We start from the raw sequence: 69673 nt of genomic DNA on the forward strand, positions 1-69673 counted from the left end.
GCATCTGGGGGCTTTCCCGTGGCTTCTGGCTTCGGGGGGATGCATCATGGCCACAGCCTATGATCCCAAGCCCGCTCTGTGGAGTCTTGGCTGCTCCCTACTGACTCTTGGGAGGAGAGCAGGCAGGCAGGTCTTCATTCTTCTTTGCCACCTAATCTCTTCAGCATCCCCAACATTAGCATTCCAGCCTGCACACGTTCAGGTTCAGTTCTCTACCAAAGAAGGGAATTATAGTGGAGGTAAGGAGCGGTACGACTGCTGGATCGTCTAGAGTTCCAGAGAAGGTAGGGGCTGCCCAGACATCTTCGTTTGGTCTGCCCAATGCCCTTGTCCCCTCTCTGGGTAATTAAGAGCGTGGGCTTTGCCGTTTCCACTGCCTGGGTTTGCACTTGTCACTTGTTAACAGTGTGGCCCTGGGCTAGAAGTCATGTGTCTCAGGGTCAATCTGAATAGCTTATGAGAACTGCTAATTTTGTTCCGTGGACTGCGGGTTGGTAAGGAAATGTCTTCTTCATTCCTCCTTGCTCCTGCCTCCTTTCTTCCTCCTCCTCTTTCTCTGAAGTGTAAACCGAGGCATTTGGGAGCCTGAAATGATGGGGTGTCTGGGATTTGCTTTAAAATATATTCCAGGGGCCCCTGGGTGGCTCAGTCAATTAAGTGTCTGACTCTTGGTTTCAGCTCAGGTCATGACCTCTCAGTTTGTGGGATTGAACCCCATGTCAGGCTCTGTCCTCGCTGATAGCACGGAGGCTGCTTGGGATTTTCTCTCTCTCTCTCTCTCTCCCCCTCCTTCTCTGCTCCTCCCCTGCACCTACCCTCTCTCTCAAAAATAAATAAACATTAAATATATATATATATATGGGCACCTGAGGGGCTCAGTCAGTTAAGCGTCTGACTCTTGATTTCAGCTCAGGTCATGATCACACGGTTTGTGAGTTCGAGCCCCACATGGGGCTCTGTACTGACAGTGTTGAGCCTGCTTGGGATTCTGTGTCTCTCTCTCTGCCCCTCCCCTGCTTGCTCTCTCTCTCTCAAAATCAATAAATAAACTTAAAAATATATACATATATACATATGTATTCTAGACACCCCACCCTCCCAAGGAAGGGGGGCCCTGCAGTGGTAAGTGGAAGGGCAGATGAAACAGATAGTTGTTGAAGCACAGTGATGGGAACAGGGGACAGTGGACAGACGGGAATCCTTGTGCTCTCGACACTTTATTGTGTGTTTGAAAAAATTTCATAATAAGAGCAAACAAACAAAAACCAAATGATGCGGTTTTCATTCCCTATATCCAAACAAACATACCAAGGCCATAGAGTGGCTTCTCATAATTGCTTCTCTGGCATTTTATTCTGATTTTCTAGACAGACTCCACCTTTCATCCTCTGTTATATTCTCTCGGTACTGGCTGGAAATAACTTTCTTTTCTTCCTGAAGCCTTGCCAAGTCCCATGCTAGGCAATACGTTGTTTCAGATTCCATACCCACATTTTTAAAAAGTGACCAGTTTCCTGTTTGGAGTGACTTAAATACAAGACTGTCTTTATAAGGCATTGTCTTCCTCTGTTCCATCCCCCTCCCTTTAAAAAAAAAGTTTTATTACTTATTTTTGAGAGAGGCAGAGCATAAGTGGAGGAGGGGTGGAGAGAGAGGGAGCCACAGAATCTGAAGCACCTCTAGGCTCTGAGCTGTCAGCACAGAGCCCGGTGAAGGGCTGGGGGCTCGAATTCACCAACCGCAAGATCATGACCTGAGCTGAAGTCCCACTGAGCCACCCAGGCGCCCCCATTCCATCTCTTTTTTTTTTTTTTTTTTTAGCATTTTTTAAAATGTTTTATTTATTTCTAGGAGAGAGAGAGAGAGACAGCATGAGCAGGGGAGGGTCAGAGAGAGAGGGAGTCACAGACTGAAACAGGCTCCAGGCTCTGAGCTGGCAGTCAGCCCAGAGCCCGACGCGGGGCTCGAACCCACGAACCGCGAGATCATGACCTGAGCGAAAGTCGGACGCTTAACCGACTAAGCCACCCAGGCGCCCCCCATTCCATCTCTTTTTAAGGACTATTAAGGGTTAAACAGCAGCCTCGACCTGGTTTATGAAAGCAAGGCTGCAGGAAGCAAAGACACTCAGGGTGAAGAGTGTGAAGTGTGATTTGTGATTTGCGCTGTCACATTCAAGGGGGAAAAAAAGAAAAATGAATCATCATCATTTGACCATGGCATTCACACGAACAGCGGGGAGGGTGAGAGCAATGGGAGAAAGAGCAAGGGAAGAAGAAAGAAAATCTCAAAATAAACTTGGGATGGGCGGGGGGGAGGAGGCGGCGGGAGAAAGTCTCAGAAATTGCGGGGAGGTGTGGCGATTGCACCCATGCTGGCCACAAACACACAGATTTGCCAATTCCTGGCTTAGATTAGAAGTACATTTGCATGCACATCTATTTGTCGGCTGTGTTTTGTCGGCAGGTAGCGACAAAACCTTGAGATTTTAAGAACCCCGAGGACCCAAAGTCGTGCTCCGACGCTGCCTGTCCTGGAACTGAACCCAGAGAGGGGCAGGGAGCTGCTCAGAGGACCCAAGGCTGCCCAGCTGCCCAGCGTCCTCCCGACAGACCCCAAGAACGGAGTCCACGGGAGGAGAAGCTACGTTCGCCTGTGGGTGCCGGGGCTAACGCCGGTGGCCCAGTCCCCCACGGAGGCCTCAGAGCCAAGGCGACAGCGGCGGCGGCGCACCGGGATCGGAGGAGTGACAAGGCCAGGTGCTCAACTCCGGGAGACCGGCCTCAGAATCAAGGGACCAGCATCCCGCCACGGCTATGCTTTCCACGGAACAATCTCAGGGAGAAGACACTGGCTCCAAGCTGATTTTTCCAGTGGAAACGGTGGGGTGGGGAGGGAGCGCCCCTGACCTTTCCCGCCGGTCCCCTCCCAGGTTCACCCCGCCTGGCCCGGAGCCGGGCTGCCTAGAGGAAGCGTGCGCGGGGCCGCAGTGCCGCCCTCCGCCGCATGGGGGCAGCACCATCCGCGGTAGCGGCGGCGGCGGTCCGCGTGCCTCTCTTGGCGGCGGCGGGCGGAGGCGGAGCCGCGGCGTCCTCGCTCATTGGCCGCGGCGCGGGCGCTGCCATGTTGGCGGAAGCGGTGTCTCTGTGCCGTGGAAACTGGCCGTGGCTGCGGCCGCCGCCTGCGTGCGCGCAGCTCCCTGCTTCTCCTCGCTCGAGTCTCGGCGCTGAGAGGCGGCGGCCGGCGGGATGGAGAAAAGTAGGATGAACCTGCCCAAGGGGCCGGACACGCTCTGCTTCGACAAGGACGAGTTCATGAAGGTGCGCGCCGGGGCTCCGCTCCCCGGAGCCGGGCCGTGGGTGGTCGGCCCTCCTTTGCCCTCCGGGGCCTCTCCTCGGGCCTCTCCCGCGCGCTTCCCGGGCCGCGCCCGCCGTCCTCGGCGGGGACCTCGCTGCACTTCGCAGTGAGTCTCTTGGCCTCAGGTTCGGGAGGTGCAGCCTGGAGGAAGCGCTTCTGTGAAATCGCGCCGATCGGGTGAAAAGGCCTGAAAGTTTTGAGCTAAACGTAAACGCCCCTGTTAGGACCCGACTCTGTTACCGCGCGGGTGCAGTCAGATTGCCGATCCCCTTGGCTGACAGCAACCTGTTGCCAGTGCCTTGCACCTAGAAATCCAGTGAATGTGTGTTGGACACATCTCTAAACGTACGTACTCACCCAGGGATCGGGTCGGGTGAAAAAGGCACCTAGTCTAAAGTTTTTGCCTAACCTTCGTCTGAAGCTCCTGGAATGAGAGCTGTAAAAGATTGTACTATCCTTACTTATATTGCAGTACCACAAAGCAGACCATTCTTTTCTAAAGTTGCCCTATTTCTTTTTATACGGTGAACTCGAAGCTTGTCTGCAGATCATTGTAGGACATAAACTTAGTGAATAGAAATCTAAACAGAAAACGTTTTACTGACAATAAAGGTTCATCAAGCACAGCCTTGAAAATGACCAAGATTTGAATCAGAGCCAGGAGGAATTTGCACACCCAGTTTGTCTCCCCCTCTGGGTCTGTACTTAAACTATCAAAAACTGTTTACTTCTTAAGGATTGGGGTTTTTGACACCACTTGGCAGCCGGCATCAGTATTAAAAAAAGTTTTGACTCTGTGGGCACCTAAATTTTTGAACAGGTGAGTTTAAGTGTCTTATTTCTTGATGACTTTCAAGTCCCAGTATGTTTTTTTTCTTTTTCAGGGTTAACCGGCTAGTCCCCTTTTGATATTTGCATTCATCAGATCATATCTCCCAAACTCTGGCTTGAAAAAGCATTTCTGTCAGGATCCTCTGTAACGTGGCCATTGTTGTTTTTAATATGCGGGGCTGCCCAGACCGAGGAAGAATGTACTCTTGTTCTTGTATGGTGGTGTTTCTAAACCACTGTAATAAAAGGTGTAAGTCGAGTGGAATGTCTAAAAGAGACTACAAAGTGAATTCAGTGAACCAGAGCCCTTTGTTAGCTAAGGATACATGATGAGGAGAGATCATTGAGTGAAGAAAAGGCACAAGTAGGGAGTGAAAGCATCTCAGAGCACAGAAATCTCTTTAGCCAGTCTGACCTTGGACTTCCTCGGGCTTCCTTTGGGCGTAAGAGGAGCATTTTCTCAGACTTCACTAGCCCCGCCACCTTTCTCACTCTGAGCTGACAAAATGCCTCTGGTTGAAGCAGCTTCAGAAAATAGAAATCTCAAAATAGGAGTTCTAAAGTAGCGCCTCTAGGTAGGGAGAGAGCAGCCTGGTGAAGTGGCTCTAAAACTTCCAAAGGAGCCAGCTAATTACCGTGACCGCTTCTGCTTCCTAGGTAGAAGGAAAATACACGGACCAGCTGCTCTGTGTAAAAGGTTATTGATTTTCTAGGCGGGACCGGAGATTAAGATTATCTGCAGTGTGTGTTTCCTTCAAGGAGACATTTGATAAGTTACAGTTCCGGAGCGCTGGCTGTCGGGGTTGTATTTGGGGTTGTATTTCTACACGTTTTGTAACAGGAGAAGTTTTGTGCCTGAGGGAGAGTTAGAGAAGAACGTATTTTCACCAGCGAGAGGGGAGATGGCTTGAAATCCCTTCAGTTGACTAGAAATGTGTCATTTGGCCACACACACAAGGTAGACCTGCTTGGGCAATGGTGGCGGTGCTCATTCGGTAAACGGGCACTCGCCAGTCGCCTGCGAGGTGCTCGCCAGCAATCTAGACGTGGTGGTACAAAGATGGGTAAGGTCTGGCTTTGGCCCTTGAACACGGTGGTGGGAGGAACGTGTGTGCCCAGAATCTACCCTTAGCCGGAGAGGCTGGGGCCTGGAAGGGTGGCCAGGGATGAGACTGGCAGGGAAGATAGGTGCATGGGTGGGGCTGCAAGTTGTACCTTGTGTGCTGCAGCGAGGGGTGTGCGTCGAGGCGGTGTTCCTTAGGGAGTCACAGTCAGGTTTAAAGCAGGAAATTACTTGATCCTGTCTGCTGCATTGGAGCTGAGTGGCAGCAGGAGACTACTTAAGTTATTTCAGGGGTGCCTGGGTGGCTCACCCCGTTAAGTGCTGACTTCAGCCTCAGGCTATGGTCTCACCCGTTCCTGAGTTTGAGCCACCGTCTGGCTCTGTGCTGCCAGCTCAGAGCCTGGAGCCTCATAGACGACTTGGCAGCAGGGAGAGAAAGTGGCAGTGCTAACAGAGGTACATTAGGCCCATTTGCCTGGATGTGCCGCTGCCGCCCTCCCTTCCCCTTCCGTCCCCATGTATGACTTCATCCTCAGTTGTACCGAAAAGATACCGGCCATCAAATGGCCATCAAATGGGAACTCCTTGGTCTTGCTGCTAACAATCCCAGCCTTGTATTTGTTCCCTCCTCCTCCTCCCCCGGTATGCGAAGGGCTCTCCTCCCTCCTTGGTTAGCTCCCCCCCACGCCTGGAGCCCGGGCCCTCTTGCTTTCTCAGCACCGTGTTTGTATCCTCTCCTGCACTCCTTCCCCTTGCCTTACAGTCACACTCCCAGCCTCCTCCACAGGACCCTCCCCGTCTAGATGTTGCCCTGACTCTCGAGCACATCACAGTCAGTGCTCAAGGGTTGTCCTCACTCTCTCGCCTGTCACCCTTAAGGCCCCATCATTCCAGGGAAGAGTTGTCACAAAGGTAACTGGATGTAGGTCGATCCAGCTGGCCTTTTTCTGTCTCCTTACTTGACCTCTCGGAGGACCAGTTGCTCTGCATGGCTTTCTATGTTCTTCATACTCCTCTGGCCTGTCTCTGTCTCCTTGTGGCTGATGAATGGCTGGTTCTGGGCTCAGTCACGTGTCCTCTCCTTTCCCTGGGTGGCCCTTCATGCAGCTTTAGGGACCAGCTGTAGGCAGGTGAGGCAGATTCCTGTCTGGCCTAGGTGTCTCCTGAGCTGCAGACCTGTGTAGTGAACCTGTTGGCGTCTCTTCTCGATGCCTCTGTGGCTCTCAGACTCACCGTGCTCAAACTGACCTGGCGAGTGCCTCGTCCCCTGGATGCCAGCTTTCTTGTCCTGTGCCCGGCTCAGTACGTGCTCCACCATGCATCGCGTTGTAAGTCCGCAAACTGGAAGTGCTCTCCTCCATCACCTTTCCAGAATCCAGTCTGTCACCAAGTCCTGTGGATTTTGCTTCCCGAATACCTCTGGAATCCATCTACTCTCCATCTCTTCACGCACCTTCACAGTGCTCTCTGGCCGTCGCACCGTCACGGCCTCTTACCCGGTCTCTTTACACCTGTCCTTGCCTGTTTCTAGTCCCTGGTCTACACTGCAGGCAGAGCGCTCTTCTTGAAACACATATCTGGTCTTGTGTGTAACAGGTGGCTGGTTAGTCCACTGGCTCATGAGAAAACATTTTCCAAAACATTTGAACATATGTTAAAGAGGCTCATTCCCCTGCGGGAGAGTTTATTGGCAGGCAGTGTGTTTCTGTGCTGAGCCAGTCCACCCCTATTGAACTGTAGGCCCTTTCCTGCACCCCCAGCACATAGTGGCTTTCCTGGTATCCTGGGGAGGCACACAGTACCTTTTTAATGAGAAGCGAAATCGGGAACCCTCTTTATGGTGGCTTCTTGTAGATCTTGTATGATCTGCAGACCTTACAGAACTAGCTGGGGGTGAGTCATGCAGGCTCCTCCCTGTTCTAATTGGGTGAATTGGTTATATCGAAGCAGGAAGTATGTCAAGGGTGTCCCCATTCTCAAGGAGCATGTATTCTAATGGGGAAATAGAAAAGGGGAAAATGACCCACTGCTCAGATCTCCTTGTATTGTGCTGGGTGAGTGGAGACGGGGTCTGTGATCTGGAGACGGGGGTCCCACGTTCAGCCCTGCTGTCCTCTGGTCTGTGACTTGGGGCCGATCACTTGCTCTGGGCTTCGGTTTCGCAGTCTAATGGGCTGGTGCTTATTCGCATCATCTCTGCAGCCCTTGACATTTCATGCATCCGTGAAAGAAAGACGGTAGTCACTTTTTCTGGTTTGAAGATAAGGAAACTGAGGCCCGAGGTGTCCTGACTTCCCCTAAAGTCACACAGATATTTGGGGGCAAGTCATAGGCCGTATCTCCTGACCCCCATGCCTCAGGCCTGGGACATAATACTGTAGCATGTTTCTTCCAGAGGCCACAGCTGGGAACTTTGGGAAGTGGGACAGCTGGAATATTAAGAACATCCCAAAAGATGGCTCAAAGTCCGAAAGCTAGAGCACCTGCCTTTCCCCAGTAGGGACGAGATCGAGGCCTGCCTCGTATTTTAGAAGCTGGGCCCTGTAGATGAGAAGAGAGGGAAGAGGTGGCCTGTTAGCAGTGGACTTCGTTGACGGGACCTAGAGATAGTGACTGACAGAGAAGGGAAAGGGAAAAGTGGGGAAATGCAGACAGCAGCCTGATAGCAGGCCCCCCGCTGACGCCTGGCGGCCTCGCTTCTGGGAGCGCCTTCACTTCACGGGAGCTGAGCGCTCACTGTGCACCCCTTAGTTCTTAGTCTGATGCCACGCCTTGGTGAAAAGATCCCTTTCTCTTCCATGTCAGTTTGAGACAGACATGATGTTTTTGAGACTGACTGCCACAGAAAAATTTGAATTAGCCATATTTAGAACTTAGGTTACATTTCATTTTGTAGAAAAGTTTACTGATGCGAAGTACTTTGGATGATGGGAGATAGGTAACATTGGACAAAGTTTGTTTGATTGGCACTTGGTAAGAAGAGGTTCTTGCAAAAAGAAGTGGTTTTTTGTTGTCCTCGCTTTCGATTTTCTTTTTTTTTAATGCGTGCAATCATCTGATTTATAAAAAGACCCAACAAAATTTAAAATGATACAAAATGTCAGTTTCAAAACAACATCAGTAAGTGAGCGCGTTTAACCATACTCAGCGCGTTTAACCATACTCAGCTCGTAGCAGAGCACATGGGTAAATAGGAGAATTCATGGTGTAGCATATCGCTGTATGAAACGGAAACAAAAAGTTGGTAAAGGAAGGCTCAGGAACTCTGTCTTTTTTTTAAACGTTTTTTTTTTTTTTTATTTTTTATTTATTTATTTCTAGGAGAGAGAGAGACAGCATGAACAGGGGAGGGTCAGAGAGAGGGAGCCACAGACTCAGAAACAGGCTCCAGGCTCTGAGCTGGCAGTCAGCACAGAGCCCGACGCGGGGCTCGAACCCACGAACCGCGAGATCATGACCTGAGCGAAAGTCGGACGCTTAACCGACTAAGCCATCCGGGCGCCCCATCAGGAACTCTGTCTTTTAAGAAACGGAAGCAAGAACAATCTGGGGGCTGATGGGGTGGGGGAAGGTGAAGGGGGGGTGATGGGCATGGAAGAGGGCACTTGTGGGGATGAGCACTGGGTGTTACATGGAAACCCACTTGACAATAAACTATTAAAATAAGAAAGAAAGAAACGGAATTGAGGGGCTCCGTAATCATCGGGCATCCGCTCAATGCTGTATCTGAGGTTAGAAATGTCTGATAGGAACTCCAGGGGTCTTCCAGATCCTTCCTTTAAGGTCTGGGTCAACTGATGCCACAATGTCAAACGTGTGCTGAGTGACTCCCTGGATGGAGCAGTCCTTGGCATGGGCCTCTGGGTGTGTGCGTGGTCGTCACTCAAATTTTGTATCCTTGGCAGTCCTTGGAGCCACCCAGTACTTCGGCCCTAATTTCCCAATTTCAGCCATTACGCAGTCAGCTCTGCAGGGGATACACTTGGCATACACACAGTCCATCACTGATTGTGCAAAGCCAAGTTTGGCGTTCATGGAAAAGTTGGTAAAGTTGGCGTCAACCAGGATGTGGTTGTATCAACTGGCTGTGTGTTCTGTTAGAAGAATAAACAGGAAGGGGGTTTCGGGACGTCTCTATCGGAGTGCACTGAGATCTTTCTTTTCTTTCTTGTTAGGTTTTAATCCTTCTCTGTAAGCCTCTGATCTTGGAGACTAAGCATTCACTTCACGGTCACATACTTCCACATGTTCACACCACACTCTTGTTTTTGCTTGCTTTTGATTTTCTAACCCACTCTTTATAATACTTTTATAACATTTGTCATCTAAGTAAAATGTTGCACTTCTGGCCTTCCGAATTATTGACTATTCTAATAGTCAAAAGTTTGAGAGAAGAAGATCTTTTTGTTATTTAACTTGTTTTATAGCATTCAGCATCGAATTTCTTAAAACAATGAAGCAAATTAATCCCAAACTGGGGCTTGGGCTCTTTTTATTTTTATTTTTTAAGATTTTTAGGTTGCCTCTACACCCAACATGGGACTCGAACTCACAACCCTGAGAGCAAGCGTTACACGCTGCACCGGCTGAGCCAGCCAGGCACTCCTTGGGCTTTTTTTTTTAAATTAAGTTTCTCAAGCGATTGTAATGTGAGACCAAAGTTGAGAACTTTAGAACTAGAGAATTCCACTAAATAGCTCTAGAAGTTAAGTTGAAAAGGTAAACTAAAACCCAACGTAGATTATGTTTAGTGTTAAATTGAGGGGAAAAGGAGAGATAGAGAAAATCAGCTGGAACAGAGCATAATTAGGTGCTCAAATATTTGTTAGATGGGTGAATAAATTTACAAAATATAGGTGTTCTGTGCCTTTTCATAGGTACATCAAACAGGTATGTATACTGAACAAAGGAGTTAGATATAAAATTGATTAAAATAATGTTAGAACAACAACAAAATGTTAGAACAGCTGTTCCTTAGAATTTAAGTGTTACTATTTCATGATACTTTTCAGGTGATCTGTCTATAGATGGTAGAAAGAACTTGTTAACATATGTTTTTAACTTTTCAAGCTTGAATAATTTAGTAACCAAATAAAGTTGTGTCTGGGAGACACAAGTCTTAGTCTGTCATGTGCATGTCACCCTGTCACAGAGAGAGATTTGAGGACAGGGATGTGAGGGAAGAGCTCCAGGGACCTTTTTGCCTACGTGCTGTTCCCTTGGGCAGGAACACTCTTCCCACACTTTCCCCACGGCTAGCTCCCTCGTGTCATTTGGATCTCAACTCAGATGTCTTTGTTCTGTGTCTTTCCTGGTCCTCCAGGTTTAAGTACCTCCCCATCATCACTCACCTTCACAAGTGTCCCATTTTCTTTTTAACTTTGGTCACTATTCATTAACACCACATTTATTTGTTTACATGTTTGGTTTCTCATTTCTGCATTAGAATATATGTTCCTTAAGAGCGGAGACCCTCTCATGGCTGTGTCCCCAGGTTTTAGAGCAGAGCCCGAGTTGCACGGTCAATATTTAAGTGGAATTTATGATATTTATGGGATATACGAAGACTTTCAGTCATCTCTGTTTGCCACTGGTCTTCAAGCAGGTTGGAAACACACATGGGGTCACACTAATTTCTGAGGTCTTTTGACCCGTATTTAAAAAGAATTTTTTTTTATACTTTATTTTTAAGACAGAGGGAGACAGAGCATGAGTGGGGGAGGGAAGAGAGTGAGGGGAACACAGAATCAGAAGCAGGCTCCAGGCTGTGAGCTGTCAGCACAAAGCCTGATGTGCAGCTTGAACTCATGAACCGCAAGGTCGTGACCTGAGCCAAAGTCAGATGCTTAACTGATTGAGCCACCCAGGTGCCACAGCTGTAGGGTTTTTTTTGTAGAAATTCTTTACCAGGTTGAGGAAGTCCCCTTCCCTTCCTAGTTTCCTGAGGGTTTATCCTGAAAGGATGCAGATTCTGTCCAATGCTTTTTCTCCAGCCATTGATAGGATCATGTGACTTTTCTGTTGATGTGATGGACCACATTGATTTTCTAATGTTGAACCACACTTGTGTGTCTGGAATAAATCCTACATGATTGCAGTATATAATTTTTTAGACACTGTTTGCTTGTATTTGCTAATTTTTGTTGAATATTTTTACGTCTGTTTATACATAGGTAGTTTGCAGTATTTGTTTTGGTATTAGGGCATTGGCAGTCTCCCAGCACGAGCTAGGAAGTGTTCCTCTAGCTTTACTTTCTGGAAGAGATTCTAGAGCATTATATAATATCCTAGAGTTGTGTTGTTTCTTCCTGAAACATCTGGTTGAAGTTACCAGTGATTGGATTAGTAGTGGTTGCTGTTCTTTTATCTGATACTAGTAATTTACGTCTTGTATCTTGTTTTCTTTGTTAGCCCGGCTAAGGGTTAATTTATTTTATTGATGTTTTCAAAGGACCAGATTGGGGTTTATTGGCTTTTTTTAATTTCCTGGTTTCAATAAAATGATTTTTGCTCTTTTACTCTTTTTTTCCTGCTTACTTTAGATTTTTTTCATTTTCTTGTTTCCTAAAATGGGAGCTTAGATTATTGATCTTAGATCTTTTTTCTTTTCTGATATTTGCATGCAATACTATATTTTCCCTTTAAGCAGCACTCTACAGATTTTGCCCTGTTGTATTTAATTTTCAGTTAATTCAAAATATCTTTCAAGTCTTTTGTCATCTGTGTCTCGTGTTATTTAGAAGTGCGTTGTTTAACCTCCGTGTATTTTGGACTTTTCCATTTGTCTTTCTGTTACTGATTTTTAATTCCATTGTGGAATAAAATAGATTTTATTTTTTAAAAATTTGTTAAGTTGTGTTTTATGGTGTAGAATTATTCTGTCTTGGAAGATTTTCCACATGAGCTTGAGAAGGATGTGTTTTCCACTGTTACGGGATGTTGTCTGTGGACGCCCATTCGAGTTGATTGGTGGTGACATTGAGTGAGCTGCATGCCACCCTCGTCCCTCGTCGCCCTATTGCTAGCTCTGTCCGTTACTGATGCAGAAGTGTTGCAGTCACCAACTCTAATAATGAATTTGTTTATTTGTCCCTGTAGTTCTGGTAGCTTCTGCCTCACCTTGTAAGTTAGGCACTTCTCTAGTAAGGGTTACTGTGTCTTCTTGGTGAATTGATTTCCTTATCATTACGTAATGGTCCTCTTGATGCCTGGTCATTTTCCTTGCTTTGAAATCTGCCTTATCTGAAATTCATACAGTGATTCCTCATTTGAAATTCAAAGTGACTCCAGCTTTCTTTTAATTAGTGTTACTCTAGATTTTTTTAATGTATCTGCACATTCTACTTGTTGATGCTGAAGTTGTCTCATTTGTCATTGAGATGTGAGTCACGTGGCATGAAATTTACCATTTTAAACTGTATTCTTCGCTGGCTTTTAGTACATTTACTCTGCCGCACATCCGTCACCACTGTCTAATTCTGGAACGTGTCCATCCCCCAAAAAAGAAGCCTATCAGTTCTGACTCTCCCCTTCCCCCATTTCTTGGCAACCACTAATCTACTTTCTGTTCTTACAGATTTGCCTGTTCTAGTACATCTTTTATAAATGGTACTCCTATGACATGCAGCCTTTTGTGTCTGGCTTCCTTTAACCTTAGAGTAGAATGTTTTCAGGGTCGATCCGTATTGCAGCACATAACAGGACTTTATTCCCTTTTTTTTGGCTGCATGATAGGCTCCGCCACGTTTTAAGTATCCTTGTCAGTGGATGAATATTTCGGTCGTTTATACTCTTTGACTGTTATGAATAATGCTGCTGTGAGCATTTTTTGTGTGTGAGCATCTGTTGTCAGTTCTATCAGGTACGCGCCTAGATGTAGAATCGCTGGCTAGTTGTGGGTTTAACTTTTTGAGGAACTGCCGACTTGTCTTCCACATGAGCTGCGCCATTTTACATTCTCACCAGCAATACAGGCGTTTCCAGTTTCTCTGCCTTCTTGCCAACACTTGACTCCTGGTGTGTTTTTTTTCTTTTTCTTTTTCTTATTTTATTGGATCCTGATGGGTGTGAAGTGGTATCTCAGTGTGGTTTCGATTTGCATTTTCCCAGTGACTAATGATGTTGAACATCTTTACATGTGCCATTGACCATCTGTGTATCTTCTTCAGAGAAATGTCTATTCAGAGTCTTTTGCTTGGTTTTAAATTAAGTTATTTGTCTTTTTATTGGTAAGCTATAAATGTTTTTGCATATTCTAGTTATTAGATCATTGTCAGGTATACAATTTGCAGATATTTGCCTCTATTTTGTGGGTTGTCTTTTTAACCTTCTCAGTAGTATCCTTGGACATGCAATAGTTTCTATTTTGATCAAGTTCAGTTTACCTATTATTTTTTATGCTTTTTGTGTCATATCTAAGAAAGCATTACCTGATCCAGAGTCACACAGATTTTCACCTCTGTGTTCTCTAAGAGTCTTACAGTCTTTGCCCTTTTATTTAAGCTTTTGATCCACTTTGAGTTACATTTTTGTGCATGTGTGAGGTTGGTGTTCCAAATTCACTCTTTTGCGTGTAGATATTCACTTTTCCGGCAGTGGGCACTTGAAAAGACTGTTTTCCCTACATTCATTGGTCTTGGCATCCTTTGAAAAATCAATTGACCATAAAGTCAATGGGTTGTAAAGTCTTTCTTTTTAAATGTTCAGCAGATTTATACTGTAGAGTAAAACCATTTCTGGTAAGGGAAATGTCTGTTGCTAGATGCCGCTGTGAGTTTGGGCTTGTTGTCACAGCAAAAGGTGCCTAATCCACTATTCACAGATTACCTGGAAGTGATTTAGTCTTGTGTTGAGCAACATTTACCTGAGAACAAATACATAAATGGCAGGTTGAGTACTGATATTACCTAGTAGCATTTGTTCAGTAGGTCTGAGTTAAATGATAACCATGATGCCATCGTCAAGTTCAGAACTTCAGAGAATATGTGACGAGGCAGGAAAAGTGATCTACCTGAAGGCATACAGCTAGCTGGTTAGTAGCATGGCCAAAATTATGAGCTGAGTCCTGCCCCTGTGTTCCTTCTCTGATGTGCTTCCTAACTGAACGTCATGTGTTGTCTGAGGACCTCTCAAGAGGCAAAAGTCCAGGCTAATTCTGGGCCCAGTTTAAGAAGCAAATGGTTTTTCAGTAGACGGCTGTGAAGTTATGATTTGGTATGAATTCCTCTTCTCTGACACTATCAGGATAGGGGTTTGGCTGATGAAGAAAGTCAGTTTAAACAAGTACTCTTAAGGAATGGTGCATATGGTTCTTAACATGTATGCCAGGGCCATCAAAATGTAATAAAGGGGAAACCGAGTATAACTAATCTGTGAGACCAGTACTTGGAAATCGATTTTGAAAGATTTTGAACGTCTGTTCAATGGAACACTCAACATCCATATAAAATATTAATACAAATGTACACGTTTTACCAAAAGGCATTGAAGTTACATTTTTAAATGGGAAATAGCAGTTTAGAAGAACATGAATGTTAAGCTGCCATGTGTGTGTGCGCACGGGTGTGCGTGTGCGTGTACACTTAAAGAAGGTCTGGGGTTTCAAGATGGCGGTGTAGAAGGATCTTGAACTCTTCTCCTCCCACTGATACACCGAATCTACAACTACCTATGGACCAATTTCCTCCAAAAAATACCCAAAGCTAGCTGAGTGACTCCTGCACGTCAGGTAAATAAGAAAAAAACCTATGCTGGGGTGCCTGGGTGGCTCAGTCGGTTAAGCGTCCGACTTCAGCTCAGGTCATGATCTCGCGGTCTGTGGGTTCGAGCCCCGCATCGGGCTCTGTGCTGATAGCTAGCTCAGAGCCTGGAGCCTGATTCAGATTCTGTGTCTCCCTCTCTCTCTGATCCTCCCCTGCTCATGCTGTCTCTATCTCTCTCTCTCAAATAAATAAAATATTAAAAAAAAAAAAGAAAAGAAAAAGATAAAAACCTGTGCTGAAGTGAGATGCAGTCTTACCATAAATCCCATCCCTGACACAGTGAGCCACAACTGGGAGGGAACTCATAATCCCAGGCTTCTCCTTGAGGAGCAAGGGGTTTGAACACCCCGACTTTTAAGACCTGCACTTGTTAAGACCTGCACTTGAGAGACAAGCCCCCAAAACATCTAGCTTTGAAAGCCAGCAAGGCTTGCTTCCGGGAGATCCCCAGGGCTATAGGGAACTGAGAAATGGTTCTTAAAGGGGTCATGTGAGCAGAGGCCCCCAGCCTCAGGGCTGGGCCCAGAAGCAGCCCATTGAAAAGGATTCCAACTTTCTGTAAAAGACTCCCGTTTGCTTATCTTAGAGCCCTGAGGGGCAGGCATCTGATTTAACACTCATCCGTCTGGTGCCCCAGGTTTTGCAGTTGCTACCTAAGGGTACCTCTAGATCACGTGGCTCCAGTGGCCAGCAAGGCTTACACTCACAGGTCCCTCATGTTTATTGCAGTATTTACAACAGCCACAACTTGGAAACAACTGAAGTGTCCATCAGTGAGTGAATGGATAAAGAAAATGTGGTGTGTGTATACAGTAGACTAGTATTCAACCATAAAAAGAAGGAAGTCTTGCCGTTTGCAACAACATGGATGACCCTTGAGGATATTATGCGAAGTGAAATGAGTCAGAGAAAGGCACATACCGTATCATCTCCCTGATTTGTGGAAGCTATGAAACAAAAACTAAATGACGTCGTAGAGAACAGATTGGTGGTTGCCATTGGCAGTGGGGGTGTGGAGGGAATGGATGAAGGAGTCAAATGGTACAAACTTCCAGTTAATAAGATAAGTTCTGGGGATGTGATGTGCTGCACATACATCTAGTAAATACCATATGGTATATTTGAAGGTGGCTAAGAGTAAATCTTATGTATTCTTATCACAAGAAAAATATGTGTGTATGTAGTGATGGATGTTAACTAGTCTCATGGTGATCATTTCACAATATCATAGATGAAATATTCATAGATGAAACTATGAAACCATTATTTTGTATACCAGAAAAATTATGTGTCCATTATATCTCACCTTTTGAAAAAGTAACTTATATTTTAAAGCTAAAAGACCAAAATAGAGGTCTGGAAGGATGTGAATCACAAGTTAAATAGTGGGTGGGGGGGAGGGTAGGTGGAATATGAATAGTGCTTATCTGTAGAGCTTCAGAGAACAGGTGATTTTTTACTGTCTTTAATATAATTGTTTCTTTATTGGTTGAAAGTTTGACATTGAACATTTGTTACTTTTATTTTTTTTTGTTTTTTTATGTTTATTTATTTTGAGAGAGAGAGAGCGTTAACAGGGAAGGAACAGAGAGAGAGGGAGATACAGAATCCGAAGCAGGCTCCAGCCTCTGAGCTGTCAGCATAGAGCCCGATGTGGGGCTTGAACTCCTAAACCGCGAGGTCATGACCTGAGCCAAAGTCAGACGCTTCACCCACTGAGCCACTCAGGCACCCGCATTTGTTACATTTAAAATAAAGAAGCAAAAGCTATTTCTGTTTTGAAGAGCCTCTGTGAAATAATTTAAAAAAGATAAAATCCCTGGTAGAACTGAGGCAACAGGAGAGAATGCTCTTGGTGGGGGCCCCCTCTCCAGCACCTGTGTGACATGAGCAGGCACCCTGATGTCACTGTGTGGACCCAGGCACGTTCCCCTACAGCCGCAGAACCCCTTGAATGAGTAGAATGACGCTTCTCCCTCTGTCTCTCATTTTATATGCAAGATGTGATATCATTGCAGTCATTTTTTCTTCGTGGTTTGATTTTCAGGAAGATTTCGATGTGGATCACTTTGTATCTGACTGCAGGAAACGCGTGCAGCTGGAAGAACTGAGAGGTGACCTAGAACTCTACTACCGACTCCTTAAGACAGCCATGGTGGAGCTTATCAACAAGGACTACGCGGATTTTGTCAACCTTTCCACAAACTTGGTAAAGCCCTCTCACTCATGTCTGTTCTTCAGAATGGCGTGTAGATTGCCAAAAGAAATCTTTCAGTTGACTCCCCCCCGCCCCCCAAAAAATGTAAAGAGATGACTAATCTCATGAGTCAAATAACTAAACTTTTTGGCATGTATTTGTTTGGTTTTAGTTTTTATTCATCGAAGACCACTCTCGCTTAATGATTTTTTTGAAATCGTTAGCCAACAAGTAAAAAGCAAAGGATGAGAATCTCTGAGTGGCTGTTTTTGCTAGTTGCTAAACGATCACCCCGAAGTCTTACTTGGTGGAGGCTCATTTGCAAGGGCAAATATCGACTGTTCTGGAGGAAATGTTGGATTTACTTTCAAGTGTGTATGATAGCCAGAGCTTGGTGGAGGGGACCGAGGCCAGTATTGACATTTAGAAGGCTTGGTTTTACAAACACACAAGAGTGATATGTGATGAGCATATTGGCTGCATGTGAAAGCTGTTTAGAAATGGTTGGGTGGTAATATTTGCAGAAGAGCCTCCTTGTTCGTATTTCATTTTGTTTTAAATCTACACAAAGTCGGCAGCTCCATGGGAATTTCCAGAAGCATTAAAATTAACGAGGCACATTTGCTTTTGGGAAATATACCCTCAACATAAAAGTTCCGGTAGGATTAGAAACCCGGAAAATTTTACTTCTGCTCTGTTTAATTTGGATTCTCTTCAAGGGCTATAATGATGTTTAGGAGAGACATAGCCCATTGGACTTTCACATCATAAATTACAGACAGCCGTTCACCTTCTGAAATTTTTCACATTCATTTAAAATGTGATCTAAAGGCAGATTGCTCACAGCGAAGGTTTCATTTAATAGGACTTCTCTTTAATTGTGTAGTTTCATGTACACCAACAGATTTTTTCGTATTCCATGAGCAATATTAATGGCACAGTAACATTTCTGTTACTTAACTAGTTACTCAGCAAAATATGGTCATACCACAAAAATAACTTAAGTCTAGTACTGCTTTGATCATTAAAAGATACCTCACTGTCAACTCCTGGTCGTGATGTGTTTGTACCAATGTGATCTTGCCTTTAGGTCGGCATGGACAAAGCCCTCAATCAGCTTTCTGTGCCTTTGGGACAGTTACGAGAAGAGGTTCTGGTAAGTCCCCAGATAATGTAACACAGTGTGCCGGAATGTGTGTGGTTCTCGTTTGGCTTCTCGGGGAAGAATTTCTTTCATCTGTTAGGTTCCTGGTACAGTGGTTGTTTTCTGATAGTTTCACGATTATCACATTTTGCCTTCAGAAAAGTCGTAAATGATTTTCTGTGTTTGCATGTGGCATTATGATCTAAGACACACGGTTGATCTGATGAAGACAGATGCTCAGAGTAGACAGCTTTGAGCTATCGGGGGAAAGGAAGAATATTTTCAAACTCAACTTATTAATGCCAACTCACTCATATGTAAGTGGTTTCCAGCTTCTGAATGGCTTTGAACAGTTTGTAATTTTTTAAGTCTCCCCCCTTCTTCCCCACACCCCCAACAGTAATGAACATGCAGCTAGGTTCCTAGACTGGTCCTCGAAAGCTGTGTGATCCTTTGTGTACCTGAAGAATGATACAAATGTAATGTAACCTCTAATGTTTCTCTGAGAAAAGCCCCTGCTGTGGGAACAGGACTCCCCACTCCAAGCCGTTGGAGATAGGAACTCCATGTGGCGAACAGCGGAGGGGGACTTGGGGCACCACTGCCAACAGAAGACTGTGCTGGCCTGTCCTCCCCTACCCCCCAGTCTGGGTTGGTTGCCCTGACTCCTCCCCTGCCCCATTCGGATGCGCCGTCATGAGCCTGGCGCCCTGCACCAGCCTCTCCTGGGTGTGTCACCTCCAGCTCGAGTGGCCTTGTGCACCATCCCCTAAGACAGCGCCTGGCACCTAAGGAGATGCTAGAAGTAGAAGATCTAAGGGAAGGCACGGTGCATGGGTAGAGCTGGAAAAGACGCAGAGTGCCAGAGGCGTCAGTGCTGAGAAGCCCAGAGGAGGCGGGAGAGGATTCATAGAAGAGGGAAACCTTGAGCCGGGCCTTGAGCTGACGAACACTTGTCACTGCTTAGGTCTTGTTTGAATGTTACAAATTCTTGTTAAGGTGCTTTCCCCTGGAATGGAAGAGCGATGTTTGTGGTCCGCTCTTGGGCCCCACACCTGCTACAGTGTGTCTTCCCCGCCGCCTCCCTGCTGTGCTCTCCCTCCCCCAGCCCCACCTCCCTTGGGCCCTCCACTCTTCTCCGAAAACCCTCTCCCCGGAGGTAGATTTGCTCTGCTGACTGCACTCTCGAGCACACAGGCTCCCGTCCGGCCTCGCCCCTGCCAGCACCGCGTCCCCTCCCTTTTCCACAGCCGTCTTTATAGCCACTTTTGTCCTGAGGAGCCACAGACCTGACCTTCCTTTCTGACCTTCCCGGCTCAGAGACCAGATTCTAAGAGATTCTAAGGTCTTTAAGGGATAAGACTGTCTGTATCTTCATTTCTGTATCCTCACACGCTGTGACAACAGCTGACACCTAGCAGGTCTTTTATATGTTTTTTGAGTGAATTAATTCACCTTTCTGTAGAATTTTTGTGATTTGTCCAGTTTTTTCCAGTTGTTTCCATTAACCTTTGTTTTGGCTCTAATTCCTGTCTTCTAGTTGGCTTCATTCATTAGCTTCTGGACCTATTTTTCCACCTGTGAGCCCTCCCTTTCTCCGGCCATTCTGTTCTTCCTCCTTGATTCCTAATATTTCCAAACAACATTTCATATGCTACCTCAGTGCCTCAACATTTTCTAGTTCTCCAAAACGTGTGGAGTCTCATCTAAAGACCGTATCTGAGTGAAGTCTTCCTGAGTTGAACCCCCCCTTGTTTCTACTTCTCTCCAGAACGAAGCCTACAGCGCACCCGGGCACACACCTGGCCAGCCCTGAGCCTGTCCACACTCACACCTTCTTACCTTTGTCTTCTAAAGACCCCCTCTCCCTGCCGTGGCAGCGTGCACAGTTTCCCACCCTTTTTCCAGACTCTTCTATACTTTGCTTCAGATTACCCGTCCTCCACTCTGACCACCCATGACATTCATTGTATATGTATTATTGTTCTCCTGGCCGTTAATCCAGTGTGACCCTGACTTTACGTCACTTTGCCTCCAAATCACGAGTACCCTCAACAGCAATGTGTCTGATGGTTTGTATTGTTGTCAATATCTGCATAGTAAATGCATAAACTTGATAATGTTACAGAACAGTTTCTACAGTACGCTCTGTTTATTCTTTTAAAGAGCCTCAGGTCATCTGTCAGTGAAGGGATCCGGGCGGTGGATGAACGGATGTGTAAGCAAGAGGACATCAGGAAGAAAAAGGTATCCCTCAGGAGGTTCCCTACACTACGCGCCGGCTAAACCCTCTCCTCGCGTCCCCCATGCTTGTTAGTGCTGCGCAGCTTTGTTTTCAAGGCCCCTTTGCATGCGCATGTTACGCTTTATAATGTCACGGTATCTTCTTGAAATGATAAGACAGAAATTTAGAGGTACCCACATGGTCGCAAGATCCCTCACTTTTTCCAGAGCAAGAAATAATAACAACTGATGTCAGTGAAGCACTTGGTGGTTTAACAGCCATGTATATTGTCTCCACCCCTATGAAGAAATATCCCTATTTTAGGGACTATGGTGGAAGTGAGCTTTCTAAAGCACACTCCACATTCGACTGCAGGTTGGTTGTTTTAGAGAAAGCAGTGTGTTGCTGTCTCATTCTGCCACGTTTGTTTCCTTTTATGTTTTCCCACCTTTAAATTCGCCTCTGGGTGCACCGCCTTTACTCTTCAGTGGTCCTGTATTTTAATTTTTTTTTCTGATCTTTTTCTTTATGCTCTGGTTTTAGCTCTTATTTCATTATTATTTTTTAGATCCCAGTTAGTTAAAGTATAGGGTTATGTTAGTTTCAGGTGTGCAGCATAGCGATTCAGCACTTCCGCATGTCAGCTGGGGCTCATCACAGCAAGGGCACTTCTTCGTCCTCGATGCCTGCTCAACACATCCCTGAGTTTATTTGTGACCATAGCGATGTCAGGGCAGAGTTGGAGCTAGGATTCCAGACTTCTGACTCTATCCAGTGTTTTGTACGTGTATTCATTAGCATATTTTTAAAAATTTACTTTTGAGAGAGGGTGCAAATGAGCAAAGGGCAGAGAGAGAGGGAGAGAATCCCACGAAGGGCAGAGAGGGGGCAGGTGTGGAAGAGAGAGAGAAGTGGGGCTTACCGGAAGTGGGACTCGAGCTCACCCCAAGTGAGGCTCCAACTCATGAACCGTGAGATCATGAACTGAGTCAAAGTGAGATGCTTAACCGACTGAGCCAGCCAGGCGCCCCTTTTAATCTCAACGGGGAGAAGCCTATTTTAGAGACTTTCTGTCTATTTCTCCTCTATGTCTCCTCCCAGCTTTTGTCCAAAGAATTCATGTGGTGCATTTCTGGACAAGACTGTAAGCTTCATTAAAGCAGCCATTTTTCTTGGTTTATTCACTCATGTGCCCACTGTCTGGAAGAATGTCTGGCTCCCAGGAGGGGTTCCCAGGTGCTCTTTGTTTAATGGATGACTTTGTACGTTTTATTCTTTTAAGTGGGGCGCCTGGGTGGCTCAGTCGGTTGAGCATCCGACTTTGGCTCAGGTCATGATCTCACGAATCGTGGGTTCGAGCCCTGCATCGGGGTCTGTGCTGACAGCTCAGAGCCTGGAGCCTGCTTCAGATTCCGTGTCTCCTCTCTCTGACCCTCCCCTGCTCATGCTGTCTCTCTCTCTCAGAAATAAATAAAACATTAAAACAAAAATTATTCTTTTAAGGATAAGAGTTTTTATAATGTCCATCAACCTTTTGGTAATATTTGTAGCATAAAATGTCTTTAACGAATTGACACTTGGGCATATAGGTATATCATACACATGTAAACTAAGAGGCTAGACATGATCAGAAACTGAAAAGATGAAGAAAGGACCATAAAAAGATAAATGGACTGCCCATAGAGAGGTTCAGGATGAGAAAAAGAAGTAATAAGAGTACAGAGTATGAGAAAGCAAAAGTCTAGGGTTTTTTTGTTTGTTTGGTTTTTGTTTTTTTCTATTAATTGGCAATTGAATATTCAAATATGCTTGTTCCAGAAAACCAAAATTAAGATTTGCATTCTTGGGAATCCAGAGTTTCATAGAAATATTCAAAATGTAGGATGCTGTATATATTCAAAGTTGACTTTTGGTTTTATATTTTCCTGCACTCAGCATGGGAAACAAGATGATTAAGATCAAACATTATAATGACTTTTTGTTTGCTTAATTTTTATCTTTATAGATGTGTGTGTTGAGGCTTATACAAGTTATTCGGTCAGTTGAAAAAATTGAAAAAATCTTAAATTCTCAAAGTTCTAAAGAAACATCTGCACTAGAAGCAAGCAGGTAAGTTTTTTTATTTTACTGAATAGCAAATAAATTAATACTTCACATCCAGTTTAAATATTGGTTTTGTTGTGTTTTGTTTTGTTTTAGTTAGAATTCATTTCTGAGTAAGAAGAAAATCCAGATCTGTAGGTTAGCATTTTGGAAGGTAGCCCCAGGAGAGTGTGTGAAATGGTAAAGTTTGTAATATGTCATTTTAAACGTTTTGTGGTCAGAGGCCCTGTAGTTCCAACGGGGTCAGAGGCAGTGCGCCTCCAGTTTGGAATCACTTTCCCTGAGACCTAGCAAAATCCTTGTTGACCTTCCAGGTACAGCATTCATCTTTCTCGCATTTTCTCTAGACAAGCCCAGGGTGTCAGCCATTGATGTGTTTTGCACTAGCATTATGTCGTTAATGGAAGCCGTACAGGACACGTTTAGTTGAACTTTACGAGCAAGAAAGAAAGAGATTATGAAATAAGAGAAAGATGACAGCTGTCTTCATTATACTGTGACCTTGTTAGTGTGAATTTTCAGTCAGCCCAGTAGATGAGGGTCTTGGGAAATGAGTTGTTAGGGCACATTGGCACCAGTGGGACGCGCCATAGACCCGCGGGAGGAGCACAGGCTTGTCCCGCATGTACCGCCCAGCAGCCCAAGCGCGGGTCCTGCGGTGCCCTGTGTCCCCTGAGCGTGAGGCTGACGGCAACTCCACTTGCAAGCTTGTCTCAACCCCTGAGAGACCCCCAGCTGCCCCTGGCCTACACAGGCCCTCGTCCTTAGGAAGTCTGGGCCTAACAGGAGCCTTTTTTGAAATCACATTGATAGCTGTTAACGTTTTCCCACGAGTCATGCAGGATCATGAGGCAAAACCACCCGAGGCCAAACTGCATATACCTGTAGTTCAAAGGCTTCATCCCACCACAAGGGCTGGTTGGATTTCGCAATTTTAGGACTAATGTTTTTGATTTGGAAGGGTCCATACGCGCCGCACCTCTCCTCACGTGGTAAGGAAGGGAGACGTCCCAGAGGAAGGGGTTCTCGGGCCCCAGGCCCCTGCCTCCTTTCGCAGTCAAGGCGTGTGAGTGAGTCCTCCCCACGTGCCGTGTGCTTCTTCAGCGCACTGCCCTGTGCATCCGCCCCTCCTCTGCGTGTGTCGGAGACCCTGGCAGTGGCCATGCCCACCAGTCTAGGGGGCCCTGTTTGTCTTCAGCCGCTCTGCTTTCCTGCCCCCCAGCAGCGCTGACAGCCCCTCCCGCCGCATCCTCCTCGGCCTCTGACGCCCTCCTTGCAGTGTCCTTTCTGTTTCTGCCCGTTGCTGCCATGTTCCTTTCTCAGAATCCCCTCAGTGGTTTCTATTTCTGTGATACTGTTCCCGGCAGCTCCGCCTTTAGTATAACAGACGTGATGCTCTTTCTTGCTCGGAGTCACCTTTGAGGGGTTTTTTCTTCCCTTTGGAACAGCGGCTTTGAGCTGTAGACAAAAGAAGGCCGGAGCCATGTTGGTGAATAGTAACTGCAGCTTGCTTGCTAGGCCAGGGAACGTGGAGCTAATCGATAAATAAGAAATCCACGCTAGGCTGTTCAAGTGAGAGATGAGGCTTCGGGGTTGGTCACACCGGGCACTTTCTGTCTACACTGGCTTGGGCACTGCGGAAACAGGACTGGGCGGATCACTGCCGGTCTCCCTGTGGTGTGTCCTGTTTCCTGATGGTATGGGTTTTTCCCCTCGCTGTGCGTTGGCCTGTGCGTCGGCAGAGGTGGGGTGCCTTAGAAAAGCCAGCAAGTGCTTCAGTGCCTTTATTGTTTTCTTCTTTTACTATTCGACTTCCTCTTGAGTGGTGTTGATGCTCTACGATGTGATTGGGGGCACGGGGGACGCATTTATTGCACGTGGTCACAGATACAAATGAATGTTTTCTCAGTAAGGACCCAGAGCATGTGGAATGCCCTTTCTGCCCTTTGGTAAATGTAAGTTTAAAGTAAGCTACTCTGAGGTGCTTCATTTATTGCTGCAGGAGGACCAGTTTTATTTTATTGAAGAGGCCACAGGATTTGGTGCCTTAGATGTATTAGAGGTGTTTTGGAAGGAGAGAGACTGAGGCAGGTCGAGAAGAAGAGGATTCAGGTATGAATGATTCAGGACAGGGCGCGAGAGAGAAGGGGTGAGAGATGAAGACGTAATGAATGGGAGAGCCTGAGGAACGTGCTGGAAACACGCAGCTGCACCCACACTGACCCGGTCCAGCCCCTGCTGCGTGTGCGGGCCCTGTGGCTGGGGCCAGGCAGTGGCAGTGGCTTGTACATAACAATCTCCCCACCACACCTAGAATGTGCTACACTCACTGCTTGTCCTGAAAATTGACGGCACGGAAGGTACATTAGCTTTCACCTTGAGACGAGGGGTCTGTGGGAGAATGCTCCAAAGGAAGTTACGACAAGGTGGGCGCTGAAGCCTGACTGTTGCTGATTGGGTGATAACAGTCTCTTGGAAATGAAATAACTCTGGGAATTGTCTCTACTAGCCCACTTTTGACTGGACAGATTTTGGAGAGAATTGCCACAGAATTTAACCAGTTACAGTTTCATGCAGTTCAAAGCAAAGGCATGCCTCTCTTGGACAAAGTAAGACCAGTAAGTGTTGGTTTAGATTTTCACAGTTTGCTCCTTGGGAATTTGCTGAATGATTTTAGTTTAATCTCATACTGTCCCTGATCATTGTGGCCATACAGTATTTTGAAGCTAGCTTTGAATTTTTTCTTTCAGTTTTTGTTTCTGGGGACCCTGCTTTTTTTTCGTATCGTGTTAGGTAGATTTTGCGTAAAGACAAGCATGTTCTCCAAATTATATGAGTAAAATTAATTCTGAATTTCATGTAACTTGACACATTATATGATGTGGTCAGAATTAATTTATCCCAAGCCCTTGGCTGGGTTTAAACACGGTTGTCAGATTTACTCTATAGCCTAATAGGAAGATAACTTTTTGTCATATCTTTGATGAAGCGAAGATTTACTTGTAAAGAAATTGTAGAGAAGAGGTCTCCCTGTTAACTCTCCAGAAACTGTTGATATTTTCATCTTACGTATATTCTAGTAGAGTAAGAGGCTTATTATATATATATATATCTTTGAATTTTTAGAAATCGCTCCTCCTGGAACTTTCTTCACAGCTGTTTTCTCTTGCAGCGGATAGCTGGCATTACAGCCATGTTGCAGCAGTCCCTGGAAGGCCTACTGTTGGAAGGGCTCCGCACCTCCAGCGTTGATATAATACGGCACTGCTTGCGGACCTACGCCACCATTGACAAGACGCGGGATGCCGAGGCATTAGTGGGTCAAGTTCTGGTGAAACCATACATGGATGAGGTGTGTGCACTCGTTTCTTCCTTCAGACACCCCTAGGGCGTCTGCTCTGACTTGGGTTCTTCCTTGGGTGTGACCAACCGGTCAGAGCTCTCTCTCTGTACGGATTCTCACAGTCACCGCACTGTCAGCTGTAAGAAACGGTCGGTCCCGCTGGTTACAGTCATCATGATCTCCAGTATTCTCTAGCGATGGCATGGCCCAGGGATCACCTTAATACCGCGGGGGTGAGGGTCTCGCCTAGGAAGAAGGTACGGATCAGAACGTTTTCAGGTCTGTTTTAGGGTGTGTCAGTTGTACGTCAGTGAAGTTGTGAAAAAGTATTTTTGCACCGCTAGGGTAGCGGAGTAGGACAGTTAGGCTGAGGACCCCTCCACAGTGAGCGTGCCTGGTGGCAGAGTGCGGACAGCCTGGTGGGCTTGGAAAGTCTGGGAGGGAGGTGTCTTCACAGACTAGATTGGACCTACGTGTTGAAAACCATGGTGGAGTTTGCCAGGCCAGGGAGGTGGGAAGGAGGGAATAGTCGAAGGCAAAGGGCTTCTATGGGCAGATTAACAGTGTAGTACCTTAAATCCAGAACTTGGTTACCCAGTACCCTTCAGCTGTCAGGGTAGAGTTAAGTTACAGGCAGCAAGTATATCCTGCCTTTGGGGAGCCAGAACATAGGTCGTATCATACGGGGTTGCCAACAATTTCCGACCTAGACCATGGCAAGTTCCGTCTGGTTCAAACTGATAGAAGTCATAAAGCTGTGTTTGAAGACTCCCTCAGTTACCAGTCAGTGTGAACGATCTTCCTGACCCCGTAAGGGTAAAGCTGCTCCACGCTGTGACTTTGGGATGAAAGTCTTCCATTTCTAAAATGGGACAGAATCCTTTTGGTAAAAGTGAAATGTCAGGATTAATTTCAGTAATCCTCTCAACATCATTAGGATTACTAAAAATAAACGATCTGTCGATTCCATGTGTGTAGCCTGTTACGTTTCCTAGCTATTTCTATGGGCGTGTAAAAGACCGATTGCCTACTTTATGCTTTATCAGTAAGTGAAAATATTTTACTCGCTAATTTATGCCCTTTTCATTGAACTGAGTCTAATGTACTAAGTTAAGAAAATATTTTAAGTTTCAGTGGCATATGAAATGGACTATCGCCACGTTTGTATTCTAAGCTTTTTCTTTACTTCTTGACTCTCACCTTTCCCACAAAAACATGAAATAATAAAGTAAAAGAAGATGTGTTTTCTTCCATCATTCTCTGTCTCAACCCTTTTCCCTGATCTGGTGGTAGACGGCAAGGCCAAGGTCAAGACAGCACAGAGCTGCTGTCAGACACAGTATTTTGCTTTCAAGCTCAGACAGGAAGTAGATGAGTGTGTGTGGTGTTTCGGCCTCAGGCCAGTCTCTGCCACCCAGCCTTTGTCTCCCCCAGGGTCAGAACTCTGTCCCCTAATCCTAGGAGCTGGTGTTTGGGGTGGCGGTTATTTACCTTCTGTTTAAGAAAGCATGTCAGTTGGGGACGAGGGTGGACATGAGGAATTGTGCTTTTAAGGATTCCTCTCTTCTTTTCTCTGTAGTATATAGTTCGTACTTTTATTTTAGGTGCTTTTAAAAAAATGATGCTCCTTTTGATAGGTGATTGTAGAGCAGATTGTTGAGTCTGATCCGAATGGCCTTCAGATCATGTACGATAAGCTCCTGGAGTTCGTTCCTCACCATTGCCGCCTTCTTCGAGAAGTCACAGGAGGGGCCGTCTCGAGGTAACTTAAGCTGCTGTACTTCCGCTCAGCCCAGCTCGGCGAGTGCGCCCAGTAGTTCCCAGTGCACTACTGCTTATGGGCCGTCTTGTCTGAACTGGGAACGTGGGTGCTTTCCTGTTGAATTGTTACCAATACCATGAGGCAGATGTGGAAACTAATAGTAGGAGCTCATCTTGGAGGCTGCATTTCTCTGAATCCCAAACCCCTACCTTTACCTTCTCTATACGTTTTCCTTAACCGGGTTTGAAATCAAAATTGGTTTCCTTTCACTATTCTGAGGTCTGTAAATATCAACTCAGCTGAAGTCAGCAAATTTTGTTTTAATTTATTTGGAGGGAGGGAGGGAGAGAGAGGGAGAAAGAGCGAGTGAGCGAGCTTGAGAAGGGGAGGGGCAGAGAGAGAGAGAATCCTGAGCAGGCTCTGCTCTGTCAATGCAGAGCCCACGTGGGGCTCGAACTCAGGAACTGCGAGATCATGACTTGAGCTGAAACCAAGAGTCGGACGCTTAACTGACTTGTGCCACCCAGGTGCCCGTCAGCTTAATTCAACAAGTTTTGTGCTAATTGTGATTAAGGTTATCTTCAGTTTCCCCTCCCTCTTTTGTTTCATTCCCATGACTTTCCAGTTCTGCTTCATAAATATCCCATTCTGTTTCACATATTCTGGCCCAGGCCTTTGTCATGTTTTCTCTGGAATAACAGGCTCTCCCCTCCTGGCCTCCTTGACTCCACTTGCCCCTCTTCAGTGCAGCCCTCGGCTGTCACATCTGCCCGGAACTCTGCCGCCTTCATAAGTCTTTAATGGCTTCTCGTTGCTTACAGAGGAACATCAGCCTTCTTTGCACAGCCCGTGAGGCCCTTAATGCTCCAGTCCTGATGGTTCTTCACAGTAGAACTTCCTGCTATGGAACTCCACCGCCTGCCCCATACCTCTGAGGTCCCTGGCCAAACAGTAGCAGTTGACCTTCCCTCACACAGCTTGTACAGAAGATCGCTGACTTCACAGTGGTTCAGCTTAGGATTTTTTTTTAATGTTTTTTATTTATTTTTGAGAGAGAGAGAGCGAGAGAGACAGCATGAGCAGGGGAGGGTCAGAAAGAGAGGGAGACACAGAATCCGAAGATAGGCTCCAGGCGAGCTCAGCTTAGGATTTTTTGACTTTAACGATGGTGCAAAAGCGATACACATTCAGCAGAAACCATACTGCAGATTTTGAATGTGGATCTTTTCCCGGGCTGGCAATGGGTGTCCGCTCTCGTGACACTGCACAGTGGCAGCGGGCACAGCTCCCAGCTCGCCGCGCCACCATGAGGGTCAGCAACCGACACACTTACACCGTTCGGATTCTCACTTTCAGTGTGGGAGTCAGCGAGTTACACAAGCTAGCCAACGCTTCATCGTAAAATAGGCTTTCCTGTGGGCTGCTGTGAGCGTTCGAGCACATTGGAGGTTGGCTGGCCTGGGCTCTGATGTTCCGTAGGTTTAGTGTATTAGATGCATTTTCGGCCTATGATATTTTCAACTTGCGGTGGGTTTATTGGGCTGTAACTCCGTCACGAGTCAAGGAAACCCTGTGCCGTGTGCTTCTGAGCTTTTCCTCACTGTCTCCCACCCTTCCCGTTGCCTTTGTCTTTTTGTTACTCCGCCACTCCAAAGCTCCAGCTCAGATACCACACCCTTCAGGAGACCACGTTTTATCCTGATGTTCAGCCTTAACCACGTCCTTGAGTCTAGTACATGCTGGCTCTCACCTCTGCGGAGGAGTCATTTCTGTAGGCTTAGAGTGTGCTCACCTTTCCTGCTGCCCGCACCTTTCTCACCTGTCACAGTGTCTTGAAGATCGCAACCACCCCGTGTTTGCAGAATGAAGGATTCGTCCATTTTCATCATTTGAAAGGCAAAGGAGGTCCTTGATCTTTATGAAGTAGGCAGTCAGTATATTTGGTCTCGAATTTTTGTTCTTTGGAAAGAAAAGAATCTGGGGTACTAAGTATGCCGGCTGACCTTTGAAGGACCCTCTCTATTTCCATGACGGGATTTCAGCCGGATTCTGCTGCTTGTGTTTCATCACCATGAAGATTTAGTTGGATTTGGATTTGGGGTAAGTATTTAGCAGAAGTTGTGATGTAAAATTAAGGAAGCCACAGTTCTGAAACAGATTTGACAAGACTTGTCATTAGATTTGACAAGACTGGTCTTGGTCCTGAAAATGTCAATTTTCGAAGACTTTGCAAGTTCTTTTCCATCGTTTTCAGTGTGGCAGAATTCCCGTCAAAGCCTCAGAGGGTTGAGGAATCTAAACCGTACGTCAGCAGGTCATCGTTTGGTGCAGGCGCCCTTGTTAGGCTGCCCCTGACTGTCCCTTGCTCGCTACCTGCCTACAGGATTCTACACACTCAGAGCCTAGCTTGTCCATTCTGTTCTCTCTCCCTTGTGTCGCCCTCTGTATATGCCCTTCTATCCGCCAGCGCCCAAGGATCTGTCTTCCAGAGAGTATGGATTCACTTTTCTAACTAGCCGTCTGTTTCAGCTGTTAATCTCTCGTAGATGTAAATTTTCTCTTTGCGGCTTTAAGTAGATACTTGCGTTGGGGATGAGGAGATCTTGTCATTTAATATTGCTTACAAGTCTGTGCATCTGTAGTTTTAAAATTCCCAGGTTTACTCTTTTCTTCTCTAGATACGTTAATAGAGCTCGTTCTTAGTGTGGCTGAAATTATATGCTGTGACGGGTGGAGTTGGGCGTGTGGGAAGTAGATATGCCGTTGGTCCTCCCCCGCCCTCCTCCAGCCTGCCAGTGATTTCTTACCAATACTTCACTATAGTAAGATGGCTTGGTAGCACTTGCTGGACAGTAAGGCATGGCTTCCTGGACAATTTGTCTTTAGATAAATTATCTAAATTATCTATCCTGATAATTTTTGCTAAGAAGGAAAATTATGAAAGCTTTTATCTCTATTTTAATTTTTAAAAAAGGCTTTTTAATGTTTGTTTATTTTTGAGAGAAAGGGAAACACAGAATCCGAAGCAGGCTTCAGGCTCTGAACTATCAGCACAGAGCCCGACGCAGGGCTCGAACTCACAAACCGCAAGATCCTGACCTGAGCCAAAGTCAGACACTTAACTGACTGAGCCTCCCAGGCGCCCCTTTTTTCTTTATTTTTAATGCCATCATGTTAATCCCCAATTTCATATCACAACTTAGCTACAGAACTCCCAGTTTTGCTGAAATAAGACTATATCAGGGGCACCTGGCCAGCTCAGTCAGAGGAGCGTGTGACTCTTGATCTCAGGGTCATGAGTTCGAGCCCCTCGTTGGTTGTAGAGATTGCCTAAATAAATAAAAACTAAAAAAAAGGCCAAATATTGAATTGCTGGCTGCCGTTAAAGAAAATTATCTTAAAATTGAGCATTGAATTACTCAATATACAACAATCAGAGTGTAGTCAGTGAGATGGCATTTACCTAGAAGTTATTTTTGTGTCTTTAAGTTCAAGAGAAAACTTAAGGAGTCTGTCTTACTTATGTATTTACTTAATATATTTAACCCCTCAACACAGCACAGTATGCTAGGCACAAGCCTAAATGGTTTCCAAATATTAGCCCACATAAAGGGCCTATGATGTCCATCCTGTCGTCTCAACTTAAAGATGAAGAAAACAAAACACAGAGGGTAAAAGGCCCATGATTTGAACCCAGGTACTCTGGCTTCTGAGTGAATGCTTTTATCTCAGTGTTGGCTCTCATCTAAGTCTGTGAATTAGAAATCCAGAGTCCAGCCTTTTGGTAAAAAATGTGAAATAGGGGCGCCTGGGTGGCTTAGTCGGTTGAGCGTCCGACTTTCGCTTAGGTCATGATCTTGCAGTTTGTGGGTTCGAGCCCCACGTCGGGCTCTGTGCTGACTGCCCTCGGAGCCTGGAGCCTGTTTCAGTCTGTGACTCCCTCTCTCTCTGACCCTCCCATGTTCACGCTGTCTCTCTCTCTCCTAGAAATAAATAAAACATTTAAAAAAAAATGTGAAATAAAGCATGGATAAACCAAAAAACATGAATGTGACAAGTTTTTTTTTTTTTTTAGTCAGGAATTGTTCAAGATTTTACATGGAATAGTCACAGAATTTGGGAACTATCTTAAAGATAGGTTAATCTTCACCAAGCTGTTAGTAATTGGTAAATTAGCATAATTTGCAGGGCTTTAGAGCTTAGTGGTATTAAAGATTCAGTGCATAGAGGGGTTCACCGTCCAGCTTTAGCTCAGTCATGATCTCACGGTTCGTGGGTTCGAGCCCCCATATCAGGCTCTGTGCTGACAGCTCAGAGCCTAGAGCGTGTTCTGGATCCCGTGTCTCTCTCTCTCTCTCTCTGCCCCTGCTCCACTCACACTTTCTCTCTCTCTCTCCCTCTCTCTCTCTCTCTCTCTCTGTCTCAAAAAAAAAAAAGACCAAATGCAATGATTGCTTTTCTTGTGTTATCAGACTACTTCTTTTCCAAGACAGAGTGTAAATATGATAGCCTATTTGAGGGGAGAAATCCTACCAAGCCAATTTGATGTAGGAGTTTTGCCTTATCCTTGACACCAGCTTGCTCTCCTGTGTGATAAGTATAGGAGTCAGAATACAGAAGATGTTCAGGTTCAAGGTGAGACTGGGATCCAGGAGTAACATAGAAGTTTGTGGCTATCAACAAGCTAACTGACATACAGTTAAAAAAAAAAAGCGTTGAAATAAATTTTAGGCTGAGGAACTTTTAGTTAAAATACCACGATAGAATTTTGTCCCTTGTAAACAGGAGGGTACAGTGTTATCTGACTGAAGCATTGCTCTTATCTTACAGTGAGAAAGGCAAGAGTGTTCCTGGATACGATTTTTTGGTGAATTCTGTCTGGCCAGAAATAGTACGAGGATTAGAAGAAAAACTGCCTTCTCTTTTCAATCCCGGAAATCCTGATGCATTTCACAAGGTACTTTTCCTCCATCGTCTTGATTCTTGACACTAACCAGAGGCTTGCGAATAATCATGCTTTCTGCACAGCTTCTTTCTGTGGTTTTTCAGAAATAAAAATTTGAGGGGCGCCTGGGTGGCTTAGTCAGTTAAGCGTCTGACTTTCGCTTAGGTCGTGATCTCGCAGTTCGTGGGTTCGAGCCCCGCGTCGGGCTCTGTGCTGACTGCCAGCTCAGAGCCTGGAGCCTGTTTCAGTCTGTGACTCCTTCTCTCTCTGACCCTCCCCTGCTCATGCTGTCTCTCTCTCTCTCTCCTAGAAATAAATAAAACATAAAAAAAAAAAAGAAATAAAAATTTGAGTTCATGAGTGAGCACGTCCTTAAAGTACACAGAATGTTTCACCCAAGGATTGGTCTCTGATCCTGTTGGGATTATAGACTATAATTTTAAATGTCTAGTAAAATTCAGCCTAGGCACAACTGTGACTAGATGTGTTCGTTATTTTCTCACCTTTTAAAAAAGATCCTGAAGACCATTAAAAGCCAGTCCCTCTGCAGTGGTTTTCCATGAAAAATTAGGTTTGCTGATGCACACGGTATAATTTGAAAGGAAAACAGAAGGTATTGATCGGATTTTAAACTCCTTGTTAATTCGTGAAGTGGTGAGAGGCAGACAGTAAGGTATGATGAGCCTGGGGCCTGCTGGCCTTCAAAACAGATTCGATGGCACATTTGGAGTCGTATCATCGCAGAAATACCACTTCCCTGTTCCGACTAATCATTCAGCGTTACGGTACGCAGAATAAGGTGATCACGTGGTATCAATCTCAGTGACTTGTGGGACAGTGATTTTCATTATTTTAAAAAATAGGGCTTTTACAAACAGATCCCGGAAGCAGAATGATAACCGTGGCCTCAGGCATTAACAGTTTAAGATCCTTTACGTTTCACTGTACTCTGGAGTTGTGCCGATCACATTACGCTCAGATGTTTCGGCTCAGAAAGGAAACCTTCCCACAGCACTTTGACCTTAGAATTCAAAGCACTTAATGTTGCCGGGTCTGTTTCCAGCAAGCATAGTGTCGGTCAGTTCCTTTCAAAAGATGCTTTCAGCTCTCAGGCTCACTGTGTCGTACTTCTCGCGAGGACAGAGCTATTTTGTGTTCCTTTAGCGTCTCCTCATGCAGAGGTCTGTATACCTCTGTCCCCAGAGGATGGAATACCTTAGTAGCAACTCCTCACACCTCGACCAGTCAGTTGAAAGAAATGAAAAGCCTGTAATGTTTCGTGAACCAAAATTCCTGCCCAGCGCAGACTTGGGGATGTTCCGGTGAATGGGTGGGTGTCCCAAAGGACATGGAGAGTCACACGTGGTCCCCATAGAGCCTGTGGGGACTGGAGGACCCACAGAGGAGTGCACAATTTCTAACAACTGCAGTTCTGCCCTGCTGACCGAGCGGGTGCAGTTTCCGCGGTTTCTTAGCTTTGTCTTTGGGTAAATTTTCTTAAAATCATAACAACAGTCATTACCTGGGTGGGTGGTTTGTGGGTCACATTAAAGGATATAGTTTGGGGGACAGCACGCAGGTGATGAATGTTAAGGAAGCTTCAGCCACGGCTCTTCGTGGTGGCGTTAGCTCCGTGTCCGTTGGCGTGCTCTGCGGTCTGTGGCAGTCCTGGGATCACTCACTTGCTTTGGTTCTTGCCTTTTAAAAATGGTCTGCCCCTTCAGGAGTGACATTACATCCCTTAATTTACGGTCTCTTCCAGTTCCGGTGGACTGGGCTAGGGATGCCCTAGAGGACGAGAGCGCTGGGTTTCCAGGGTGGCCTTGCCACGTAAAACCTTGGGCATGTCACTGAACCGCTTTGGGCAGTGCCTGATTTTCAAGTCAGGACCTCGGAAGGACACTCTCTTCAGGTCTCTGTCAGCTCCAGAAACTACGCGTCAGTGCATTCCCCATCTTTATCCTGATTACAGGTTTCCCTGTATGTACCCGTTTCTGGTCAGTTTGCTCACAGTGAAAATTCCCTCTCTTCTTATTTTAGAAATACACCGTAAGCATGGATTTTGTGAGAGCGTTTGAGCAGCAGTGTGGAACACAGGCCAGCGTGCGGAGATTAAGAGCACATCCCGCCTACCACAGCTTCAATAATAAGTGGAACTTGCCTGTTTATTTTCAAATAAGGTCAGTAATTTATTCCTTCCTCCCCATCTCTGGCCTTCCGAAGTAGGAAGGGATTGGAGTACTGGTTCAGGGCATCGCCTCCAGTAAACAGTCCTTTGAGATCATCGTACTGTCCTTGGGAAACAAGATCTGAAGTGGGAACGAGCGGGAAGTATCAGGATTGCCTGCGTTCTCGTTTGCGTGCCAGAAAAACCATTTGGTAATTAAAGGGCTGAGAACGCCCGCCTTGGACAGAGGTGGGTTCCAGCCCTGCTCCGTCCCCTGCGGCGTGTCCTCATTCACCACGAGCAGGCGGACAGTAGGGGCCCAGCAGCGGCACCCTGTCCGGTTTGCCCTTTTCACCACCCTCTTTGCCGAGCAGAGGCCTGGCCCCAGTCTGTCGTTGGCTTCTCTGTACCGTTTTTTTCCTTAGAGAGAGTGGGGGAGATGCATCGCCTTAACTATCCTTCATGGCTGGTTCCATCATTCTGTTGATATGAATCCTCGTTATTCTTTGGCTTTCTTTATAATCTTTGACATTTGTTTTCTCTACTCTGGAAAATGGTGACACTTCCAACAGATGTCGTGATGGTACCACGTATGTAAATGAGTGCCTTGATAAACTGTTGGGGGAAATTTAGGGTAAACTCTTAGCAACATATGTTCTGTTAGGAAAACAGACAAAAACAGCCGTTTTTGCAGTCTTGAGCAAGGTCATGGTAAGTTCCTTCACAGAATGACATGAACTGGAGCGTTTTAGTTAGGATGGTCTGTAAAGAGTTGTAGGCTTTTTGTTTAAATGGCTGAATGCTTTCATTTGTTACAATGCGGTCCTTTTCCCTAGAGTTCTGAGGGAAAATTCCAGAGGGGGAGGGGAGTATATTAGGATTAGGTACCTTGATTATAATTGCTTGCAATTGAGAATGTATGTAATCAGCTTCTGATAACGCAGTCGCAATTATCAGAACGTTAGTGATGCGCCCTGTCTCATACCACGCTGTATTTTATGCTTCATTTGCCAACGTGACATCACCACGTAGCTTGTCTCTCGGTAGGAAATTAAGGATTTGTTCTTCTAAGGTGTTCATGGACTGCGCTGGAGTGGTTGTTAATAGGATAATCACGATCAGCCCAGGACAAGAAGCCCTTTTGATTCAGGAGCAGAATTTTAAAAAGTGACATATTAATTGACAATGTAAGACTGCAGTAGAGGGGCGCCTCAGTGGCTTAGTCGGTTTAGGTCCAACTGTTGATAATTGGCTTAGATCGTGATTCCAGGATCATGGGGTCAAGCCCCATCAGGCTCAGCGCTGAGCATGGAGCCTACTTGAGATTCTCTCTCTGCCCTTCTTCCCTGCTTGTGTGGTCTGTCTGTTTCTCTCTCTAAAATTAAAATAAAATTGGGAGTAATACACACACACACACACACACACGTATATATAGACAGATGACTGCACTAGGGAAGAAACATCTCCGATTTCTTCTGTGGTCCAGTCTGCAGTTAGATTGCTTTAGACATCCAGTACCATCACATCACACAGTCCTGCCTGCTGCCTCCCAAACTCCTCTTCCTAGTCGGTTCCCCAGATCCCGTGACCCCACCTTTGGGGATCCCGCACTGTCGCGCCCCTCCACCCCCACCCCAGACCTGCCCTCCTGGAGCTCTGGCGGCCGTTTTGGGCTCAGCCAGGCCCGCGACAGCACAGCCGCCCCTCAGCTGCCTCTCACAGGACCAGCCGAGCTAGGTTCAAAGTCAGTTCCCCGAAAGATTTTGTACCTTCAGCGGATTTTAACAGTAATCAATCCAAAGGATTGATCAACTTTTCTTTGCAAACCATTATTTTAAAATTTGTGAAGTTTTTAAAATGACGTTTGAGTTACGAAGTGTGGAGCTTGTGTTTCCTATGTTTGTTTTTCCAATTAAAAAACTAAATTCAAGCAGTACTTTGTAGGACTGCTCTATTGATTTTTACCAGGGGTCACACTATTTACTCTGAGCGGTGACCAAAAGTTCCACAAACATGACTAGGGTCAGAGTTACATTGCTGTCGGATTCACTTCAGGGTCATTTAAAGGAAACCTAAAAGCCCATGGGGTGCACTGTGATGTGTCTGGAGGGAGAAATATGAACATTGCTCCCTCGGGAAGAAGCTCACGCCCCCAGTCTGACTGTGTGCCTGTGTCCCCATCATCTCAGGAACCAAGATGGCACTTCCGGCCAGCCCCGTCGGAGAGTGCACTTGAGCCCCTCACTGTTCCTGATGCCCTGCCGGGCCTTCATCTCACTTGTTCACATAGGCGTAGTTAGAAAGCAGGTTTAGGGGCGCCTGGGTGGCTCAATGGGTTAAGCCAACTTGACTTCAGCTCAGGTCGTGATCTCGCCGTTCATGAGAGGACAGCATGGAGCCTGCTTGGGATTCTCTCTCATTCTCTCTCTCTCTTCCCCTCCTCTGCTCACGCTCACTCATGCTTGCTCGTTCTTTCTTTCAAAATGAATAAGTAAACTTAAAAAAAAAAAAAAAAGTTTACGACTCAGTTTCTCACAAGAAAGTAAATGCAAATGTTACCCAATGGCCTCCAGTGCAGAGAGCTGGTTGCTACCCAGAGACTAGGCTCAGACCCTGAGATGCCAAAGGCTAAGTTCTCTATCATCTTCAGTGGAAGTCTTTCTAGAACATTCTATAACCCCCAGAACATTCATCGTGCACGTATTATATTCGGTACACGCTGGACATACCGTGTATCCTCCTCAGTGATGTGGGCTCTCTGCGACACCGACATGCTTTCCCTTTGCCCCCGAGCACGTGTGTGCAGAGTAGAGACGTGCCCCGTGACGCTTCTGACACCACCAGGCGAGATTGCGATGTCCGACACCATTATCTTTGCCGCTTTTTTTTTTTTTACTGATGCGCTTTGGGGCGATTGCATACCTGTGGCGTGCACGAGGAATAGATCTAGAGGCCTTCCCCCAACCCAGATTTAAGAAGGTAGGAACGTTCTGCTTGGGGTTGCCTTCGTTACAGGACTAGGCGCTAGGACTAGCGGGAGCCGGATGGCATCACACGCACACGCACCAACTCCACCGCGGCTTCTTGGGCGTTTCCAAAGCAGCCTCTCGCTTTTTGCCGTTTTCCGCGGACAGTAACACGTCGCCTGGGTCCTGGAGGTTAACTGCCAGCACAGCTGCGTGAGGGGTTGCTGCTGGGCTTCCGGCCGGGGAGGCACAGCTCTGCCAGGTGACCTGTGTAGTGTCACTGTCGTGAGTGTGTCCACTTGGCTGCATGGTCTGGCGGCCGCGTCGAGGCGTTGAGGTAGCGGACTCCGGCGGCATCCGGCCCTGCCGACTTCTCCCGCGGACGTCCTTCTGGTCAGCAGGTGCGCACACAGAACTTTGTGTTCTGTGTCTTTGCTCCCCACCGATTACATTTGTTCTTCTCATTGGTCCCACATTATAGAATTTACGGAACCACTTCCTTACTGGGGGCCACGCAGGTTGCTTCCGGGTTTTCCCGGAAACGAAGCCAGGTTAGCTCTCGGGCCTTTTCGCTATCAGCGCTTCCTCTCTGGAATTGGTGTAGGTTTTGAAAAAAGCGGCGTGAGGGGCCAGAGGCAGACACCTGGGGCCGGTGTGCTGTCCTGGCTGCAGGCGTCGCTTGTCCCTTCTCTTTCCTGGGCGCGGGGTCACCGTCCCCGTTTGCTGCCATTCTCAGGCTGGTCTCCTAGGCTCCCTTCCCTACCCCACCTTTCTGCCTCCCGCTTGCCCACCCCCCCGCCTCTCACCAGCGGGCTCCCTGGGCAGTAGGAGGGAAGGCTCCTTTCCTTCTGGGGAGCGGGAAGCAGCCAGCTCTGACAGTTTGGGGCGGCCCAGGGTCTGGGGCTCTGGGCTGTGTTGCATGTTAACAGAGGGTGACGTGCTGTCCCTTTCACCCTCCAGACAGATTCCTTAAGCTCCGTCTCTGAACTGCTCTGGGAAAACGTATGCGCTAAACAACCCAGAATGCTCAATTAGGGAAATTCATCTTGAGCGGTGTCAGCACGTATGGCTGGCAAGGGAATTAGCGGGTGACAGGTGTGCCGGGGAAGGTCCGACGGCAGAGGTTATATGGTCAGGACACGATGCCACACGCACAGCCTGTTTAAAAACACACTGCTTTCGTGTCACAGAGTCCTACAGCTGTGCCCACATATTAAAACAGAGTTCGGTGAGCGGACGGTGCGCTGCCCGGTGGTCCAGCTGAGACCCAGGAGGACGGACCTGGGGAGTGGTGGCGCAGATGGCTGGTGGCAGTGCCAGCAGGGCTGGGACCAGACAGCACGAGACACTCAGCTGCACACGCGGCTGCTCGTGGCGACTTTTCTCACACTGCAAACCGATCCAGAGCCCAGCCTTCCCATTCCTTACTTGAGGGACGTTTCCTTTCTTTTCCTACGGCGGCAGCGCCTGTGGCTGTGAGGTGATGACACCCGACCACAGCCACATGGGACTTGCCCGACGCGACTTCTTGATGGAGGTTTAACTGGGTGGTTTGTTTAGTTTGAAAAGCATGGGGTTGGTTGTGATTCCAGTCAGCTGCAAGTAACAGAGAAATCTACATAACAGTGGCTTAATCAGGAGAAACGTATTCCTTGCTCAGTTTTAAAAAATGGGAGAGTAGGCCTTCTGGGGCCGGCTGGGTGCCTGTAAGAGTGTCAGACTGCGGGGCAGGCCAGCGGAGGAAGGGAGGACGGGTAGGTACCGGCGCCCAGCAGCAGCATAAACCCTAATCCGTGTTCTTGTTTTTATCTCAGATTTAGGGAAATCGCAGGATCCTTAGAAGAAGCACTTACAGACGAATTGGAGAAAGCCCCAGGTAATTTCCATAAAGTGATCAATGGCAGGTTGTCACTCAGGGCATCAGTTAAGCTCAGCACTTACCCAAGCTTTCATGTGCTCAGGGTACTTCCACCTTCTGTTTGTTGTATAGTACGTTAGACCTGAAAAACATAGCTCAACCTCTTTTTTTTTTTTAAAGAGGCTAAAAGCAAGTCTTTTGGTTCATAGAGCTGCTTTATAGAAGAATGGAATGTTACTCAGCCATAAAAAAGAACGAAACCTTGCCATTTGCAACGATATGAATAGAGCTAGAGTGTAATGCTGAGTGAAATAAGCCATTTGGACAGAGACAGATACAATATAATTCCAGTTGCATGGTGGAGCTTTAGAAACAAAACGAATGAACAAGGAAACAAACCAAAGCACAGACTCTCAGATAGAACAAACTGGTGGTCCCCAGAGGGGAGGGGGCTGGACCATGGGTGAAACAGGGGATGGAGACAGTACACTTACCTCGAGCAGCGAGTAGCGCATGGGATTGTTGAATCGCTGTATTGTGCACCTGAAACGAGCATAACGCTCTATGTTGACTACTCTGGAATTAAAACAAAATTGAAACTAAATTATTTAAGAATATAAGAAGCAGACCTCATTTTTGTTTCTGAATATAACACATCAAGGGGATCGATCAGCTCTTTTTAGTCACACCTGGCCTCCATCTGCTTTCCTCCTGAGGGCAAAGGACCAGGATGGCCCTTCCCTCCTAGGGAATGATTCACACCCAGGGCTCCTGCCCCAGGACTCCTGAGCCCTCGGCCCCAGTCCTGGGACCCTGGGCAGGTGACAGTGGGTGGTGGGTTGCCAACATATTTGGTTTCCGTAACAGCCTCGTGTCATACAGTCACACGCCCAGGGGCCACTCACATAATGTCCAGCTATTTTGTAGCCACGTAGGCCTCCGGGCTGCTCCACTTAAATTTCTGCTCACTTGTGTGTAGCCAGATCAGCCAGACTGCGCTGTTTTAGCTTCCAAGATGGTTTTCGTCTGTCTTTGCAAAACATGGTCCTAGGTGACTGACTTCTGTGTGGAGCGTGTTCCTGGTAGGGGAACGGAAGAGCAGACAGATGCAACAAGACAGATTCAGAATTGAAGCTGCAACCCTTGCAAGTGACCCACTCCAGCTTGTGTTTGTGACTTGGTGTAAAATAACCGATTAACAAGTGATTTCTGAATATCGTATGTGTTCACTATGTATCAGACATCCGGGAAGGGGAATTGTGCAAAATCAGGAAACACGGTGCCTCGAAAGGTGAAACATGGATTATGGCCGCTTTCTCTGCTCTTGAATTATGCTTTGGAAATACTACAATTTGGCTGTGCATTGCCTGAGATTCTTTACACGTCTGTTTTTTTCTCCTTAGCTGGCAGTGCATTTTGCCTTTTGGCTTCTCACAGAACGTGGAGCAGCCTTCAGAGGTGCTGGTCAGATGAGATGTTCCTGCCGGTGCTGGTGCATCGTCTCTGGAGGCTCACGCTGCAGATTTTGGCCCGGTACTCCGTGTTTGTCAGGGAGGTGAGGGCTGGCTGCGCAGCTCATCCCGAATCACAACCATTTAGAATTCAAGAGGGGGCATCTCGGTGACTCATTTGATTAAGCGTCCGACTCCGGCTCAGGTCGTGGTCTCGCGGTCTGTGGGTTTGAGCCCCGCGTTAGGCTCCGTGCTGATGACTCAGAGCCTAGAGCCTGCTTCAGATTCTGTGTCTCCCTCTCTCTCTGCCCCTCCCCTGCTCGCACTCTGTCTCTCTCTTAAAAATAAATAAACATTTAAAAAAATGTTAAGGGGCACCTGGGTGGCTCGGTCGGTTAAGCATCCAACTTCAGCTCAGGTCATGATCTAGTAGTCCGTGGGTTTGAGCCCCGCGTTGGGCTCTGTGCTAACAGCTCAGGGCCTGGAGCCTGCTTCGAATTCTGTCTTCCTCTCTCTCTGCCCCTCCCCTGCTTGCTCTCTGTCTCTCTCAAAGTAAAAGACATTAAAAAACATGTTTAAAAAAAAAAAAAAGAATGAAAGAGGGACACCTCAGTGGCTCAGTTAAGCATCCAGCCCTTGATTTCAGCTCCAGTCATGATCTCAGTTTGTGGGTTCGAGCTCTGCCCTGTGTCAGTCAGGCTCTACTCATGACACAGAGCCTGCTTGAATCCCTCTCTCCCTGCTCCTCCCCTGCCCACACACACTCGCTCTCTGTCTCTCTCTCTCAAAATAAACATTTTTTTTAAATGTTAAAAAAAAAAAAAGAATTAAGGAGGGACACCTGGGTGGCTCAGTCAGTTAAGCATGAGATCCTTGATTTCAGCTCAAGTCATGATCTCAGTTTGTGGGTTTGAGCCGTAAGCCAGGCTCTGCTCTGATGGCACAGAGCCTACTTGAGATTCTGTCTTCCTCTCTCCCTGCCCCTCCCTTGCTCTCATTCTCTCTCTCTCTCTCTCTCAAAAATAAATAAACACTTAAAAAAAAAAAAGAATTAAAGATCCTTTCATCTTTATGCACGGAGCTAAAGGCGCTAAGACTTCTAAAGGCCAGGCTGTCACGAGAGGTAATTTGGAGGACAGCAATCAACTCTTTTCTCAAGTTTGTATCCAGTGTTTGTTACCTTTTTCTTCCTGCCGCTGTTGCCTGTGTGGGCCGTAATTACCCTCTCAGTGCTTCCTCTTATGGAAAAGCACTGTCCTGACTAGCTTGCTTTCCTGTCTCAAGGCCAGAGTCTCCCAGGTGCCTCGAAATTAAAACAAAGATGCTCATTTTAATGAAAATGAGTAGAAATAAAAATATGTACATTTTAATAGTATTTGGAAGTTGAAAAAAATCGTACGATCATCGAGACTAAAAGGTAATGATATTAGTCAACCTTTCCATCATTTCAGAATACGCTCCTCTTCTCCTCGCCGAGTACTTGACTCTATTAGGTATCCACATGCCTTTGGAGATTATCAGGTGTCACGCTCACAGCCACTGTTGTGCCCGATTCGCGAGTTCCCAGAGACCTCCAAGGAGCCGTTACCAATGTGAATACAAAAGGGTCTTTATTACATGCTCGAACAGGGGCTCATCTGCCTACCCGTGTCGTGGCAGCAAGATGAAGCGAAGAACAATAGCGAACAGGGTTTTTAAGGAGTAAGGGATGGGGGTGTTACAGTACATGTAACATCATCACATAAGCACCAATTACAATTACAGCTTTGACCATTCAGTATCTGTGAGGCGTTCATTACTTTTGGTGGGACCCAATCATGACTTTTGAGAATACTTTGAAAATGACCAATTATGAGGTGAGTTCAAAGGGCCCACGTGGGGTTCAGGCAAGCGGTGAGAAATTGGCTAGTTAGTATCTGCAGTTCCCAGCCTTGACTCAGACCATAGGAATGTTTTTTGATTAGCTGAACTGAGGGCGGTCCGAGGATGGCTTTAGCCTTGAACAGTCTGAGGCTTTTCCTGGAACTGGAACTGAGACTGGGGCCACGTGCAGCCCGAGGTTGCTCTTAATGGAGGACTTAATTTTTGGCTCTTCACCACAATAGGGTTTGCACAGGTTGGCGCTGAGCACCTAGGCAGACCCCGTGCCAGCGTCTCGTTCTCAGAGGGGCCCTGCCTCCACCCGGACGGTCCCAGGGGACAGACGGGCGTGCAGCCTGTTCACTGTGCGTGATACGTATGAAAATAGGCCTAGGCGCAAGCAAATTCTCAGGAAGGACAACATTAGGAGCCTCATCTGTCAGAAGGATTGCAGTCTTCACTGGAGCAGGAGGGGAAGCCCCACGTTGTCTTGCAGAATCTTCTAATGGATCCTTCCATTAGACGGGCTTTCACGTCAGACTGAGGTTCTGCCACTTAAGCTTATTCTGAGAGAGAGCACAAGTGGGACGGGCAGAGAGGGAGAGAGAGAACCCCAAGCAGGCTCTGCACCGACGCAGGGCTCGAACTCACAAACGCTGAGATCAGGACTTGAGCCTAAGTCCAGGTGGCCGCTTACCCGACTGAGCCACCCAGGCACCCCTAGGTTCTGCCACTTTTAAATTTTGTGGCCTTAGGAAACTTAGATGCAGGGATCCCAAACTCTTCACCTGTAAGATGGGGAAACACTTTCTGTATGTGGTGGTTGTGAGGAGTAAAAAGGGATACATTGAGCATCAAATTGTTGACAGAAGTGCCCGGCAGATTCTGGGAGCTCAGAGAAACTAGTTTTCTTTTCTCCTTTTACCTTCCTCTGCTCAGAAGGGTCTTAGCAGACCACCCTGCCCTTCAGGCTGTTCTGAAGACCCCTGTGCAGTTAATTCTGCGGACACAGCGGGGTTGGTGCAACTCTTCAGTTAGGCCTGAGTCGGCTGAGTCCTGCGCTCTTACCAGCCAATAATTCTTACGTCTCTAATAAATAATTTTGCCTCCAGTGTTCATTATTCCATTTTTTCCTTATGATGGGGTACTTCTCTTTGGTTTTTCCCTTGTAACAATACATTATGCGAATAACACTTCTGTCTATATTATTTGAAACGTGGTGAGGTTTGGATTTTGATTTTTTTAATCCTTATTAATTATAATCAGCATTAGATAAATTTACAGAGCAAACCTGGTAAAGGATTTACCTAATTGAGCTAATGAATTTTTTTTAACCATGATACTCTGGAAATTAATTTTCATTTGGTTTAGTTTAGAGACCTAGTTTACTTTTGCCTATTACTTTTTATCACTCAAAATTAGACACGCGCTAAGGAGGATAAATGTACGCGGGGTTGTAGTTTGACTTCGTTTCTCCTTGTTGTTCTTTCGCTGGTAAACTTCTACTGAACAGTTTGCAGACAGCTGTCCCTTGATGGGGGACAAAAATAAATGCTCTGGCATGTGACAGGCAGGAAAAAAAGTTAATCACGGAAACCGTTTTTCAGCTTTTACTCAGGCCCATCTCTAACGAAAGTGCCAAGGATATCAAAAGGCCTTTGGGAACCACTAGCAAAGATCCCTCAGTTACCCAGGGAAATGGCGAAGACCAAGGAGGTGGCCCTTCGGAAACAAAGTCCGTGGCTTCCATTTCCAGCACACACCTTGTGTACGTGGTCGCCGACCTGGACAGGCTGCAGGAGCAGGTAGGCCTGTGTCCCGCAAGTCCAGGTGCTCAGTTGGGTGTTTTCATAGCAAATGATATGTGCAAGGACTGGGGGCTTGGAATCGTGGGGCCCAGGGGTGTCCAGAGAGAGCAGGTGCACCAGCACTCCGAGGGCCCTCTCCAGCTTTCCCCCGCAGGGAGGCCCTCTGCCTCCTTGCTTATCAGTCTGCTCTCATGTTTCGTGAACCCGGGGGGGTCTCTGCTGCCTTTTCAGGGCTCCCATCACCAGCGCCGAGTGAGCCGTGCTCCCTGCTCACTAGCTCCGCTCACTTCGTCGGGTTGGATTTTAATGGTTTCCACCCCCACTTGACCACATATTATCCTGGCAACATTTAACCTTCGCCTGTACTTGGAAAGTGAACCGTGAAAACTTCTCCCCCTGTTTTCTCTGGGCATATGTCCACGATTCGGGCCTTTATCATCAAGAGGGCTTTGTGGGCCGAATTTGTATTTGAGTGCTCTGATAACATAATTCTGTTTTCTTTTGGTGGTATAGGGGAAAGCCACACAATAGAAAATGGTTTTGCTTATTCCCTGGGCCTGTTAATAGCCGTGGGCTGCAGTTTGCCGTGGCGTCAGATTCTGCTTTAGCGAAAGTGTTCAGAGTTTTGCTTTCTTCTGATGAAAATGATAGGAAGCCTTGGGTTTAGTTTCATCTTTCGTTAATAGTATTTTAGAGTTTATAGATACGAGTAGAATTGCCTCTTTCTGTGGTTGATTAAAAGCAACTGAATATATAAAGTGCATATTTATTTCAGCTTCCAGAACTCTTGGAAACAATCAAGCCAAAACTTGAAATGATTGGCTTTAAGAATTTCTCTTCTATCTCAGGTAAAAATGAAATCCTTAGACTCAGCAAATCTTTGAATAAGAAATCATTTAAAATAAAACTGTAGAGCCTGTAGTACATATTTAAACTACCGTTTTCTAGTTGTAAATCCTTGGTTCCTTCTGTATACTGTCCTGTGATTATAGCTTCTCCAAGTGAGATATTTTGTTGACTTCTAATACTTTGATTCGATTCAGCTTATTATTGTACACCCTCTAAATAGTGACAGTGTCTAAAGTGAAATCCACAGCCGGGCCTGACGAAGCGGCTAAACTCCACCTTTGTATCTCGACAGCAGCCCTGGAGGACTCCCGGACATCTCTGTGCGCCTGTGTCCCGGCCTTGAGTGACAGAATCATCCAGGACTTGAGTGAGTCTTGCTTCAGTTACCTGAAAAGTGCCCTGGAGGTTCCCAGGCTCTACCGCAGAACCAACAAGGTCAGCGCCATTCACTGGCAGGAGGTTTGGGGTGGGGAAACCCAGAGCAGGAAAGCCACGGAGGGAGACCCAGAAATAGGTACCCGGGGTTAGTCCGAGGCAGGCCTCACACGGTACGGACTCTTCCTGGCTGCCTTTGACCTTAGGAAAGATAGTCATAACTCCAAAAGAAAGTGTTTTAACAAAATGTTTGTAGTGCCTAGACTTTGTATCTTATATTTGAAAAAAAAGTCGAATTTACCTTGCTCCCTTCATACCGTCCTCGCAAGTACCTGGTGTCTGGTTGTATAACTTGAAAAGATCTGCAAAGTCACATTAGGGATACGAGAAGCGTCTTTTAGATGAAAAAGGGAGCCCGCACCCTGGGTTCAGAATCGAATTCCTCTGTTGTCTCATTTGGTAGAACGGCGGACTCGGGGAAGTCGTTTTGCCCAGAGCTTTCCTTTCCGTTCCTGAGCTCTTATTTTTGTGCATTGATACGCCCCTTTCCTTCTTGATACATCTCCCTTCATTTTCTGTTGGATTTTCTTTTTTCCTGGTAGAGAAAAGAGTTGGGTGTTAGGCAGTTTAGCACTGAAATGATTTTGAGGACCTGTGGAAATTCCCTGAGAGGTGCCGTGTTGGAGCCTCCCCTGGAGCCCCTCCACATGCCTGGCTTAGGGCGGCCTCTGCTGTGTGCTGAGCATGGACGTCTTGTCCCGTTTGTGTGACTCTTCCCATCTGACTCTGTGTTCAGGAGGCAGGGAGTGTTCAGTGGACACGGAGGGGAATCTCCCTTGTGGCTGCTTTTGTGAAACCGGGGCATGCAATGGCACTACCACTTCCAGCAGGGGAACTCGGCCCCCTCATTTCCCCTTTCTGGTCGGCCTTGTAGCTCCCGCTTCAGAGTGGGAGAGAGAGACCTACTCTGTATTCCCAGATACGTTCATTGTCCTTTCGGAAGCTACCGGCTTTACCGTCTGGTGTATTGGCCAAGTGCTTGCGGGTCCGATACGGGCACTGTGGGTCAGATACTCTCATTTGCTCTTCTCCAGAGTGAGCGCCTGTGTCCTTGTTCTCAGATGAAGGAACTAAAGCTGAGAACAGTCCAGTTACTCGCCCTAGAGCCTCGCGTCTCAGTCTGTCCTCCAGCAACATTAGCATCACCTGGTGGGAGCCCATCAGACATGCACCATCTCAGTCTCCGCTCTCCCAGGCCCTGCGTGTGTGCCCTGAAGTACTCCTCTCTCTCTCCCTCTCTCTGGCTCTAAACATTTTCCCTTGCTTTGCTCTTCCTGAGCCCCCTGGCCTCAGGGATCGTTCTGGAGACAACATCAGTCAGTGCTACTGTTTGGGAGGGATGGGGTTTGTGCATTAGTAGCATCCTTCTGCAGTCTGAGTAACTCTTGGTTTTCTGTCCCTTTTTTCCCCACCTCCTCCGTCATTATTCCAGGAAGTGCCGACAGCAGCCTCCTCTTACGTGGACAGTGCCCTGAAGCCCTTTCGCCAGCTGCAGAGTGGGCACAGGGATAAGCTGAGACCGGCAATAATCCGACAGTGGCTGGAAGGCGCCCTCTGTGAGAGCACTCATAAGTAAGTGCCTTAACAGTGAGCCATTTCAGGGGCGCCCGGGTGGCTCAGTCGGTTAAGCGTCCGACTTGGGCTCAGGTCATGATCTCACGGTTCGTGGGTTCGAGCCCCACGTCGGGCTCTGTGCTGACTGCCAGCTCAGAGCCTGGAGCCTGTTTCAGTCTGTGACTCCCTCTCTCTCTGACCCTCCCCGCTCACGCTGTCTCTCTCTCTCAGAAATAAATAAAAAAAACATTAAAAAAAAAATTAAAAAAAAAAAAAAAAACAGTGGACCATTTCAGACTTTCTTAGAAGAGTCCCAAGTCAGAGACCACGGAGGCCATCAGAGGGTTGCATGTTGTGTGACCAGGGGGTGAGGTGACTGCTGGGCCAGTCAGGTGCAGGTGCTCACACCTGTGCTGGTGGCTGAGCCGCCCTCATCCCACTTCCCCTGCGCTGAACACAATGGGCCCCCTGCCTCTACCTGGCCTACCTGCCAGCCAAGGTCAAGTTCTTGGGGGTGCGGGCACATCCGGTTCCCCAGCGCACCCAGTTTTTGGAGTCCAGGGTGTGTTTCACGCAGGCCTCTTCCTGCACATCCAAGCATACATTTTCCTGTACGATCCGCGCTCTCCTCAGCTTTGTCCACAGTGGCTCTGCTCACGCCAGATAATCGAAAGTGCAGACAGGTGAGACCGCTGCAGCCAAGGAAGAGAAAACACGTTCTGACACATAATTACAATTGATAAATGTTTGGTGTCTAAAACCCTGCAGCCCTTGGAAACATCAGGAGGTCTTCAGAATCCCTTTGGCTGCATGTCCCTTCATTTCCCAGTGAATAGACTTCTCCCCCAGATGCCAGCATTGAGTTATGTCAAAAGTATATCATTCAGTTTTGTTACTGAATTTTGTTTCATTATTTTCAGTGGTACTTGATTTATTTCAATTACTTCTGAGTTAAGGGATATTTGTGGGTTCATTTAGAACATCACAGTGAATTAGAATCCTGTTTTTGTGGGCAAGTATATTCCAAGTGCCAAGTAACCAGCTGGTAAACCAAGTTTTGAAATGCAACTCATTTGTAATCCGCAAATGATATTGAGAGTATTGTGAAGGCAATAAGTTTCATTTAAGAACTTGAAAGGTTTCTGTTCTTTACAAGATGAACTGCTCCTAGAACTGACCGTAAATGAATCTGTTACTTGGAAGTGAGCGCCAGCCTTTCTTCCTTCAAGTAGGAAAGACTGTGTCCGGGGCGAAAACTGGGAAGAGTCCACGTGCGTATTTCAGAAGTTCAGAGGGATTGTGGTGCTAGGGAGTCAAGACCCCTTTTTTTCTCAGTCTTAAGAAACATTGATCGGTTCACCACAGCTGATTTCTTTCGTTGGAAATGAATGAATGTCTTACAAATCTGTTTTGGCCCACAAAGCCGGTCAGTGTGCGCGTGCACACGAGTGCTTCCCGCTCACCAGGAAGCGGGTCTTGTGCTCCAGGTACTATGAAACCGTGTCTGACGTTCTGAACTCGGTGAAGAAAATGGAGGAGAGCCTGAAGCGGCTGAAACAAGCCAGGAGAACCACTCCCGCCAACCCCGTGGGTCCCGGTGGCGGCATGAGCGACGACGACAAAATCAGGCTGCAGTTGGCCTTGGACGTCGAGTACTTGGGAGAGCAGGTAACCACCGAGCCGTGGTCCAGTGCCTCACCTGAGCCCAGGCGTGCTGCTGGGTCGGGGGCGGGGGCGGCGAGCACTCCCGGGGCTGGGGGAAGGGGTCAGGGCCTCGAAACACTTGAAGGGAAGGGATGTGCATCACGAATACTGGAAATTGCCAGTTGAAGTCCGACGAATTGGGCTTCGGTGCAGCTGACATGCGCTGGGCTCACGGAGCCGCTAGAGGGCGAGCTCCCAGATGGAGGCGGTGTCCTTTCCGCCCCCCGCCGGGGGAGTGCCAGACATGCGGTCTGGTGGTTAGAAAAAGTAGAGAAGCCTCAGCCCATGGATTTCTCAGTGTGGCCCTTGAGAGATGGTGCGAGCCCCACCTCTGTGCTTCCCCGCCTGAGTTCTCTTGGTTTCCAGAAAACACGGGCTTTGGCGTCCCGGCAGGTGCGTGAGCATTGCTGTACGTGGCATCACGCAGGAGTCAGATGTGGGTTGTGTGCAAGGCCTCTGTTCACAGAGGCGACTCGCTCAAAGATCAGGAAACTTCTTGTTCTTGAGAAGCTGGCTTTCTAAACTACTCAGGGTCCCTGTATAGCACACGTCGCCCAGGGGGATGTTGTGGCTGGAAGACACTTCCCCTCAGGAGCTGCTTGCTCTTCTAGCACATCAGAGCCTCACTGGAGAGCTGAAATTTGCTGCTTTGATGTGAACTCAGAGATCTATCCCGCGGCAGAAGTCCACTGCCCTGATTCTTTATCTCACAGGAGAAGCTTGTAGTCCTTTTACAAACAGGACAGTCTGTTAAAGAAACACGAAGAACAGAGAAGCCAGAGAAAGAAGGGAGCCTGGGGGTGCAGGAAAAGAGCTGGTGCTCCTTGGGCCCCGGTCCCCAGAGCGAACAGCAGCACACCAACAGATGCTAAATACTTGGTGTGGGTTTTTCCAGATTTTCCTGTGTGCGTGTGTGGGCATGTATGTGTGTGGTTAACAACAGCGGGCATTTGGTATATCCTGACTCGGTTACCACGGCAATCCACAGTAGTGGCCCTGCCACGGGGTCCACAGTCCATCAAGTTTGAAGAAAAGGCCGTTGATGACAATGTGAAGAAATAAAGTGCTCAGGCCAAGGCTTTTTTTTTTTGAAAACTCTCCATTTAAAAAATAGTTCACTTTGTGACTTCTGTTCGTGTGAGTTTTCCTTTCCAGTCCACAAAAGAGGCCCTTCCCCTGGGAAGAGCCCGATCCCATGGACTGAGATAAATGAACACACTGGCATCTTCTAATGGGGAGTGATTAACCCTAAAAGTGAAGCCTTACGATAAGTAGGCCCTTAGCCTTGGCCGTGAAGGGAGACTACCGTGCCAGCCTTTGGGGAACTGCCCTGGTCTGATTCCGGAGAGGGAGGGGGTGGCCATTCTGCAGGTTCTTTAGAAGGGTCTTTTGTTCACATTCAGCTCAAACCGCTGTGCCTTTCTCTGCTCTCCTGGCCTTTGCAGATACAAAAGATGGGCCTGGCGACAAAGGACATAAAGAGCTTCCCAGCACTCGCCGAGCTGGTTGCTGCCGCCAAGGACCAGGCAACGGCAGAGCAGCCATGAGCATCCGGGAGGGCCTGCAGGGAGGGGGACATTGGACATGGAGCTGGAAGGGAAGAAAGTGGCTCCGTCCCTGCTCCCGGTCCCCGCGGCCAAGAAGTGCTTCCACGGCGTCTTGGACGACGCACTAGCGCAGCTGCTCTCCGCCCGCTGGGGTCTCCTCCCTCCCAGAACAGAACACAGAAGCCTTTTTCCGTTGTATGGAAGATCATTTTTAAGACACTTGAAACTTTCTACTATAGTTTACAGAGCAAATTATTTTATTTTTATTGTAAATCTTAGCGTGGAAGAGCTGATTTCTAAAATAGGATTAAAGTGAATATATAGGTATGACTCTGGAAGGCTGGGCCCCAATCCGATCCCACCGTCGGAAGCGCCCACCTGCAGGGGGCCACCGTGTGGGGTGGCTCCCTGTCCTCTGCCCCGGAAAGTCGGCACACGCCGTGACTCCTCGTGACGCCTGGAGAAAGGCATCCTCCCACCGGGTGCACAGCGGGAGTGCGTCTGGTCACGCTGTCCCGGCAGGAGCTGGGACCTCTAGGAAGACGAGTTTCCTGAATAAAGAAGTGTCTGCCAGCAGCACGTGGCTTGTACTTGTGCACCCGGTGCGGGTTGAGTGCCCCTCCCGGTGAAACCAGGTTGGGCACCTTTCCTCGAGGGCATCTGCCTCTCGCTCTCCCCAGCGGGTGGTCCTCCTGCAGGTGAGGGGGCGACAGAGCCATGCCCCCTGTGTCGGGAGGGAGAGGCTGCGGGGATGTGGGCAAGAGGTGGGGGGAAGCCGGTGCCCTGCCCCCACTGTGGCAGCTCCGACTGGTTGGTACTGGGCATCCAGTCAGACACCCTGAGGGCGAAAGAGCAGAAGGGATTCGGCGTCAGGCGTGGACCTCGCGTGGCTGCGGGGCACTGGCCGTTGCCTCTCTGCGTGGTGCGCGGTGCGCAGTGCGTGGTGCTGGGCCCGTAGGCAGCAAGGGGGAGTGGCGGTCGGGAAGGAGGCTGGACATGAAGTGAGAGGGCAAGGCCAGCCTGCAACCAGTGGGGATAGACTGGCCCCCACATTTGTCTCTTGCTGCCTCCCTCCCCGCCCCCTCCCCTGGTCCCCAAGTTCAGCGATGGGCGTGCATTAGGTGTGCTTCCTTGAAGCCGTGCACGCACCGGGCCCAAGACTGGAGGGAGGTCCGGCGGGGCCTGTGCATCTCTCCGGGAGCCGTGTGGGCCACCTGGGTGACTGGGCCCCCGGGGGCTTCTGCGTGCACGCATGCCCTTGTGGGCAGCACACACCTCCTGCCTTGCCAGCCAGGAGCTCTGGGAGTGGAGACCCGAGGTCTGCCTCCCCGCCCGGTCAGCCCCCTGGCTGAGCACCCCCATCTGGCCCCGCGCTGGTCGGCAGGAGCCTCAGTTTCACTTCTCCCTCCCTGGCTGCTTTCCTTTCACATTTGTCTCAAAACGTGGTTGACAAGGACACGGCGTATTAGCCCCTCCATCTCCAGCGAGCTTATCCCCGTTATGCAGATGAGGAAACAGAAATTAAGGAGTTAAGATGACTAAGAAGTGGAATTTAAACCCAGGCAGGATAGTTCCAGAGTCCAGTTTGCTCAGGAGCAGGGAGCTCTCCCTCCTTCACACCAGCATCAGGACAGAGGGGCTGATGGCGCAGGGTTGGGGCCCCAGTCGTCCATTTCCCGGACACCAGTCAAACCCCAGGCTCGGCCTGGGTTCAGGAATCCCGCGTTTCTGGGCTCGTTCCAGGCAACACCCGTGGTGTTCCGATACCCGTTTCCAGGCTGAAGGAACAAGATCCTTTAGTAACCAGCACAACGTCCCAGAACACGTATCCCTGGCTCCCCGGAGCACCTTCTTTCACTTGACATGTGTTTTGTTAGCTTTGCCTTGAAGAGTCACAATTGAACAAAGTTTATAGAAAGATGAATAATCCATTTTTACAGTAAAACTATAATTACTTTTTAACTTATAACCTGCAGAATCTAAAAGCAGTCTCAAGCACAGGAGTCTTTCTGGCCAATGTAATGTGGAGCCAGGAAGGCAGGGATGAGTGGGTGGGGGTGTTTGCAGGGATGAGTGGGTGGGAGCTCCACACCGTCCTTCAGGGACCCTGGCTGCCTGCTAGGCACCTCCTCCGTCCTGTGGCTTCTGTGCCCCGCCTGAGGGTGACTTCCTGTTAGTTCCCTGTGGCTGTTGTAACAAATTATCCCGAACACGGTGGCTGAAAACGACAGGCTTCTCTTCCCTCCTGGTTCCGGAGGCAGAGTCCAAATCGGGCGTCAGCTGGGCCGCACTCCTCTCCCCCTTGCCTGTCCCACGTCTCGTGGCTCAAGGGATTCCCTCGGCTCATGATGGCCTCTGCCTCTGCCTTCACGTGGCCTCCCGCGCTTCTCCGTGTCTCCTCTCCTGTCCCTTACAAGAGCACTGTCGTTGGATTTAGGACCCGCCTGCCTCACCTGGGAGGATCTCCTCGTGAGGTCCCCAACTAAATTACATTCCCAAAGGCCCCTTTGCCCAGTAGGGTCACGGGCACAGATCCCAGGGGCTGGGATGTGCGTGGACAATTTGGGGGCCGCCATTTGGCCTCTGCTGCAGCCAACCAGGAAAGGGAAAGCATGTGAAGGGCCACCCCAGGGGGCGATCGTGGCCCTACGTGGGAGAGTACACCACGCCTCCCCACGCTCCAGGGGCCGAAGCCTGGCCACACGGGCTGGAAAGGGCCTAGCTGTGTGTCCAGGAAGAAGACGGGGAAGAAAACCCAAACAGCTTTTGGAGCTTCTTAAGCTACACCGCCCACCCCACCCCCCGTCTCCTGTTGGGGGTCTTTACCCGTGTTTCTCTGCAGCTCCTTGCACACTCCGTGGTCACCTGGTGAGAACCACTCAGCCATGACCCTGCCTGTGCAAAAGGCTGCCCCTGTGTGTCCACGCCTCACGGCCTCAGGCAGGGCAGCCCCGGACCTGTGGCACAGAGGAGGCCGGCACTGAGCTTCCTTCAGGGGCTGCGTGCTACTCTGCCTTAAGGACGGCAGCTGCCCTGGCGGTGAGAGGATGGGCATCCACGTGACCCTACCATTGAGAATGCGGAGACCTTCCCACTCAAGTTCATGTTTCAGAACTGGAGAATGGTGCCGAACATCAGACGTTGAGCAAGGTCTTCTGGGGGTTCTTACCTGAAGGCACCATTTATGTTCTCTGCTCTTGGCATCGTGACCTCTGAGAGAGACCCCTCGTGGTTGGCCACCAGACGTCCCAGGCAGAGAGCTCCCACTGTTTGAGAGGAAGCAGCCACCCCCTCCGTCCTTCTTCCACTGGTCAGGCAGCTCTGAAGGGCACGCTGTCTTTGACCTGGGCACCCCTTCCGGCACTCCCCACCTCACTGAAGAACTGCCAGGCATCCTGAGGGAAGTCACGCCTTCCTGTGACTTGAGAAGTGCCTCTGTGTTCCACTTGCCCTGTCGTCACTGTCACACTGAACCCCGGAACAATCTGGACTCTCGTCTCTTCTTCACTCCTGTTAACGTCGGGCTGAAATGCGTTCTTGATCTTTGAGGTGGTGTTTTGACCATGAGGTAGTCCAGTAACGTTAGGACCTGAATTCCTGCCCCACCTTAAACAGCTAAACAACACACCAAACATCTGAAACAGCACTGTGTGGACAATGGACAAGAGCAGAGTGGGATCCCAGAGAGAAGGGAAACGAGGTGGGCTGTGTGTGGACAGTATCCACACCTGAGTACAGGAGGCCCCTGAGCTGGCGACTCTGATTTGAGAGAGTCTGGAGTTGGGGGGTCGTTGGGGAGCAACGAGGCCAGAACTTGGAGACAGAGTATGGAGAGGAGGGTGGCTCACTTTGTCCAGCTGGGTGCTGGTTAGCTACTGGTGGGGCAGGAGGCCATCGAGGTGAGGAAAGCGTTCCTAGAAAGGAGGAGGTTGGATCACCCTCAGAGCTCAGGGGGCCCGGGCGTAGCGTGTGTTCCCACTGGCAGATTGGAAAGGCTCTGACAGCACCCACAGACAGAATCCTCAGAAGGACTGGCCTCAGGAGCGGCACCAGATTAACCCAAACCAAAGACTGGTCTGGACCCACTTAACAGCGTAACAGCAGTCCTCAGAGGGTAACTTTGCAGGTAACCCGACAGAAGCATGGAGGAGCCCTGAGTTCAGGGAGGTGGGCTGTGGGCCCTTCACTCCCTTGAACTTGATGGAGCCCCTGACATTCACCACGCACGGTGTTTGTGAGAGTCTCTCAGGCGTGCCTAGAACATCTGCTCTGTGTTCTGCAGCTTTAAAAACCACATGGCGAACCTGTGTCTGCACAGAAGCCTGCCCATGGATGTTTACAGCAGCTTTTATTCATATTTGCCCCCCAAAATTGGAAACAACCAAGTTGTCTTTCGGTATGTGGACGGATAAATAAATGGTCCGTCCAGAGAGTGCGATGTCGATCGGTCCTAAAAAGAAATGGAAATATCTGGAGGAATCTTAAATGCATATTGCTAAGAGAGGGGCCAATCCGAAAAAGGCTGCCTACACCCTAGATTCTACAGCATTCTGGAAAAGGCAAAATTATGGGGACAGAAAAGATGGGTGGTGGCGGGAGTTGGGGGTGAACAGGTGGAGCACAGGGTTTTTAGGACACCAAATGTCGATCCTATTATTAGCATATGGGAACTGTACTTTCTGCTCAGTTCTGCTGCGAGCCCAAAACTGCACTAAAAACATAAATTCTATTGGGGAGGGGGGGACACATGGGATGATATTGAAATCCAAAGTCTGTCCCAAACCTTCAGTACATGTTTCAGTGCCTAGAATTTTTCAGACTTTAGAAAGGGCAAGTGGTTTCCATCCTGTGTCCCGCATGGCGTCCCAGTGGGCTCGGGGGCAGCACCCGGTCGTCACACACATGGGTCTGTCTGCAGTGAGGAGAGGACGCTCCCCCGCTATAAGCTTCTGAAACGGGAGCATCTTTAAGCAGCCTGTTCAGGTTGGAGTTTGCTGGAAATGGGCAGCAAACAAACAAACATCATTTTCATTTCCCGAACTCAGTGAAGGTTCGGGATCTGGTGGGTGGGCCGTGGGAAGCCGTAGGTCCTGAGCAGGGACCTCAGGCTGGAGGCGGCGGGAGCAGCTGAATCATTCTCTTGTCTACTGGGGAAGCACTTTGCAAGCCCAGGAAGACTTAGGATTTAGCGAAGAAAGATTGACGGCAGACAGACCCCCAGAATTAATATTTTGGTGTTAAGTAATGTGTGAAACGCCAGTATTTTGTATCCTGGTAACATCCTGACCCAGTTCCCGCTTACAAAAGAGCCGGGGACAAAGAACAGCAGTGGGTCGTTAGCAACATCGTACTCCTAGCAACTGCTCGAGCCCCAGCAGCCCGTGCGGTAAGAGAGATGCACTACTCAGCTGCCTGTCGCTTCCTAAAATGAAGTTAGGACACCCCGGTGTCCCGTTCCCAAAGCTGCAGCGGGATGGTGCTGTCTCAGGTCTCCGTGGACGACTTCAAAACCATGGCCTCCGAGTCAGGAGGACATCGGTGGTGGTGCCTGGGGCTCCCTGGGGACCCTGAGCACCTCACAAATGTGCATCCACATGGAGAAGGTGCGGGGGGTCGGAGGAACAACTCCCGGTGAAAACCAGATGCTGAGGATGGGGTCTGGTGGGGCTGTGGATTCTGCTCCAAGGGCCATGTGGAGTCGTGAGACTCTAATTGTTATTATTATTTAGAGAGAGCACGTGCGGGCAAGAGGGGTAGAGGGAAAGAGAGAATCCCAAGCAGGCTCCACGCTCAGTCCGGAGCCTGACACGGGGCTCGAACCCATGACCCTGGGATCATGACTTAAGTCAAAATCAAGAGTGAGACACTCAACCCACTGACCCACCCAGGCGCCCTGGGTTGTGAGATTCTAATGCGCTCCTGCTTCCTGAACTTCCAGTTCTCCCCAGAGACCTGACATCCAGTGGCCATTTCCAAACCAGAGAGGAGTTGGATGCCAGCTGCTGCCCCCCACTGGGCCTCTGAGGAGAGGGACCCAGGAAGCGCAGAGCACGGTGGGAGGTAAACCCAGGTGAAAGTGGGGCTGGGCCAGTGGGCTGGGAGCTGCTGAAGGGAGGGGGGACAGAGTCCCTACCAACGGTGAGCAGGGGACCCCCATGAACACCCACAGTTCATCAGCAGGGCGCCTGGACCGCTGTCTGTTCAAAGCGCCCAAGCAAAGCACAGGCACTGTGCTGTGTCTGTCCCACCCGGGGCCATTGTCGCCCAGCCTGACACCATGTGAGGCCTGGGCTTGGCGCGGAAACCCTTGCTCTGACGCATTCGCTGCCTGGGAGGCGACAGGCCACGTGCATGAGAGCTTCAAAGAAACCACCCCTACCTGTGTGCTGTGTGGCGGGGGGTGGCCCTGTGCGGCCAGAGAGCAGAGGCTGGTCTGGGGAAGAGGAGGGAGGTGTCCAGGAACTGGGATCTTCATGGACAACTTCAAAGGCAAGGATGGGCGCTGCCTGTACGCCAGAGGGTTTGCAGACTCGAGGCCCTTCCCAGAAGCTTCCCCTGTGACATTTCCCCTCCTAACCCCCCAAGTCCCAGCGGTCCCTGTATGGTCAGTGGTCCTCTTTAATAGATGGGGGCGGGGAACACCAGCTCTTGAAGACGATCTCAGAGGGGAGTCTCTGAAGAGTTTGGAATGGGAGGGGAGCAGCCTCGAAGGGCCCCCAGCAGCGCTGTTAGGTGACATGCCGAGTATATGTACCAAGGTTGCTGCGTGTGTTTCCTTTTGCCGCCGTGACCCATTGCCACAAATCCATTCCCTTACCGTTCTAAGGCCAGGAGTCAAAGATGGACCTCGCTGGCCAAAATCAAGGTGTTAGCCAGGGAGTACTCCCTCAGGAGGCTTTAGGGGAGGACCTTTGCCTGCTGGACATTTATGGAACAGGACTTCGGACAGACAGAGGTCCTGACTTTGCTATGGACTGACTGCCATTGATGTGATGGTGGTTGTTATTCTTTTATTCGTTCAGGTATTTCCCACTTGGCACAGAAGGGCAGGGAGGCCCAGAGGGGTCAAGCCACCTGCTCCAGGGCACAGTAAGTGTTGGATCTGGGCTTCCTGCTCAGCTCGTCCGTCTCTGTATGCCATGCTCCCGAGCACAGCCACAGAAGTGGGAACGACCAGCTGTCCCCTTGACCTTGACATCAGAGCAGGGAACTGTGTTCCAGTCTAGCAGGGTGCTTGGGAACGCAAGGGGGACACTGGGGCTTGAAGGGCATTGTTCCTGTTCTGTGTAGCTCCGAGCCTCAGTCAGAGCAGCAGGCCTGCCTCTCACGGCACAAGCCCGACCAGCCCCAGCGCCCTGGACTGTGGCCACAGTACCCCGTAGGGGGGCGGACGAGGCCTGGACACGAGTGGGCAGTGTGGTCACCGCTCACGCAGGACCCAGCGTAAGCTTCTGCTTACATCTCTGAAAGCGCATACTGGAAAGAGCTGGGTCGCCTTTGAAATTGTCATCCCCACTCACCCCTGAGTGCCTGTCCAGCAGCCATCGTCAGTGGTTACTGTATTACGTAGCCTGCGTGGTTACTTCCGCAGCTATGGAAGGGAGAGGAGACAAGGCTATGTGCACATCAGGAAGCTCTGCACTGTTCCCAGCAACAGTGTGGGGCTCCGGGTGCCCACCTCCTCCCCACCCCAGCCTTAGAACACAGGGGGCTAACCCCCTCCGAGGCACTCAACAGATAGAAGGATCTGCTGTTCTGTCTTCCACTCCCCGGGCAATGGGAGCAGCGATCCAACCCTGTGTCCCCAGGAAGGAAGAAGCGCCCGCATGCCCTGTCCCTTCCCAGCTGCACGTTGGGGCCCCCACCCCCATGCCCATCTGCCACTTAGGGACAGAAGCGTCCAGAATAAAGCATCATCTAAAACTTCTCCAAACGGTGACCAACTACCAGCCCGCGCCTTCCATGGAAATTCCATCCGAACTACAGCTCAAAGCCCTTGAAAACACTTGGTATTTGTATAGTCTGTTAGCTAAATGGCACATATTTGCTTCTCTGCGGATCGAAAGAATTTTCCTTCTTTGCGTATTGTTGCAAGACATTTATTAATAACACAAGGGATAATCAGCCATGGTATTAAGATTCTAACACAAATTCAGACGCTTGTGTTCTTCAGAGAGCACAGTGTCCTGGGAAAGAAAACTAAGAAACCAACAAGAAAACAAAGGCATCGTGGAAACCGTATGCGGGTTGTGTGCTCATATTCTGTAACCGGATATAAACCCAGGGCCATGGAAACTGTATCATTTTAAAATCCAATTTCTGTTCTCTGGTGAAAAGGAAGACCATTGTTGATTTCACCAACCAGTTGGTCGGTTCAAACTTTTCCTGAACAGCCATCCTGTGCTAATAAACTCTGGTTCTTGGAGCCCCCACACTCTACCCCACACAACGGGGCCCAAGATAAATCTAAGAACCCAAGAGGCCTTTTGCCCACAGTTTCCGCTGCTCAGTATATACAGCACCACGTTGACCAGGGAGAAACGGCCTCCTTCCAGCCCCACCCTGACTCCGTGGAAGGAAAAGCGGAAGATGGGTGACAAAATTGGCGCTGCCCTCGCTCAAGGTGACAGCCACGGCTCCATGGTGGCCCAGGCCTCACGCCGCACTCAGCGGGTTGGCCACACGGCCCAGGAAGTGGAGGGCGGTGGAGTCTTGCTCATAAATGGCAAACAGGAACGGGGTGTTCAGTGTCACCTCCAAGGCCTCGGGCCCGTCAGGCTGCTGGGTGGCCTCTGTGGGCTCTTCTCTCTCGTCTGCTTTTAGTTCGAAAAGAACGCTGTTCAGCACCTGCAAGGAAGCAGGCATTGGGACAGCTCCCGAAGGCTCTCGGACCCAGCTGTGCAGTGCTGTCCGCCCGAGGGTGTTTCTCCAGCCTGCCCAGACCAGGCGCGCCTCTCAGTGTAGACAACTCCCACTCGGCCCAAGCCACCTACCTGACAGCTCGCCCCCAGAGGCCCTCCACTTCCCACCTTGCTGGTGCTGTCCGGGCCCAAGCCCCTGACCCCTCGGCTGTGCGCCCCTGTGTGTGGTTCATCCCACTCAGTTAGCACAGGGGCTGTGCTAATCACTAAGCTAATCACTGAGCGAATCACTCGAAGAGTGATCCCCGAGGCCAGAGCTGTGAGCAGCCCATCCGCTCCCCGGCACAGCGCCCAGAGCGTCCAGACGGCCCCGCTGCAGAGGTGAGTCATCCCAGACGGCCCAGGGACAGTCTGCCTAGCGCTGAGCGTTTCCCTGAAGCAGGCGGCCCTCTGGCCAGCACTGGGCCTGGGGGCACTCGTTTCCGTGGCCCAAGTCCTGGCCCTGCTGTAGCATCTGGGAAGGACCCCGAGGCTGGCTGGGCTGGGCAGAGCCACAGAACACACGGCGGGGAAGGGTTCGCTGCTCCCCACCTGTCCTCGGAAAGCCCCGGAAAGCTCTGGTCCCTTCTCTCCCACCCTGGGGGCATACTCACCTGGCCATGCTCTCCTCTCCTTGCCCTGCACGTCTCCCTGTGTCCCTCCCGTCCACACCTCCCGCCCTGCGAACAAGTGGAATCGACTCTGGCACAGACAGATGCCCCACCAGCACAATACCTTTCCGACTCTGAGCTGGTCATCGCTGATTTTGCCCAGGTTCGCCTCAGCCCCCAGCAGGGTGGGCAGCCTGGCCTGGGCAAGCAGGTCCTGCACGTCATAGGAGCCTTGCAGTGTCAGCTGGGGCAGGGTCAGGCGCATGGCCCTGCGAGGGAGACGCACACTTAGGGAGGTGCCGGGTGGCCCCCACCGTGAGGCCCCGGGGCCCCCCTCACCCAGCTGGGCCGTCTCCGGGAAACCGTGTCAGCAACAAACACAACAAAAACCCCCAGGTCCTTGGAAACAAGGTGAGAAGGGCGGACATTTAACAGCCGTGCTCTCTGGGCGTTTGACTGTGAACAGTCTGTTCTTTGTTCCATTCTGGTTTTAGGTTGGCTGCACCTGAAGGGGTGTCACCTGGAGAACTTTAAAATGCTATTCTCTGAAATAATTCATCATGTCTTACTAGCTACCTTTCAGTGGTGCATTTGATGTAGAAACCCCTGTGGAGGGGAGAGGGACAGGGGGAATGTCCTGTCACTCTCAGTGGCGGCCATGTTCCTTACATCAACTCAGTTGACCTTCCTTTGGCATCCCTGAGAGCCCATGGATGTTTCCAGTGACGTACCAAACCCTTGCAAGAGTTGACCGTGTACCCATGTCTATAGTAGCATTATTCACAATAGCCAAAAGGTAGAAGTGACCCAAGTGCCCATCGATGGAAGAATGGATAAAACACGGCCTATCCATATAATGGAATGTTAGTCTTAAAGAGGAAGGAAATTCTGACACAGGCTGTAACGTGGTTGAAGCCCGAGGACAGCATGCCAAGTGAAAGAAGCCAGTCACAAAACTCATCTGGGGTCCTAGAATAGACCAATTCAGAGACAGGAAGTAGAAAGGTGGCGGCCAGGGGCTGTGGGAGGGGGGATGGAGAGTTAGTGTTTAATGGGGTCAGAGTTTCAGTTTGGGAAGGGGAAAAGATCCTCGGGACAGATGGTGGTGAGGGCCACACAAAAATGTGTATGTGCTTCATGCCACTGAAACGTGTACCTACAGATGGGTCACACGGTAAATGTTGGGCGAGTACCAACCACCACGACCAAAAATGATTCAGAAAGGAGAGTTGCCCTCAGGAGGCCACTGTACCCCCGAGTGCCTCTCTCGGGGCAGATTTCTGTACCCCACTGCTCTGCACCTGGGTTGGAAGTCAAGTGTAGCGCCCCAGTGGAGGAGAATTGCTTTCTTCCTGCCACAGGAGTCAAGAGGAGCAGACCAGGAAGCTGTGGAGTCGAGGTCAGCTTCGCGAGAAAGCCCCTCCCTGGGTCTCTGGGAAGGGTACAAACCCATCTGGGAAGTCGGCCCCCCAAAAGCTCTTGGATCGCAGGAGATCGTGTGTGTTGGGGGGAATGGGGAGTGGCATCGAAAAGTTCCCCGACTCAGGGCGGATTGAAACGCGGGCACCCAAAACCAGGGAGTGAGTGCAAGCCCAAGGAAGGCATGCGCTGTGCTCTACGTCTCCTGCTCCCAGAAGGAGATGGTAAACTGAGAGCTAGGTGGGTGGATGGATAGAGATGTGATGGCGTCCACAGGCCCTCGAACCGCCCCTGCTCAGTGCCCGGGGCTCGCCGACACCGGCACGTGTGCTCACCCCCAGCCCTGGGTGGAAGGACGGACCCAGCCCCCCCACCCCCGCGTTCCCGGGGGAGCAGCCCCGGGGGTGCCGGCGGTTTCCGGGAGCCGTACCGGGGAGTGAGGTCCTTCAGCCACGTGAGGAAGTCGTGCTGGAAGCTGAGGGCCTCCACCCGCTGCAGGTCCGCTATGCAGTGCGGCTGCAGCAGCAACAGGGAGGCGCTCCTGCCAAGGGGCACGCGGGTCATGGAGACGTTGTTCCGGGTGTCGCTCCAGTGCTGGAAGGTTCCGGTGCCCGAGAGCATGGGGACAGACACTGCTGTGGTGTTGTCCACCCAGAAGTCCTGGAGCCCCTCCAGCAAGGAGAACCCCTTCAGCTTTCCTGGAGGCCAAGAGGGAAAACGGTCAGCCGAGGCAGGGACCGGCGGGTGGGCTCAGGGTGGGGGGCCGCGAGCAGGGGTGGGGCGAGACCTGGAGGGTAGATCCCAAAGACACAGCCCGGGGAAGGGGAGGGGGCGTTCTCCAGACCCAGCGCTTCACCAACCCCCAGCCCCGGCCCCAGGGGCCAGTCAAGTCTTCCTCCTACAAGATTACTCGGCGACGCCAGCCTCCAGTGGTGAAGACATTGTGCACACCAGGTGCTGCCTTGCCACTTTACACCTGTCACCTTACGGCCCACAAGGGAAAGCAGGGAATTTAGGGACCTTCCACCACAACTGACTGAGTAACTCAACCCAGATCTGCCCTGACCCAAAGCCTGGGCACTGCCATGCTCACTTTTTCTTTCTTTCTTTTTCTTTCTTTTTTTTTTTTTAGACAAATTTAATTGGTGAATTCACAGCAAAATGTAGAGGAAGGAATAGAGATTTCCCATGTGCCCCCCACCCCCTGACACATTCAGCTTTCTTCCCCACCAGGACGGGACGTTCATTAACACCGATGAAGGGACACGGACGTGTCATCATGCCCCTGAGCCCGTGGTTGACATCAGGCCTGTACATTCTGCAGGTTTGGACAGATGTGCAAGGACCCGCATCCACCATCACTGTGTCATCCAGAACGGTAGCACGGCTTGCCGCGCGCGCACGCACACACACGCACACACACACCGTGCACACTCATGTTCCAGCCCGTGAGCAGGGCTGGCTGTGACGGAGACTTAAGTCCTGGGACACAGAGCTGAGCACGTGCCTCCTGTCATGAAGGCTACGTGTCTAGGGCCCCCGTGCTGCCAGGGACGCACATACGACCTGGTGCGACCGGTGGCTCTGAGCAGAGGCGCTCTGTGCAGGCTGGCACCGGGCCCTGCGGGCAGACGGCGCGCCCTCTCTGGTGCCCTCGCTCCCATGGGGCCGTGCATGCGGTGGCGGAACTGAGCCGCCAGCCGGCTCTGCTGGCCTGGGAGACAGGACAGGCTCCTGCTGAAGGCCCTGTGCCTGGGGGTCTCCCTGTGACCGAAGCCCCTGACCCAGTCCCTCGCCCCCCCGCAGTCTCCTCAGCCACTGTGAGAGGCTCATGTCGGGGTTGTTTCTGAGGGAATGAGGGTGAGTGACTGTCACAGAGCAGCCCTGGGTGCCGGGCAGCCGGGGGTCTGAGTAAAAGCAGCTTAAAGAACCAGGGCTCCCTTTTCTGGGAAGAGGGGTCTCCAAAGTGGAGGGGCGGGGGCTGGAAGGTCAAGGCTGCCCGTGGGCCTGCCTTCCCAGGGCCTGGGTCTGGCACGAAAGGATGGCTGGACCCAGCCTCCCCTGCCCCCTCATAGTCAGGCCGTGGGGAGAGTCCTTCCTCCCAGGCTCCCCGAGGGGACCCCCCAGGACTTGTTAGTTTAGGGGAAGAAAGGACTAAATCTTTTCCCACCAGAGGTGGCTGCCCTGTCCTGTCTGCTCATCAGAAAAGCACAGCGTACTGTCCTCATCCAGAGGTTAAGTAAATATCTCAAGGTTAAGTCAACGCGCATTGTGGAACCTGTCAGGGCCAGCACCCAGCTTGGGATGACAGCCGGGCCTGGGCAAAGGGCGCCCTGGAGCTTGCGGGCTCCCAACCCCCAAGTGCTTGCCCGTCAGGAACACCCCACTGTCTGCTGAGGTCACAGTGATAGAAGGTCATTACCGAAGGGGAACACAAAGCCAGCCCCCAAGAGGTCCCACTGCCTTATTAAGTGGACACGCTGCGGCAGACAGGAGGGGGTTGTGCGCCTCTGTTTGATGGAAACTGAGGCACAGAAAGGTCAGGGAGGGAGATCAGAAGGCAGGATGTGGTGGGGCTGGGTGTGCATCCAACTTCGGCGTCCTGAGCACGGTTTGCTTTTCTCTCTCTCTCTTTCCTCTCTCCCCTCTTGTCCAGCTCCGTGTGAACACGTGGACTGGAGCCTTCCCAGAGTGAGTCCCCGTTTCCAGCTTTGCCTTTTGGGGGCACGACTTTATCAGGGTTCTCTCCTCCTGGGGCTCCTCTTAGGAATGGCGAGCTGAGCCCACGAGTCCCTTCTGTCCTCCGTGGGGTGCGGCCCCCCTCCGTCGGATGGCCCCAGGGCTGGACTCCATTCCCGAAACCTGTCAGCCCTGGGACCTGAGCATTGCCGGGTCTACTCTCTTCCTCCTGCACCCAAAACAGGCTGGAGGTCCTTCCCCTTTGCAGTTGACAGACTTCCAGGATATTTTCCGAGTAAGAAAATAGCCACGCTCTATTAAACCTCTGTCTTCTCTGGCTCCGGTCCCATCATTTGGCCGCTTTGCTCACTCAGCTCTCAAACGCACCCTCCCTGTCCCCTCCATCAATTTGCGGAGCCACTGCCTCGGCATGTGTTCCCGGGAGCATTTGCCTGCACTGTTGAGCAATGCTCCCGGGACCCTCCCTGCCTCCGGTGCACACGGCACAGGAGGCCTGGGCGACCTCTAGCCAGAACGCTTTTCCCCACTCCAACACCCGCCAGCCTTCCCAACGTCAGATTCCAAGTCAGAACCCGGCCCGTCGTTCCAGCCCTGTCTTCCCCCGGCCACACTCCCTCGTTCCGAGCTCTGGCCACACACAGCCACCCTTTGCTGCGGTTCCTGGCCCTGAACTCCCCAGGCTTTGCGCCCATGTTCGTTCTTCTCCTGTAGCTCTGCTCCCCAAGCCCCCACCCCCCAGGCCTCTGCCATCCTCTGGGTGCTCAGCACCCCAGAGTACCTTCTTCGGCCACTTTTAGCTGCAGCTCTGTAGCCCGGGTGTTCACCTGTGGGACCTAGCGCCCCTGTTGAGCTCAAATAGGCAACCTGGGGTGGGGACCTGTGCGTCCTTCCTGCCTGGCCCCTCTGAGACACCCAACTCGGGGGGCTTGCATGGAAACATCTTCCATGATTATATATTGAATGAGTGAACTGTCTTCATAGAGTTTGTTTTGTTTTTTGTTTTGCGGGGGAGGAGGGAGTAATAACCCCTCCCAACATGAAAGTGATTTAAGCAAACAAATTGGTTATTTTTGCATGGACATTGACCTTCCCAAGAGACAGGAACCCCTCTCTCCTCCTGAGCATAGAGCTGGGCCACAGGGCCAGGGGGTGGGGGCATGGATCCTGGGACCCCCCCCCCCCACTTGTGGCTGTGCCTTCTTGAGGAGGTCACTGTGTTGTTTTTTCTCTCTAGAGGCAGTAACATCTCTTCACCACATCACAAGGGGATTGGATGAGAAAACTAAAAGGATGAACTCTAGTAGCTGCACAGAGTAGGGCAGCAGATAGGTGGGCGGATACTCCTCCAGGTAGCCCACTGGGCAGCTACTTCCTCCTGCCTTGAGAGTGACTCCCAGGTACCTCCTGACATGTGCTACTCTGCCCGCCCCCAAGGCCTGGCCCTGCTGAGCTGAAATGTTGGGCACCAAGTCCATAGACACAGGAAACTGTCACCCTCTGGCACTGGCCCATGGGCAGAGCCCACCCTCAGGGTTTGTCTTACCTTGGAAGTGGACATAGGTGTTGAAAAGTAGGGTGCTATCCGGGCTGAGTCCTGACAGGGGTCTGTTCATTTTCCACCCTGTCACTGCCTGCATGAACGTGTTGATCTTCTCAGCGGCAAGATCTGGGTCCGTGGACAAGTCCAGAGAGCGCTCGAGGGTGACGGGGGCAAAGGGGGCCAGGCCCCGCACAAATGGCTGCTTCAGACGCAGGCCAGGGGCCGCGAACAGGCCCACCACCGTGGTGAGGAGCAGTCTGGACTGGCCACTAGCCCCTCCCTGGGTGACCAAAAGGCCCTGGATGGTCTGCAGCGCAGAGAGGACCTTGTGGCCATCCAGCCGGGACGTGCAGCCCTGATCCTCCCCGGGGACGCCCAGGAACGCCTGTAGTCTACTGGCCGTGGGGTCCAGGGCACCCAAATAGAAAGAGGCCAGGGTGCCAAAGAGAGCTGTTGGGGACAGGATGGCCCCGCTGGCTGTGCTCCATGACTCGCTCAGCATGCGGTACATGTGGAAGCCCAGGAAGTTGAGCATCATGCCCACCTTCGCTGCCCTCAGCCTATCTTCCTCCTCCAGCTTCTCGGTGGCCAGCACCAGCTGCTCTCGAAGGACCTCCTCGTCCACAGGGGTTATCTTGGCCTGAATTGGGACTGGTGTGAAGGTCAGCTCTTTGGGCGTCTCCATGTTGGACTTTTCCATCTGCTCACAGCTGCTCTTACTGTAGACGAGGAGGTGGAAAGGGTGTATGTACACCCGGTCAGCAGCGGCCAGACTGGCCCAGGCCAGGAGACAGAGGACAGCGGCCCTCGGGCTCAAGCCAGTAGGTGCCATCTCTGACTGGAGGTGGGTGCTCACTTCTGTGTATTCTGAAAAAAATGCAATTTCGGGAAGGGTGACAGATTACTAAGTGAATAAGTGCCCTCTAGCCAGACTTTTAGCTGTTCCAATATTCCCTACAATCACTCAGTCCCGGAGAAATCTATCCACGTCCACACACGTCGAAGAGAAGTAATAAATTTCAAAACTCTGAGGAAAATAAGATGCAGGCGCAGAAGACACTGTCATGGCTGAGCTGCGCTTTCATAGGGCTTATTTTGGGATTGGTTTTGTATTTTGTCTGATTTTTAGAGTGGTGGGAATGTCTTGATATTAAAACATCTGTAGGTTTTATTATTTTTTTATTATTTTTTTTTTATGTTTTACTTATTTTTGAGAGAGAGAAAGAGACAGCATGAGCAGGGGAGGGACAGAAAGAGAGGGAGACACAGAATCTGAAGACAAGCTCCAGGCTCTGAGCTAGCTGTCTGCACAGAGCCCGACACGGGGCTTGAACCCACGAACCAGGAGATCATGACCTGAGCCGAACTTCGATGCTTAACTGACTGAGCCACCCAGGCACGCCAAGACATCTGTGTATTTTAAACAGATATGAGAAATTTCCGTTAAATCAAGTAAAGATGTACACAAATGTTTTCACAAAATACTGGAAGCTCTTCTCTCCAAGAATATGTGAGTGGCTGATATTAGTTTTATGTGATATTAATCAGTGATGTTATGCTTTAATCAATAATTATATGTTTAATAAAAGAGTAATATGGAAACATCTAAGTATATTTTTAAGGGAACACTTTCGGCAATAATGTATGATATTAAGGCAAAAAATGTTTTAAATTATTTGTTGAAATCTCAATCCCACTACCTCAAAATGGACTATATTTAGAGAGATAAAGTGGTAATTTAGGTTAAATGAGGTGGGGTGGGACCTAATCCCATTGGGATGGGACCTAATCCAGTCTGACTGGCGTTCTTCTAAGAAGAGGAGATTAAGGGACGCCTGGGTGGCTCAGTTGGCTAAGCATCCAACTCTTGATCTTGGCTCAGGTCAGGCCCTTGGGCTAGGTCTCCTAGCTTGTTCCTCTGTCTGACCCTTTGCATTTGAGGGGATCCATGCTCACTGTATGGTTCATTCGGTTCACATATGTCACGTATATGACATCTCACTCATTTCTGGTGAAGAGGTGAACTGTATTACCAGCTTATGCCTTAGTGCTCCGGTCCCCATCCTTACTCAGCCCCCAGCCCTTCCAGGCATTCCTGGAGCTGAGGTATGTCACCACTGACTCAAGGTCACCTTGACACCCATGTCTCTCCTGCACACCTGTCCATATGCACTCGTCCCCTTATATTAGCACCTTGTACTCCTCTCCCGGGTCTGGTCACCTGTGCCTGTTCTCAGAAGTATTGTGTTTTGTTCTGTCCTGGTCATCCAATCCCAGAGGAACTTTGACTTCTGACTCCAGCCACCGTTTTACCCTCCATACTGTGCATTTGACTTAATCCACTGCTCTCACGAGGAGCCACACAACACACAGAAGCGGAACAGAAAGTTCTCCTTCCTGTCTAAACAAGCCGACGTGGCCAGCTCACGCCTCATGTCAAAAGCCAAACATGGGGGCCCCCAAGCGGCTCAGGCAGTTAAGCATCTAACTCTTGATCTCTGTTCAGGTCATGATCTCATGGTTCATGGGATTGAGCCCCGAGTCGGATTCAGCTATCAGCGTGGAGCCTGCTTGGGATTCTCTCTCTCTCTCTGCCCCCTCCCAGCCCTTCAAAAATAAATAAATAAACATTAAAAAATAAAAATAAAAAAGCTAGACCACACTGAGTTATCAGGGGAAACTTGTGGAAGCAGAGTGCTGGAGAAATCTTGCAGTAACAGGCACCCCATCCCCAGTTGGGGCCAGACAGCCCAGGCACCATCTCAGGTGAAGCAATGTCACGATCACTGGGATCACTGTCGTTGCTCTTAGCTGGGATCTGTTGCTGCTGCCTGGGCTGGTCCCAAGTCAGCACGCATTAGGCACCTGTGACACTCTCCTTCTCCACCACTCTCCCCCTCAGCCCCCCATTCCCCCCCACCTCGCCCAGGTATCCAACTCCTCATGGTTCCGTGGCTTAATGAAATGGTGAGATCAGCAACTGACACTAATATAATGTTTATCATTGCCGGGCAGCATTCCCGTGCTTTCCATAGAACGACTCGTTCTCATCCTGCTGAGGCTTCCTTGACCCCACATTTCACACTGCAACTGTCCCCCACCACGCCTGCCACTCTGGACTCACCAATCCTGCTTTACTTCCTCTTCCCGTAGCACTGTTCACCCTGTAACCCTCTGCAGCATTGATCTGTTTATTTTTAGTTTTTAATTCTGTCTCTTCCCACATGAATGCAAACCCCATGGGAGTGGGGACCTTTCTCTGTTTTGTTCGCTGATCCATATATACCACATTCCCGGAAACGTTCCTGGGTCCTAGTAGGTACTTGATAAATAATTGGTAAGTGGATTACTTAATGCTGGTTTACAGAGGAGGTTCCGTGTTTTGCTCAAGGTCACGCAGCTAGCGAGAGACAGAACTAGGAGTCCAGACCCTCCCCCCACCTCCTGGACCCCATAGTCCACACGCTTCAGCATTGACCTGTAGTGCCTCTTGAACAAAATAATAAGAATTTGTCTTTCTAGTTTATCCTAAAGTTTGGAAAGCACTTTCACGTTATATTCGCTCTTTTAATGT

The 69673-nt window shown here is 49.4% G+C and overlaps 2 protein-coding genes and 1 pseudogene across 3 annotated transcripts in view; 1 reads left to right on the forward strand and 2 right to left on the reverse strand.

Moving 5' to 3' along the window:
* Positions 1 to 3142: 3142 nt before the first annotated feature.
* Positions 3143 to 51505, forward strand: COG2 (component of oligomeric golgi complex 2). 2 transcript variants are annotated; one of them, XM_039241244.1, is made up of 18 exons: positions 3143 to 3320; positions 17060 to 17221; positions 18300 to 18365; positions 20520 to 20600; positions 22583 to 22686; positions 25190 to 25298; positions 25853 to 26032; positions 27661 to 27785; positions 32616 to 32742; positions 34771 to 34910; positions 39678 to 39739; positions 41125 to 41276; positions 44640 to 44837; positions 45616 to 45688; positions 45982 to 46124; positions 47557 to 47696; positions 49166 to 49346; positions 50828 to 51505. In XM_039241244.1, the coding sequence occupies exons 1-18, from the start codon at positions 3249 to 3251 to the stop codon at positions 50927 to 50929; spliced, it is 2217 nt and encodes a 738-aa protein (XP_039097175.1). In that variant the 5' UTR covers positions 3143 to 3248; the 3' UTR covers positions 50930 to 51505. The 2 variants fall into 2 exon arrangements, with proteins under 2 accessions (XP_039097175.1, XP_039097176.1); XM_039241245.1 differs by having other exon boundaries at positions 45985 to 46124.
* Positions 5317 to 9498, reverse strand: LOC120237817 (annotated as a pseudogene).
* Positions 51506 to 59012: 7507 nt separating the features above from the next.
* AGT (angiotensinogen) overlaps positions 59013 to 69673 on the reverse strand; it is an 11369-nt gene continuing 708 nt past the window's right edge. Inside the window, exons 2-5 of the mRNA XM_039241232.1 lie at positions 66103 to 66966; positions 62290 to 62557; positions 60565 to 60709; positions 59013 to 59776 (exon numbers count right to left, since the gene is read on the reverse strand). Coding sequence (XP_039097163.1) covers positions 59585 to 59776; positions 60565 to 60709; positions 62290 to 62557; positions 66103 to 66931 — 1434 coding nt within the window. The 5' untranslated portion in view covers positions 66932 to 66966 and the 3' untranslated portion in view covers positions 59013 to 59584. The remainder of the gene's footprint in view (positions 59777 to 60564; positions 60710 to 62289; positions 62558 to 66102; positions 66967 to 69673) is intronic.

Source organism: Hyaena hyaena, unplaced genomic scaffold (genome assembly GCF_003009895.1).
Source record: "Hyaena hyaena isolate Hyena2069 unplaced genomic scaffold, ASM300989v1 scaffold_193, whole genome shotgun sequence".
Classification (NCBI taxonomy): Eukaryota; Metazoa; Chordata; class Mammalia; order Carnivora; family Hyaenidae; genus Hyaena; species Hyaena hyaena.

Excerpts from the sequence above, each read along its gene's own strand:
- COG2 (XM_039241244.1), top strand. The coding sequence starts at position 3,249 with ATGGAGAAAAGTAGGATGAACCTGCCCAAGGGGCCGGACACGCTCTGC. Across the intron at positions 22,687-25,189 it reads TCTGCACTAGAAGCAAGCAG|CCCACTTTTGACTGGACAGA; the intron begins GTAAGTTTTTTT and ends TGTCTCTACTAG. Across the intron at positions 47,697-49,165 it reads CTCTGTGAGAGCACTCATAA|GTACTATGAAACCGTGTCTG; the intron begins GTAAGTGCCTTA and ends CTTGTGCTCCAG.